We start from the raw sequence: 72,089 nt of genomic DNA, 5'->3' as shown, positions 1-72,089 counted from the left end.
AAGTGTGAGCAATAGAAGATTGTCATTGGTGCAAGTATCTTTTGCAAGGATACATGTTGGTTTTTCAAGTAGCCATATCCCGAAACCTTGGGAAACTAGGAAGCAGGAAAAGGGTCAAAGTAAATCATATTATCTGGGATAGTTAACTACATTGTAAAACTATGATGTTGATGAACTTGTTTTCATTCAAAATAACTAGTACCAATAATGGTGACCGTTGCATTGTATTGGCAAAACATCTTTGCTTGAAGTCCAAACATTCGACATCCTATTGTCCAAATGCATATAATCATCTTTTCGCATGCACGGTCAACCATCAAGAACCTGAAATCGAAGCTATCAACCTTAAATTTTCATCTCTGATGGAAGACCATACATGTGACTTTGTAGTATATATGCATATAATCTTCATTCACCAATAGGATATATTCCATTGTTATGGAAGCTCTTTTTTGTTTGATGGAATATGTTGGTGCATTGTGCATTGTACCTGTAATTGACATTTTGCAGTACATCTTTGCATATGCATGCTTGTTCTAGTAAACACCACTGCCATTGCATGCTCATCATGGAATATCATTGTGTTGGTGGTGGTTGCCAATGAATATAGAGGCTGCTCTCACCCATGCACCAATAAACCATCATTTTTACAAGTGTGAGGGAAGCTGAGACACTGCACCCTGCACTCCAAGTGTATGAATATAGAGACTGCTCTCACCCATGCAGGAATAAACCATCAATTTACAAGTGTGATGGAAGCTAAGACACATCACCCTGCACCGCAAATGCAATCCAACAAACATACTTCCATTCCAACAAGCCTTCAAAATCTAATATTGCGAATATATACCAAAACTGCAATACAAACAAAGGTAGTTGCAATCTAGAATCCATCCAAATTTAGAACATTGATCTCGGAGACATGAGCAAGCTTGGTCTTCTTCAATGTGGTAAGCATATGCTATAAGTTTTGCACATCACCAAACATACATATGATCTAACAAGCAATGAAATGAACCTTTATCTTGATTTTAGCACTGACAATGAAAGAGATAATGCTACATGAAAGAGATAATGCTACAAGGGAACACTAACATCTGATCTAACAACCCTTCTAGTGCAAATTTTTCTTCTTAGTACTTATCCAAGGAACCATTGTAGTGGTCATCCCTTCATGTACATAGTCTTGTGGAAGTATGCCTGCAAATTACAAAAATTGGTTTTAGTAGGACTTTCATGATAACGAATATGACAAAATCATTACAGTCAACATGTGTTGCAATCAAGCACACTAATGAAATAGGAAAAGGATAATTGTTAACAACATAATTGTTACAACATTACCTCATTGCACCGGCCAGTATATGCTCCTCTCAAAGTGACATAGACACTATGTCTATCAAAATAAGCATAGATTCAGGATTGAAGCTCAAAACATTTAGATAGATTTGGCAAGAACATGAAACCTTGACTGAAATACAAAATTATAAATATTGTTTGCCATAGCGTGATGGCACTTGTGAGGAGTACTGTTGGTATGCATGTAGGCATCATAGTAGCATTTTGCATTGTACCTCAAACATTAGACACAACTATCGGAGAACCAGGAAATCAAAGGTCTTTGCAATCACAACATGGACAACAACCTAATACAAACATGAAAAACTTGCAATCTACTGTTCTTGACATGTAACCCTGCAATATGCTAACACTAATCAATGGGAATGATTATAATGAGTGGGACAAATAATATTTAATTATAATGAATCTTTAGCTCATAGTGAAAGGTGAGAAGGATCGAAGCTTGCTTGGAAGAGCTATGGTAGGAGAGCAAGAGCAAGAAAGAGAGAGAGACCAAATGAGAACTCCAACAGTCACAATGTGTGATCGGGCCTTCCTTTATTCAAATTGTCACTAAAGAATAAATAATAAAGTGATGGTGATGGGCGCCCGCCACCTGCAGTGTGCAGTGGCGGGTACTGTTAGTGTAGTAATACATGGGCAGCTAGGCACAGGCGCCTTTACCCCAACAACCTCCCACTTAAAGGCGAATCTGCCCCAGTGAGGAGTGAAAAGAAAAAGAAAAGACAGTACAATGTTCACATTACAACAGGATGAGGAAAAACATCATCTCATCCAACGCCCATCAATCTCATGAGGAAGGCAAAGTGCTCTGCAGTGGGACTTTTCGTGAGCAGATCTGCATGATTTTTGTCAATGGAGATCTTGACAAGGTCAATAAACTTTTCCTCCACGACCCCACGTATGAAGTAGTACCTCACCTCAATGTGTTTCGTCTTCGCATGGAAGACTGGATTCTTGGCTAGCTGAATAGCACTCATAGAATCCGAATGCAGTGTAGGTATATAATCAATCCCAAGATCATAAACCAAACAACCCAACCATATGGCCTCCTTGCAAGCCTCAGTAGCTGCAACATACTCGGCCTTAGTGGTAGAGAAAGCCATACACTTTTGAACCCTGGACATCCAAGAGACAACACCTCCAGCATCATAGGTGAGTACATAGCCAGAAGTGGACTTCCTACTATCTGCATGTCTTGCATAATCGGAGTTTGTATACCCCACAACTCATGTATCCTGGCTACCATAGCAATTACACATATTTGCTGTGTCTTTCAAGTATCTCATGATACCCTTCACGGCATCCCAATGTTCTTTTCCAGGTGTAGCCATATAGCGTGCCACAATACCAACTATTAAGGCAATTTCTGGTCGAGTGGCTATCATGGCATACATCAAACTATCCACGGCTGATGCATAAGGGATCTTGGCCATCTTGGCCCTTTGCTCATCTGTTTGCAAACAATCTGCCTGTGAAATCTTTACATAAGAAGGTAATGGACAGCCAATAGGCTTCACGTCCTCTATGTGGAAACGCTCAAGGACTTTATGAATGTACTCCCTCTGTGAGAGGTGGAGTAGTCCCTGATGCCTGTCACGCTTAATGTGCATACCAAGAATGTGAGAGGCTTGTCCCAAATCCTTCATCTCAAAGCTCTTCTTCAGCTAAGATTTAAGAGCATCCAACTCATGATGAGCTTTCCCTTCTATAAGCATATCATCCACATAAAGTACCAAAATAAGCAATGAGCCATCATGGATGTCTTCGTGTAAAGACACGGATCCATAACACTCTTGATGTAACCCTATGACTATATAAAGGCATCAAACTTATGATACCACTCCCTAGGTGCCTGCTTCAAGCCATAAAGACTTTTCTTCAACTTGCACACTATGTGCTCTCTCCCAGGTTTTGCAAAGCCCTTAGGTTGTTCCATGTAAATCTCATCATGCAAATCCCCATGCAAGGATGCAGTCTTGACATCCATATGATACATGTCCAAGTCAAGCTACACGACTAAGGCCAAAACCAAGCGTAGGGTGGTCATCTTGACCACAGAAGAAAAGACTTAATCAAAGTCAACTCATGCTCTTGTTTAAAACCCTTAGCAAGAAGTCTTGCCTTATAAGCCGGCTTGGGGTACACATGGGTACTTTTCAACTTGTACACCCATTTGCATGGCAAAGCCTTCTTGCCGTTAGGCAATGCAACCAAATCCCATGTCATATTCTTATGCATAGAGTCCATCTTAGATTGCATAGCCCTCTCCCAAGAGTGACTGTCACCCCTGCGCATAGCCTCATAATAGGTGAGAGGTTCTATTGCATCTGTAACCAATAGATAATGCATCGTGGACTCAAATCAATCAAGTGGACGTCTAGCTCTAGTAGACCATCTCACTGCAGACTCTGCTGCATGTATAGCATCTCGTCCAAGTGTATCAACTGTTGCTACATGCTGACCATATGGATGTACAAGCTGTACTGGAGCACGTGGATCCTCTTGGAATATAACCCTACATATCTCGACCACGTTCTCAGGCTACCTATGCCTCTTGTCTTCATGGAAGACTACATTATGGATGTGGATGACTTTCTGTGCCTGCGGATCCCAGAGGTGATAACCCCTCTCGCCTACATCTCCATAGCTAAGGAAAATGCATTTGATACTCTTAGGATCCAACTTAGTCCTATTGTCCTTGGGCACATGGTAAAATGCCTCACATCCTAAAACACATAGATGCGCATAAGACAGAGGTTTTCCAGTCCATACCTCCTCTGCAACCTAGAAATCCAAACCACTGGAAGGTGGTCTATTGATGACATGCACAACTGTACTGACTACCTCAACCCAAAATCTCTGTGGTAGGCCTGCATAGCTAAGCATATTGTGTACACGCTCTTGGATGGTTCTATTCATCCGCTTTGCCAAACCATTCTAGGGTGGGGTATATAGAGCGGTCAACTGACACTTAATACCCCTCTCATCACATAGCTACTCAAGCACGTAACACATATTCTCCCCCATTGTTAGTCCTAAGGCATTTCAGCCTATGCCCAGTCAGGTCCTTAAAAAATGCAAGCCATCTCTGAAACACAGCCAAGACATCTAACTTAAGCTTAATGGGGTAAGCCTAGACTTTACATGAAAAATCGTCAATGAACGTCACAAAATACTTTGCACCACCCATAGACTGACAGGGCATGGGCCCACAGATATCCAAATGTACTAATGCTAGGGGCTCACTCATGCGTGTCCTACCAAACTTCTTATGCGTATTCCTAGTTTGTCTGTCATAAAGATAATGCTCATATGAATCAAAACATGCATAGTCAAGAGGCGGTAAGTACTGCAAACCAGAAAGCATTTTCATTCCCTTTAAGGACATATGGACCAAACGGGCATGCTAAAGAGATACATATGGGATGGAACTGATTGAAAAAACATGGTCAACAAAGGACCCATCAACTACAAGAGGATAGAGGCTGCCAGCCTTGGCACCTCTAGCAAGCACAAGTCTGCCCGGGTGATCTTCCAGGTAGAATCCCCAAATGAAACATAAAATCCAACATCATCAAGTTGCCATGCTGACATAAGACTACATGTAAGCACAAGTACATGACGTACATCCTGTAACAAAAAAGTATTGCCAATAGAGAACCAATCGTATATCCCCAATGCCAACAATAGCAAGTGAGCTGTCATCACCCAAGCGAATTGAACCAGAGACAGTGCGGTAGGAGTGAAACCATTCACGGCATGGTGTAACATGAAATGAAGCACCAGAATCCAAAAGCTAGCACTGCGCATGCATAGAGTGAACCTCGATCAACAGAGTAGCATCACAAGAACTAGTTGCAAGTATATATTCCCCATTGGAGTCATTAGTCTGCATGACATTGGTTTCCTCTTTTTCACATTGGATTTCACAGGTATCATGCTGCGATCAGAGGACTTTTCCTCTACTTTGTCTTTCTCCTTCTCTTTGCACTTCTCATTGTATAACTCATGACACTATGGGCGTATGTGACCCTTCTTGCCGCAATGATGACATGCCACATTAGCATTTCTTCCACGAGACTTGCTGCGTGACTTACCATGCGACTTAGACCTAGACTTCTGTGAGTCTCTGCCACGTCCATATCCATGGTCATTCTTTCTAGTACCATCTTTGGCTCTAGCAGTCAAAGCATGTGACACACTAGATGCATCCAAGTTCTTATGGTTGATCTCTTCTTGTAGAAGAGCATCAGGCAAGTTCAAAATAGTAGTAGGAGCCAATAAGGCAGTGCAGAATACATCCCATGACTCACTTAGAGTCCCAAGCAAAAACAATGGAGTAACCTCATCATTAAAGGTAATGCCCTGAGAAGTCAAGTTCTTGAGAATAGCATGGAACTGGCTCAAATGAGCAGACGTTGTCATATTCTCCTTCATGCACAGGTCCATAAGCTGCTTCACGCAATACATATAATTTGCTGGAATTTTCTTATCATAGAGGTTCTTAATTTTATCCCAAAGCTGCCAAGCACTTTGTGCTTCCTCAACCACATTGTAATGCACTTGTTCAGTGAGAGACAAGATGAGGGTGGACTTGCATAACTCATCAAGCTCATCCCATTCGTCATCGGTCATAGTTTCAGGCTGCTTCCCATGCATCCTTAGTGGCTTGATCTGAGATTTCTGCACCAATACTTGCCAAACTTGGCTCTTTCAGTTGGCATAATTCGTACAATCAAGATTAATGATGTTGAAGATAGCACTATCAATAGAAGAAGATGCCATACTACAATCCAAAACGGTACAGACAGTTCAAAACTGCTTGTTGTTTTCTATTGTAAACAGACAAAATACCACCAAAACTAAGGCAAAATGACCACGAACTGATAGCTAATGATGCTGCCCACCAAGTACCATCAAAAGTACATAAAATCAAGATGAATTAGCATGAAAATTCCGTGTAAGTCCATGTATAACTGTTTGCTGTAATAAATTAACAGCCAGGTACAATAAGAGCAAACTGTAGGCAAAATGAATGCACCAAGTAAACCATTGACTATCAAAGCATAACCAGCATCAAGCAGGCATAAATCAACATGTGACAGTCATACGGACATTGAGAAAACACCCAAGCATATCAAATGAATCCGTCAGTAAGTTGACACACCCCCTGTGTAATAAGGCAAAGTGTACACAACATTGGCAAGACTTGACACAAAGAGGTGTATGCGTAGGGAGTGCAAAGCCCAAATCAGCCCAAGTATATGTATGAGAACCACTGCATATCAACCATGCAACATCCAAGTGAAGATCCCAGTCTCAAGTATTTGAATGCTCAAGTAGCATAAACCACCTGCTCAATGTCTGTCAAGCGTATCAAGATGGTCCCACTGGCACAAAAGCCATAAATATCAAGCAAAGAAGCTCAACAAGGGCATATGATAGCACCAACGTCAGAAGATCCAAGATCAAGCATCAATAAGACCTGGTGAGCATATAGGCCGTGTAGCATCCATACATAGCATCCATAGACATCAAGTAAATCCAAACTGTAACTCTAGTAAGTTGAGAAATAGCCAAAGTAAGATTCGGGCAATCAAATGTCAAGCCAAAACAAGGCTTAGTAGCACTAACTCTAAATAATGTAATGGGCATGTAGTAGTGGCATAGGCCAAGCATGTCAAGACCGGTCAGACATAAGCAAAGTACATGCCATAAGTACATTAGAGATGAAGATCCAAATGCTATGCAAAGAAAGCTCAAGCTCAACCAATGATTTGAGAGAAAATCCAAGCTCTATGTCGATCCCCAAGAGTCACTACATCAATGTATACATCCAAGACATAGCTCGAATCCAACAGGAATATCCAAGCATAAGCAAAAGTGCATCAGCCCTGAATATTCTAGTAGTAAATAAACATCCAAAACTAAGCAAACAGTGGCTCAATCCAAGCTCAAAACCATAGACAAACCATCAGAATACTTTCCCATATGTATAGGCACCAACTGGGCATAATATCGGGCATCAAATGACTATGTGGCATGAGCATAAAGTGTAATGATAGAGGGCTGCCTTATTTTGGGTTGCCTGCGTACTATTAAAATAGTCATTGACTGAGTAAATTCAGCCCCAAAAGCATCTCATATCATAGGTATACATTCCCCTAGCATTCGGGGCGCATTCAAGACCAACTGAGCAACCAATGTCAATGCCAACCAAGCATAAACATAAAGTGCTAATGTAACACTATTTGTGGCTGCTTGTGGACCATGGAAAATAGTATTGGATTGAGGTAAATCAATCCACAAATCAATGCCAATGATAACCACCAATGTCGAGCATCAAGGGGGTGTTCCCAAGTGCCAAATGAAGTATTTTCAAGCTCCCAAGTGCCAAGGGAGGGCTGAAGTAAAAAACGAAATTTTTGTAGGTTTTCAAGCTAGCCCAAATTGATTTGGGGTTTGTGGAAGGGTTGGGGGAGTAGTTAAGAGCCCCTAGGAGCTCCCTCTTGAAGGGAAAAGTCACCGGTAGAGAGTAGGCATCACAAGAAGCAAGAGGACATGGCTGCCCTGCTTCACAAAACCTATGGATTGAAGTAAAATAACAAAAGAGAGCTCCAATACCTCTGAAGGAATGCCCTGAGGGTGCCCAAACGGGCCTCGAAAAGTCGAGGAGTGACGGGAGCTTGGGAGAGTCGGTTATGGTTGTCGAGAAGGAGACCCAATGAGTGTAGGTAATCGATAGGAAGCTGAAGGAGTCATGAACCAAGTCGGAATGCTCGAGCAACCATGCTCTGATACCAATTGAAAGGTGAGAAGGATCAAAGCTTGCTTGGAAGAGCTATGGCGGGAGAGCAAGATTAAGAAAAAGAGAGAGACCAAATGGGAACTCCAACAGTCACAATGTGTAACCGGGCCTTCCTTTATTGAAACTGTCACTAAAAGAATAAAGAATAAGTGATGGTGACGGGCGCTCACCACTTGCAGTGTGCAGGGCGGGTGTACTGTTAGTGTAGTAATACACGGGCAGCTAGATAGAGGCGCCTTTACCCCCAACACATAGATTTAAGAAACTGGCACACAAGATGTTTCTCAAATTCAAGAAACAAGATTCTCTTCTATGCTCCTATTTCTAACATCAATTATAGCAAGTAGCGGTCCATTGTTTTCAATAACAAGATCTAATGCATATAGCAAGAACAGAGATGGATATATAGCATGAAGAGTTGTCTTAACAAAGAAACAAAAATTGGCTAATGCAAATCTATTTCCTTAAAATCTATTTGCAAACTAGCTAATGGCACTTGCCACATCCTTTATTGATGAAGTAATGGTATCTACAGCTTGCAATGTTGCTTGAATTGAATCTCATTGTAACTATCGCTGAAATAGAGTGTTGTCAAGGTAATGTTGGCTACGTCCACCTTATGCTAGCTCCATTCCTTTAAGAAGATTAACATTGACTAGTTTCAAGCCCACATCTACCTCATACACCCTTTTCTGGGTCTTCCTTAGAATGCTTGTCGAGGAAGTCACAAGAGTCTCCCCTAATATATTTGGATTGAAGGGTGCCAAGGGGATCCTCCCACTAGCTTGGGTGCCTATTATGGAAGCAAATCGTAGCTTATTGGAAAGATATGCATATTGCAAAAGCAAAAAAACAAAATGCCATATGCACACAGGAAGGCACAACCTAAAATTTAGATGTACCAATAAAAAGGTAGCTTCTAAGTAGATGTAGAAGGCAAAATAATACTTGCTCAAGTACCTGAGGGGGTTGGGTCGCATTAGTCAACCACCTCTGCCGCAAGATTCACATAGCGCTCTCTCCCAAAATGCTGATGGCACATCATAGACTGCATGTTCACAAAAATGAGAGACCTAAAGTTTGCTTGCTTCCGCTCCGTCGTAGTCATGGAGAAGTAACTACTTTTCCCACTCTGAATATGTCTCCCCCAGTCACTAATTTGTTGATAATTTTGATTTTTAAAAACTATATTGAGTCTCTCATTGTATTTTTCTTAGCAAAAATGATAGGAACCAATGACAAGATTATGTACTTGAATTTACAATGACTACAAGACTTTCATAGCTTAGGTTTGGTCTTAGGAATCCTAAATATCAAAGTGACTAGGATGTCATGAATATGTAGTGCTTGCTAGTTTTCCAAGCAAGTTTGTAGGCTATTTCCCAAAGAGGGCAAGAGAGCACAAAGAGTGTTGGAGCTAATTCACACAAAGGTATGGATAGCTTCATATCTTAGCATGAGTGGGCTGTGATATTATGTTTATTTCATTGACAATATACACAAAAAACTTGGGTTTATATCCTATGCGAGAAGTCAAACATTCTTTTCAAAATTCTTCAAACTATGGTGGAGAAAGAGATTTGAAAACACATAGTTGCCATCCATTTAGATGGGGGAGGAATATATGTCTAAGGAGTTCAATGCTTACTTGGATTACATGAAAAATTTGCTACTAGGAAACAAGCTTGAGAGGTAGTAGGGAATCCTTAGTGGGTCAGATACTATGAATGCCTTAGTGGACTTTCTTGATAGCAAGAATGCCATAGGAAGCAAATGGGCATATAAGATTAACCACAATGGATATGGGAATACTAACTATTCCAAGGCTTGCTTAGTTGCGAGAAGATCTTCAATCAAATCACTAGATGTGTACCACATGAATGATGGTTGCATTGGCTGAATAACAAGTTGAAGATGCCTTAGATGGATGTTAAAAATATATTGTTATGTGGAGAATTGATAGAAAAAGTATACATGTAATAGCCACTAGATTATGATGATACTAGATTCCTACATAAAGTATATCAATTATGAAATGAAATCTATGGGTTGAAGCAAGGGCCTATAGCATGGCATGCCCATATTATAGAGTACATACAATGATTGGTATTTAAGGCATGCTTGTCAAATAATTCTGATGATACCACGTATAAATGCGGATGTAAAGTGAATGCCCAATCCTATATATCAAATTATGCATAAAATCAACATTCCACATGGTAATCATCTTTTCACAACCCTTTTTCCCTACCATTTATGGTTTTGCATTCGTTAGTAGGTGTAAAGAGTATTTTTATGTATTTTTTATATGTAAAAAATAATCAATACATAGTTAACATAAAGAATGGGAATAAATTGAGGCTAAACCTCATGTCATAGCCCCACTATACATTCACAAACACATTCATAATTTTTTGCAAAATTTCCATGCGTAAAACATATTTTTTCATTTTTCTCGATTTTTCTATGATTTTTCTTATTATTGATTGATGTTTTTTCTAATTTTCTGACATCTAGAGCCTGCACGAACCGAGAACCAACACTATACATCATATAACCCCATATGAACACGAAATCCTCAAATTTTTCAAAATCCCATAATTTTTGCATTGCATGTTTTCTCAGTTTCCATTTTAATTATGAGAATAGAAAGAACCAACTAAGAATACTGATTTTTCAAGCACTAGAAATCATATTTACTCATTTGACACCATTTTCCATAATATGTGCCAAAGATTTATCCTAAAACATAAAAAATGAGCACTTACACATTTAATTTAATACAAATCTGCATGCATTTCAAAATCAGGAAGCTGTTGATGCTCTTTCATGGCTACTGACACATCCCCAACCTTTGATTTACATTCTATAACACTTCAGCATCATTGCACATCCAAAATCTATCGCTTCAGCCCACCCCTCTCTCACATAGATTGAGCCATGGGAACAAGGTGCAGAAAGGAGAGAGAAATACTAAAATAAGATATTTTGATTCATTTCACCATTTTGCATGTGATCTATGATGATGTGGAGGGAAGAACTTCTCTATCTCAGCCCAAGACCGTTCCTCTCCTCTTCTCTAATAGTCACACAAAATGCAGAAATTGATGGATTTGAGGGGCACAAAAAAACCCCTCCCCTCTTCTTCACACTGAAAAAACAGTTTTTTTAAAATCCCTTAACTTAATCCTTAACATTAGAAGTTAACCAGTTTGTTTTTTACATGTTCATACTTCTCGAAAGTGGTTCCGGCGGCCTGGGGATGAAGGGTCAAACGAGCTTCGAATTGTGAACGGACTGGATGGCTACCTTCATGCCATTGAAATCTATCAAGTTGGCCTCTATTACACACTTTCTTGCTCTCAATTTTATAGCTGCTTCATAACACTAAGCCTTGCGGGGATTAAATGGGGGTTCAAATGACCTCTGATTGATGAAGGAGACTTGCGTTGGATTCCTAGTGTCGAAATGCATCTAGAAAAACTCCAACTCCTTGATTTGTAATCATTTCATTTTCCATGAATTTTTTTTCTTTTACGTCTCTTGGGGTCTTTATATGCCTTAAATTGGTTTAAAAAAATACTCTCATTAATGACCACGAGATAGGGTGACTTAGCTCGCTAAATCCACAAACTGACCTCCACATAAAGAAACCATAAAGAGCATCAAGTTGCTATGAAGAAGAATATGCAACAAAACACCAACATAGCTCTCACCCTACCCCCTGACCAAATCAAGGCATGAAGATCCATAAGGGATAGGTCAAGTATAATCTTCCAGAGATCTAGGGCTAGCTGCTAACCAATTGCACTAACACAGAGCGGTGAAAATTCACTATTCAAGGAGTAATCATAAGTGGCGGTTTAAACTACCTACCTAATCTAAGACAACTGCTGGACTAGGAACTTCTACCATCATGCAAGGATTCCTATAGCCCAGTCTTTCATTTTTAGATATTTTTTATTCATCATTTTTTAAATACTTCAAGACTTGATACTCATGCATGTAAAAAGGAGACAACTGAGCATATTGTGACCCAAGGAGAATAGGGCATTGGCCTCATGTCGTCTTGACTTGGTACCCAAGAACCTACAAAGCTCTCACAAGGTGACACTAGATCCTTGTCTATTTTTGCTCACTTTTATTTTTGCTCCAACCATCCTTATTTATTTTTCCGGCCAGACGTCACCCCCAGGAAGACAAGGCATCGGTTGACTTGTCCCTAGGAACCTACTAGGCCTTTGCAAGGCAATGATCATATTCTCTTGATTTTTTTTTTTTTCAAGGGTTAGAATCCCTTTTTACACATCTTCATATACTATACTCTTTAGATATATTCATTGTTGCTTCTCTTTCTTTTATTTAGTAGTTTTCTCTCGTTGCCTCACAACTAATAGAACCTCCTAGAGACAGCTACCTAGTAGGATAGCCAGACATGGTTACTTAAGGATTACTCTTAAAGCACATCTTAGAGTGCCCGAAAATGATGTATAGGAGGCGGGCAACTACTCAAACCGCCCCAGATACACATAACCTAAACTTTGGGACTTCATGCCTTGACTACTGGTCCCCAAAAGAAGAAAATGCCTCACATGTACATATATAGCACAAAGGGAAAGAACTCATAAAGGAAGGACATCACATGGACTTAGCCACAAGAAGCTTTTGTACAACAAGAGGCTCACTCTAGGTATTCCATTGAATCTTCCTAGTACAACACTAAGACAAGAAACTATTAAAAACTGCACTTGCACCAAACAAATACATGGTCCTCTTGGCCTTATGAAATCAACCAATACACTGCAAAAGGAAGGGGCCTCTTGGCCTTACGAAAGCAAAACCATAAATCACACCATAAAACATCCCATAGTTGAAAGAAAACCCTTGGTCCCTCAAAAAAAGCATACTGAAATATAGCACAAAAACAAGGGATGGGCCAGTTAGGCCTTACACTAAATGCATTAGATTATTAGCTAGGTCCCTGCATAAATAGCAAGGGTGTCCTATGAATATGTTGTTTAACATTCCTATGCGTTCATTAAAGAATAGGATGATGGTCAATTGCAACCTGACTCATCGCCCATACTAACCATCAATGACCATAACAAGACATGCCAGTAAACAGCTGTAATCCCCATAGTAGTCCTGGGCTAATAAGATTGGGCAATTCTAACAACTCCTCACCCACAATTTAGGAACACATCCTCAACAAAGGCATAATTTGCTAACGAATTCACAAAGTGGTTCCACCGACAAGGAACCAACTGACAAGTCATTGTCTCTCAAACATCTCAAGTATATCCAAGGCGACGCAATGATACATTCCCAGAATAGGATGTCTCATGCTATACATTCCATTCAATTGATTGATCATTAAGTGCGAGTCTCTTTTTACCAATAAAAAGTGGATACCACCACATCTGGCTATATTTAGCCCCATGATTAAGGCATTTTATTCCACCATATTATTAGTAAAAGTGGTGCCTAAATAAACTCCCATTTTCATAGCGACTCTACGTCGAGGGTCTTTAATAATCATACCAACCCTTGCATGCTTTTAGTAGGCCCTCATGAAGCTCTGTCAAAATACAAAGTATAGACCCATACTTCATTGATAGGCCATGGCATACCAATTAGCCTACTTGTATATATGGTAGTCAAAGTCAAGCTGAGAGAGAGCATGAATAACATGTGCTATCCCTCCTTCCTCACTAAACTCAATAGGGATGCTAACAAGAACCCTATGACAATGGTGATAGTAGACCTTAATATCCCAAGTAAAACAATGGAGGAAAAACAAGGTTGGCCAAAGCTAAGGTTTGGATAAGTCTTAACAAATTGGCTCCCTTATTTCGCAAGATGGTGTTTAACAATGAAGATAAACAAGAATTTATCAATGTTGTGCATAGCTTCTATGAAAACATGGTGCAACCATGGGGCAAAAGCTCTATCACGCATTACATGGTGCATACTAAGTTAATATTTTAAAATTGTATGAATTGCATAAATTGTTGATCATAGTTTTACTCATGTTTGATATGTGTCTTTGTAGCATATCCTTGAGGCACATGGGTCATACTTTGCAGAAAAGGGAATGGAATTTGGTCCACACAAGGGATGGAAAATTCACATTGGATAGCGCATGGTGTATACCAAAGAAAAACCGATCATGGTGGAGGGGTGAATGGTAGCAATCCAATGATCCAATTGCTATCTTGGTGGTATAGGATTATAGTAGCGGATGAAGCTAAACTCTCGCAAAAGAGAGCAAATGAAAGTGCTGATGAATCGGCTGCAGACATGATGGAATCACGTCATGTCACTAAAAGAGTGTGTTATGAAGCCTCAAGTGTCAAAGAAAACCATGCCAAGTGGCTAGAAACAAGGCTTCGACAAGGCAGCAAATGGGTTCAAAGAGAGCTAAGATAGTAAGATGAACAATGTGTTCAGTGTGAATGCAATTCATAGTTTAAGAGAGAAAGAGAGAGTGTGCATCTATGTGAATGAGCCTTACAGTTTAGGGTTATATAAAAGAGGGTTTCACTTTCTATCTTATTCATTGAGTTCTCACATCTCTTGTGCAGGAAAGATGGCTAGGTCTAAGGTAGTGGCAAATAAGTTTCCGCTCAGAGCCCCATATCGTGTTCAGCCCCTTGGCAAATCTACTAGCTCAAATGCACCCCCTTCTCAACCTAACCCAGCTTCCTTAAGCCGCCCTCACAAGGGTCCTCCTCAACATCCCCATAAGAAACGCAAGTGGAAGCCAGGTACAGTGACATTGAGAGAAATTAGGAGGTATCAACGCTCTTTTGATCTCATCATTCCGGAGGCGAGCTTCTCGAGACTTGTTCGCGAGATTGTGCAAGACCTCTACCACATAGAAAGTAGGAGGTGGTTTTTGGCACAAGGTTAGGATAGACTGATCGCTTCACAAAAGAATGTCTTCATGCTCTACAATGTGCTGTAGAGGCCTTTTTAGTTGACTTGATGATTGATGCTCAGCATTGTGCAATACATGCAAAGTGTATCACTGTAACTCCCAAGGGCTTCCAACTTGTAAAAAATCTTCAAGCGGTGAAGGATGCATTCGTTCCAATGGAATGAACACATTTTGTAATGTTATCTTTTTTGGCATAGTATTATCCTCATGCATTGGATATATGACTATGTCCTAGTGCAAAATTATTGTATGCGTCCTTAAAATATGAATTAAATTTTTGCTCTTGTCCTTCGCTCTCAACTTTGATTATACATCTTCATTGTATTTTCAATTCTTACTTGCAATTTTTGTTGGCACTTTCAATTTCAATAGGAAAAACATGCAAAAATTTTCCATTTCTTGTTGCAGACTTTACTCTTGATGCCTATGTATAGTCTGTGGTGCAAAGTTTCTAAGAGCTAGTAGTCGCGATGTTGATTTCTCAATTATCAATCCATCCATAATTTTGGTGTGTGATAATTTTTAAAATATAAACTATATCAAAATGAGACGAAACTTCACACGCGCACTCGTTAGGTGGCTAAGAGGCCAAATTTTTTTTGAAAAAAAAGGCTTGCAAACCCCTGGTTCGAAGTCTAGCGTTTGGACAAGAAAAGTGGCTCCAGATGCCAGACTTCGAACAACCAAGGGTCTGCAAGCTTTTTTTTTCAAAAAAAAAGGACTCTTGGCTACCTAATGAGTGCGCGTGTGAAGTTTCGTCGCATTCCGATAAAAAGTTATGGATTTACGATCACACAATGGATAGTGTGTATGAAGTTGCATTAACCCAATTTTGGGGTTTAAATGGGTTAAAAGTTCAATCTTCTTCTCATTTTCACATCTTTCTTTGTTTGCTTCCTCCATTCTCACACCCCCAACCTTTGTCTCTTCTCCATCTTGTCCTCCTCGAGCTTGCATGGCACGCACCAAGCAAGTATGTCACAATTTTGGCCTCGGCAAGACCTCACGCTAAGGCCCTACACACTTGGAGCACAAGGTGGAACCTCCTCTAGTGTAGCAACAGGTGCTATCCATAGAGCACAAAGACCACCATAGAAGAAGAGGAAATGGAAACTGGACACTGTCGCCCTTCCGGAGATAAGGAGAATCCAACGTGGATACGAGCTTATCATCCCGAAAAGTTTTTTTCATAAAGTTGTTCAGAAAGTCATGCAAGACTTGGAGCTAAAAGGGATGGGAAGATTTTGGGCATGAGTGCAAGATGGCCCACCAGTAGGAAGGTGGACTGCTGCAGCTATGGAGGCCCTACAAACAATTGCAAAGGGGTTTCTCATCGACTTATTCAATGATACACAGCTTGCGGCTATCCATGCAAAGCGTGTCACAATCACAGATAAAGGCATGAACTTTATCATTCGGCTTCGATACGGTAAGGGGAATCCTCCATAGGTTATGAGATTAATGATGCAAGGTTTTGTAATAAGTATTATAGCAACATAGCATTTTGGAAGGCCAAAAAATTTTATATACTCTACCACATTGGAATATTTATTTATATATACATAATATCTCATGCGATGTGTACTGAATTCAAATAATTGAGTAAAGTTGTTTTGTTTTGTTTCTTGAAACACACAACTCTTAATTTTTGTTTAACGTACGAACGCATTGAAAGTAGTAATACATACGAATACGAGTTACGTTATTGCTTATGCACAATCGCAACTGCAGTACTATGCATTGAATTATGTTAATGTATGTGAATGTATCATTCATGTACCACACATTATCATCACACTTACACAATCACAAGTGCAATACTACGCGTTGAATTATGTTAACGTATACTAATATATCATTCACGTACCACACATTATCGTCACACTTACACGAACCATACATTTATTCAATAAATATTTATTTATAGGGACAAAGTAAAATATCTTATATTCATCAAGAAAAATACATGTGATGGCTGATAGTGATGGTAGATACAAAAAACCGATAGCCAACAAGAACTCTCAATTGTTCCTTGGCTTTTTCATTGGTGGAGAGGAGGGGCCAGCTTCCGATGAAAATATAAGTTCCTTCTTTGCTTTAAAAATGATGTGCTCCCCCTTCAGCTCTTTCTCTAGGAGAAGTGGATCTGACACTTTAGCAAGGTCACCTAATGTAGCAAGCACACACATTGCTCCACCACGCATTTGGTCAAACAAGTAAAGAAGCTTTGACCGCTTGATTAGCACCACCTTCTCCAAGCTAGATGTCACAGGTATGACTCGAAAAGGTCCAAACTTGGACAAAGCTCAAATTTTCATGAGTATTTATTGCCCTTTTGGTGAGCACATCTTATGGAAGACCACCAAGTTTGCAACAAGGTTGCCAATGTACTCCTTCAGCGCTGAATCCTTCCGTCGATCCACATAATGAGCTCCTCCTTGCCTTGATGCAAACTCATCTATATACAGTATGTTCTGAATGACAAAGTCAAATCAAACAATATATTTAGCGACTAACCTAAAGTTATCAGAAAGAAACAAAACTTGATGGTAGGGTGCATCGGGTCCCTCGGAGTCCGCTAAAATCTTGGCAAAAAAATTATGCCTACACAGCTAGTCTGTCTGAGAAAGTGGCCCCAGACGCCAGCAGGGCAGCTGTAGGCATCATTTTTTGCCAAGATTTCAACAGTGGACTCCAAGGGACCCGACGCACCCTATCGTCAAGTTTTGTCGCATAAAAATATATGGTAGTTAGAAATCTCACCTTCTCCAGATCATCTTGTATATTCATTTCCTTGTGTGTCAGCGAGGTACCTCTTTGGGCAAAGGGATCTACAAACTCCTTGTAGGAAGCTGTGGCCTTGGTCTAAACAGATCATGCTATAGTGCTTCAAATTTGGCATCCGATACAAGGTAATCTTCTTCAACCGAGGTAATATGCTCACGTGTTGCTATGATGGTACTCACTGTATCTAAGCTTGTGCCATCATATCTTCCAATCTCTGCCATCATCGGATGCACATCCATGTAATCATAATTGATCAGGTCTTCCATCGAATCCCTGACTAGAATAGAAAACAACTCTTCTTCCTTCATTTCCAAGTATTGTAGCACATCTGATAGAAGCAAGTATTGTACACCATCTACTTCAATGGGCCTCAAGGAGGCAAGGTTGGGTTTATCGACTTGTGGCTGATCTGAAGAAGATTGCACCATGAGAGCCAACCCTTGCTCTGCCACCACCCGATGTTCCTCTTCAACATTTATGAGCTTTTCAATCGGTTCTTCTCTCATGTATGTGATAGCAACAACTTGTGGAGTTGTATCTTCATCACTCTCCTCCTCTAAGGGTGTATCCAATGCAAGGAGGTAAATTGCCAATGCACAATCACACTCCACAAGATCGAAAGGTATTGTACCTAGTGCATTGCCCATGGGAACAATGCATACTCTCTGCGAATGATCCATGTGGGCTAGACATCTATTCACCACTTTTTTGTGATTCTTCTCTACCCGAAATACCATGAGCTATTCCAGAGGCACCCAAGTCATGTCGGATCCCTTGATGGAGTATGTGCAGGTAGCAATGGTGCTCACAAAGTCTTCCAAAACCTCAAGGGGGGGATCCAGCGATGAGAGCACACTTTCAAGGTTGAAGTTCTTAGAGAAAACCTAAAATATCTCGTCACCTTGACTGGCAAAGATAGTCTCGTAGATCCACTCATCAAAGTGTGCGCGAGCATCTATTGTAGCAAGTAGGAGGGATGTGGTGGATATAAAGAGATGAAGAGAGAGTGTGAAATGAAACAATGAAACAAGAACTAAACTAGTTCTACCTTAAAAACCTTGAGTTTTAAACCATTAAGGGTTGTTCGCATACGATATTTTCTTATGGCTTTACTTACGTCTTTGTAAAGTTTACGTGCATATGCAAATGTGTTGATGTGAAAAGTGTATAACAAGTGTATGATTTTGCATAAATACCATAATTTTTTAATATTACAAGTTTACAAGCGATAATATTTTATTGGCCAAAAAATCAAAAAATTTATAGATGTTGGATATTATAACTTATGGTGTTTGAATTTTTAGGGAGACTTTACAATTTCTAAAATATATGGAGCCACATACTTTCTGCTGGTAATAGTATCCTCAGCTCAGCTTCGAGTTTTCCAACCATCTAATTTAAAATAGAAGCTAACAAGTGGATTTTGCATTAACATTACAATTTCCTAGCGCATTATACTCAAGGGCCAATCATCCTCCATTTGCAACACTTGAAGCTCGCGGCCCTCACAAATGACAGTAACATCCACAACTGCACTTTCACACATGTCTTGATCAAGGCACCACCATTTACCCTTGAGTATCCTCCATCTACGATACTTGAACACTAGGCATGAAGTCTGTCGTGTGACAAAGTACCTGTAGTTGGAAAGGAAAGTTAGTCGATTCATCCCAAAGTAAGATAATAGTCAACTAAGAGAGAAAAGTTTTACATGAAAGCCATGTCCCTTGTTGTGACTCGACACTACACTGTGTCAGCCCGAGTCATTTTTTATGTCCAAGTTTTGCCTAGAATCCTTGTTACATAATCCTCTTATGCACTTTTTATAGCATACGTGATTTTGGTATGTCTCAAACCCTTATATTCCTTGAACATGTGTGCAAAAATTACAATCGGTATGAACCAGCTTAGATGTACATTCTTTGAGCTGGTGCTTGACTTCATAGAATTCAATATGTCTACTGAAATTTTTGTGCTACATATGTGCAAAATGTCGCTACTACGCAATGGACATTCTATGCTATTGAGATTCGATATGTGTATAGACTCAAGGGTTCCATGTTCTCTTGGGCAATATGTACTTGGAGTCATAGAAAAAAACAAGGTCCTCTGCGAGCTGCTTAGCTACTGTACGCCCCTCAAAGAGCAATCTATCAATTTCGAGGTGACAATACTTAAAAGAACCTGTGAAACTCTCAACATTTTTCCACTCACCACAATCTGAAGGGTATATTTCTATAAATACGAGACAAGTTGTTACATAGATATCATGAATATTCTCATTCTCAATGAGTTGCAAATACTTAATGTTTGCAATGTTTCATTGAAAGGGCACAGTGGATGCAATATGTATTTGTTTTTGCATGAATACATGTTGTACAAATGCCTCTGTTACAAGGTTAGAATCAACATTCCTTTTTTTGAGAGCTAAAATTTTACCCTTCCAGTGCTTTGATACATGCGCAATTGCAAATGCTTTCACCCTGAAAGCTCCCTTCATACTTGGATGTATATGTACCCAAAACGAGCAATGATACGTATCAGTGATCCAATTCCCTTCTTCATCTTTTGTGTTATGTATTTCTATCGAGAGAATGCTTGTTCTTCTCTCAGGCATTATAACCTACATATTAGATGTAAAGAAGTATGTATTAACCCCTAAATAATAAGCATTTTAAATCTGTCTACTAGTAATCACCAATATGCCATACAAATCAACATGACATTAAGAGATGTTTACAATTTTGTAAACGGACACAAACATCGATATCGAAATGCATGTGGATATGTACATCAACACAAAGTATAGTTTTAATTTCAAGGCATCACTTTAATCATATCATTTACATGAAATATAATGAAAAGAATAGCACAAGAATACTCAGAGAATTTTGCCAAAATAAATTTTAGTATAATGAGTAGGAGTTTGATTCGATTCAATACATTGTATGAAATGTCGGTATTATAGAGTAGTTATTACAAGGATAGCAGCCACATGGCATGCAAATCTTAATAGGCACATTGGATTGACACCTAAGATATTCTAAGACTCAACATATTGTGTGTTATATGGATGATATGATACAAGAGTTTCATGGATAATTGCCAATTGGCATGGAGATCCGAATGGACACATAGGACCAATAAAGTAGAGGATTTTTGAACCATCGAATTCCAGAAGATCCATATCATCCAACACAAATGAATCACTCACCACATCAAAATAGTCGATTAAGAATTATGTGCTTCACGTAAACCTTGTACAATACTTGCATGTACAAAAGAATACCTACATGAATATCTTTTAACAAAAATACTTGCATGAATCACTTTTAACAAAAAATATCTAGATAATTGCATGAATAGAAGTAATACAAAATAGGGCCAATTTACCTATAAGTTGATCTGTTGAAGATAAGATTAAATCGTCGATGATCAAAACCCATTGTAAATGATGGACATGAGAAAACATCAATCCCATCAAACATAAAAGTCACTAATTAAGTGAATAAATTTTGGCAACATAAAATATGGCAAATTTACTCGTAAATTGAGCTAGAGAATCTTTGCTCTACCTTGTGTTAAGTGCTGCAACCACAATTGATCCTTACGTTAGAACTAGGATCAAACCCTATTGTAAAGATAGTAGAAAATAGATAATGCAGAGAGGAAGAAAGAGAGAGAGTGTGAGTACACGGGAGAGAGAAAGAAATAAGCACCTATCCAATCTTGCTCAAATTGATCTTTGCAAAAGACAATAGCAAGAGTTAGTATTTACATGAAGGTATACTGAAAAAACAGTAGAAAAGAGGAAACACAGAGAGAGAAAGAGAGAGATGAGCACTTATACAATGTCACCCAAAATGATCTCTGCAATAAAACAACAACAATGGTTAGAACTAACATTATGTTGTATTGAAAAGATATCAGCAAAAAAAAAAAAACAGAGAGAGAGAGAGAGGTTAATTACATTTGCCTCTTGCTCCAAATAAACTCTACAAGAAAATAACAATTAGAACCAACATAAAGTTCTATTGAAAACACAACATAAAAGAGAAACAACACATAGAGAGAAGGGGGGAAAGAAAGGTGAGAGAGAGAGAGAGAGAGAGAGAGAGAGATGAGCACCTCTGTCTCCTGCCCAAAACAATCTCTGCAATAAAACAACAATAACAATAAAGAAAGGAGAGAGAGAGAGAGAGAGAGAGAGAGAGAGAGAGAGAGAGAGAGAGAGAGAGAGAGAGAGAGAGAGAGAGAGAGAGAGAGAGAGAGAGATGAGAACCTTTGTCTCCTGCCCAAATCAATCTCTGCAATAAAGAAAGGTGAGAGAGAGAGAGAGAGAAAGAGAGAGAGAGAGAGAGAGAGAGAGAGAGAGAGAGATGAGAGAGATGAGCACCTCTGTCTCCTGCCCAAAACAATCTCTGCAATAAAACAACAATAACAATAAGAAACGACATCAAACCCTACTGAAAAAATAGCAAACAAGAGAAAATGCAAAGAGAGATAGGCACCTGTGTTTTTCCCAAAATCTAGAGCTGCATGGAGGAGAAAATGCAAAGGTAAGTAAAACACTCAAAACCCTAATTACTCTCAGCAGGGAGCTTCGATAAAGACGAAAAATCACGAGTATAGAGAAGAGAGGGAAAGTGGTATGTTGCTTAACTTTTTGGTCAAACTGATTTTGTGAGAGGGAAATAAATCGAAATTGAAAATTCTCCAAAAAAATGGAAAAAATACGAGGTGAGAGAAACTCAAATTTTGTGTACTATTCATTCTTCCTTTTTTAAAATCCCTCACTATCCCTTTTTTTAATAGAAAACCCAAGATTTGGAGAGGGAAGATTCACCCTTCATGGATGTCAACATCTAGCCTTCCTGTTGGACAATCCAAAAGGCCCACATCTTAAACTATATTATTTTTAAGGGCCCATTTATGAGTTCATTTTTTTTCTAATGAGATACTCAATAGAAGCTAGAGGACATGAGGATGACAAGTGACATTAGGAGGTCATCACATCAAAAGTTTCAAGGTTTACAATGGGGCTACTCTTGAAGAAGAAAATGAAATGGGGACACTAAACAATGGGTTAGGATTAAGTTTAGGATATACTAGGTGTAATAAAAGAAGCTGAGAGGAGAGAGAAGGAGAGCTGAGGAGAGAGAAAGAGAACACGAGAAGAAGGAAGAAGACTAGAAGAAGAGAGAGAAAGAGAGAAAAGAGGAGAGAAGGAAGGAGGAAGCCATGGAAGCTGGAGATGAAGGTGAAAAGTATGATCTTGATAATAACTGGTTGCCCTAATCAGGGGCTCTTACACCTTAAATACCCCGGTCAGTGTGATGGGGTGTCTAAACCCTAGTCAGTGTGTATCCCGCTTGTTACAATTCATCCCCACTTGAAAGGTTTTTGCCCTAAAAAACAAGGAGAAATAGAGGGGAGTGATGGGTGGGCTAAGGGAGGGTTGCAGAGTACTACTTAGAGCCCTTGACAATGAAGATTACGTGTGAAGAGATTAGGGACATCATGCAGTCCGGAACCGGTCTGCTGAAGTAAACTGGTCATAACTTTTGATAGGCTGCTTCAAATAGGGCGCACCATATGTCGAAACAGAGCTTATGATGAGTACTTTCAGCCTATGTAGAATGCACATGCATGTGAGTTGAGTAAGTACCAAACTGTTCTAAAATAGTGTGCAGTCTGCGGGTAGAGGGTTGGCAATTTGGGGCATGACCGGCTGGTCTTCCAGCCGTTGGGGTTCACGAAGGTAGGAAAATTCATTGAGGATGGTTGCTGGGTACCAAGAGGCTTCTTCCAAGGGTAGGCCTTGCCGTTTGATGATGTATTCTTTGATGGATCGAGATCGTAAGTGCTTATCTCATTGCCCAATTATTACTTCAGGGACATATTGAGTGATGCCCTCTTCATCTATGGGGGAAAGTTCTTCCACATAGTCCACTGAGGAGCCTACAAAGGATTTTAGTTGACTGACATGAAACACATTGTGGATTTTGTTGGTAGGGGGGAGTTCTAAGCGGTAGGCCAAGTCGCCAACTCTCTTTAGGATTCGGTATGGGCCATAGAAACAATGGGCTAGCTTGTTACTGCTGCCCTCTTTGAGAGTTGAGTAGCGGGACTTAGGCACTTTCAAAAGGACCAATTCTCCCTCCTGGAATTCCAAATGCCTTCATTTTTCATCAGCATAGAGTTTCATGCGTGTTTGGGCATTTTGAAGATTCAATTTGCATTGTTGAAGTAAAGCTTGCATGCGATCCAATTCAGCTTGACTTTGAGGGTTGATCTTATCAGTAAACAATACTGTAGAAAGGGGAACCTTATACCCGTATAAGGCCTCAAAAGGGAAAACTCCAATGCTAGAGTGTGTGGAGTTATTATATGCAAATTCAACCAAGTGAAGCCACATATCCCAATTGTGCTGTACATCATGGCAAAAGTGCCTCAAATATGTCTCAAGCCATTTGTTCACTCTCTCAGTTTGGCCATCAGTCTGAGGGTGGTACGTAGTGGATGGAGCAAGCTTGGTTCCCATGGAGGTGAAAACTGTCTACCAGAAGTTGCTCATAAACTTTGCATCCCGATCATGTACTATGACTTATGGTAAGCCATGCAGCTTGAAGACATTTTCCATAAACTGAGTGGCCATTTTAGAGGCAGTATGTTGGATCTTAGTGGGGATAAAGTGGGCAGCTTTGGTGAGGCGATCAACTACCACATAAATATTGTTCCACCCTTTCTTAGTCACGGGAAGGCCAGTGATAAAGTCCATTGTGATGTGAGTCCATTTCCCTTCAGGGATAGGGAGAGGCTGCAAGAGGCCAGCGAGCCTGAGTGTACTATCCTTGTTCTATTGGCATGGAACACATTTGGTCACAAAGTCCTTGACATCCCTCCATAAGCCTTTCCAATGAAAGCTCTTGGCAATCCTGTCATACGTTTTGAAAACACCCAAGTGATTGGCAGTGGGGCAAAAATGCATTTCTTCCATGATCTTCTGCATGAAAGGGAAAGTGTGTGGGATGACAATCTTGCCATGGGACCAAATAAGGTTATGCTTGAGCTGATATTGGGAGTTTTCAACCATAACCCCATGCTGTAATTTTTGAAATGTGTGGCTGAAATGATCATCTAACAAGTAAGCCTCTTGGAGCTATTCAACCCAATCACTGTGCAACTCTGAGATAGAGGACACTCTACATACCCACATTCGAGAGAGAGAATTAGCCACAATATTATCCTTGCCCCGCATGTGTGAAATATCAAAGTCATAGTTTTGTAAGGTTGCCACCCATCGCCTTTGCTTAGGAGTCAAAGTAGACTGAATCAAGAAGTATTGGAGGACTCAGTGATTACTTTTCACTTGGAAGCGGCTGCCATACAAATAGTGTGCCATTTCTTGATGGCATGGAGGATGGCCAACATCTCTTGGTCATATACATTCATTTGCATCTCCTTCTCATCAAGCTTGTGGCTTTCAAATGCAATCACACCATGCTCTTGCAACAATACTGCACCAATACCCCGGCCACTGGCATCTGGAGCCCCAAGAGGAACACCAAGGAAAAGGGAATTATCTTGCAAGAAAATCTATCTTGTAACATCAACAAGCTTGTTTATTATGTTTTATATGATCACAATGAAGAAAAGAACACCAGGCACAACAAATCTTCATGCAGCATCATGTAGATCTCCCACGGATTTGATAGAATCAACCATATTCTTCAACATCTTCACAAAATCCATCAATAGAACAAAGAAAGCAAAGGAATACACCATCTTTGAATGGAAATATATCACATAGCATTCATCTTCAATATCTTCATAGTCTTCTCTCTCAATTTCTCATATACAATCACTCTGTTTCAGTAGAATTGGCTATCTCTGACTGTCTCTCTCTCTCTCTATCAATAATACATCATCTCCTCACTAAAATCTCTCAAAATCACTCTCAATAATCCTTCTTAGGTCGTGGATACCCCTCCCAAGAGGTATGTCTGATATGAAGAGTCACCAGAGTCACTACAGTGTCCTTTCATAGCTCATTACTGTCACTTCACTCCAGTCTTCACTTGAGTCTTCAGCAGCTACTTCTTTCACTTCTTTAAGCTCTTTTGCACTTGTATTCACCTCTTTTCAAGGCTAGAAAACTTTCCCAAGCTACACTCTCATCTAACAGAACACATACAGAAGCATACAGAACAGTCTACAGAACAGTACCAGAACAGCTACAGTACAGAACAGAATAGAGACAGAAGCTCTACAGAAGACCTACAGAAGGTTACAAAAGGTCATCAAAACCTCATAACTCATACTCAAACCATTCCAAACTCTAAAAAAATATTCAATAAGCTTTCAGAAGATCTCAATCATCATCAATCATCAATCCATCCCTCCTTACAGAAGACAATCAGAACAAAACAGAACAAAACAGAAGCTATACAGAAGGTATACAGAACCAATCAGAACCTATCAAAACATCACAGAACCTCATATCTCCACTAATAAACATCATGAACTTCCAAAACACAATCAATATCATCCAAAACACTCTCAAACCACTTCAAAACCAATCAATCATCTCATAAAATCAACCATTCAACTCTCAAAAACAACAAAAATCAGCCAAAAAAACAAGTCATTTCAAAACTCAACAGCATCACAATGAATGGTAAATAGCTTAGAGAAGTCAGTGCAAACAAGGATGAGGGCTGAAGTAAGCGCGTCCTTTAACTGTTAGTGGCATCCCAAAAGAATGACTCTTTTTTCAAGCGATCAGCCAAAGGTGCTACAATGGTGGCATAGTGCTTAATGAAGCGTCTGTAGAATGAAGAGAGACCAAGGAAGCCACGCAAGGAAGTAGTGGTGGAAGGAGTGGGCCAATCTTTAACACATTGTACCTTTTTTGGGTCAGTCTGTATACCATTTTTGCTCACAATGTGTCCCAAGTACTCCACAGATGTCTGCATGAATATGCATTTGCTCTTCTTAGCAAAGAGTTGATGCTCTCTCAATATGTCAAATACCCTCCGAACGTGTGTCAAGTGCTCCATAGATGACTTGCTGTAAATGAGGATTTCATCAAAGAAAACAAACACGAACTTCAATAGAAAGGGCTGTAGGATTTTGTTCATGAGGCTTTGAAAGGTGGCAGGGGCGTTAGTCAACCCAAAAGCATCACAAGAAAATAGTAAAGTCCACGATCAGTCCTGAAGGCCATTTTGACCTCATCTCCTGCCCGCATACGAATCTGATGGTAGCCAGAGCGCAAGTCAATCTTAATGAAAAAGCATGCCCCTTTTAACTCATCCAGTAAATCATCAATCCGTGGTATGGGGTAGCGGTTCTTCACTGTAATTTTATTCAAATCTCTGTAGTCAATGCACATGCGAAAGGAGCCATCTTTCTTTTTGGCTAAGAGGACAGGGGATGCATAGGGGGAAGAACTCGATTCAATGAAACCCATCTCCAACAACTCCTTGATTTGCTTTGCAACCTCTTCACGCTCACACCTAGAGAGTCTATAGGGGGGTTTTTTCACTGGCTTGTAATGGGGCTCTAGGTCAAGTGGGTGGTCCACTTGTCTCTTGGGAGGGAGGGATGTAGGCATCTGAAATAAGTCATTGTATTCCTCAAGTAAGGCTTGCAAGGCAGAGTCATGAGGTACTGTGGAGGGTTGATAAGAAATGTCCTTATTTAATTGCAAAACAAAGATTTGTGAGCATTTCTTAAACTCCTGTTTGAGTTGCTTTGCTGTAATGAGTTGAAAATCAGCATGATCTCGAACTCCCACTAGGTGGATAGGCTGTCCATACATCATAAACTCCATGTAAAGCTGAGAGAAGTCCATAGCAATTTTCCCCAAAATTTTCAGCCAATCACAGCCCAAGATAACATCAATGGGGCCCGTATCTAGGGCAATTAGATCAATCAGTGCCACATAATTTTCAGCTAGGCATAAGGGAGTTGCAGGACATATATGTGTGATGATTTCTTCTTCTGCATTTGCTACTTAGACCTTCAAGGGGTGGTGTAATGCGATAGGGGTACATTTCAACCGATCAATGGCTGATTTATTGACAAAACTGTGAGTACTTCCACTAGCCACAAGGATAAAAACATGCTTTCTATTGATACTGCCTTGAATGCGAAGGATACTGGGGCTGCGGGAACTAGTCCAAGCATCCAAGGAGATCGACCAAAGGGAAGTGGGAGGTGGGTGGGATGTTAAATCAAGTATTTATGAGGGAGCACCGCCCGGGTCAAAGGGAAACCCATCCTCCAGGTCATAGAACTGCTCATGACCAACATCCTTCGTGGGCTCAGTCTGGTCAATGGCCATGTACACTTTCTCATTGTGCCAATCTTCCATGACATACATGCTATGAACTTTGACCTTAGCTGTCTTGTACGGGCATTTGGAGGCATGATTAGCAATGTACTTATATCCACATTTAAAGCATAGGCCCTTTTCTTTCCGTTCCTTCACAACATCTGAGGAGATGAACCGTTGACTACTCGATCCATGGGAAGGTGATGCAGTGGACTGTTTATTTTCAGGATACCTATTTTCAGCAGTAGAGCCCGATGCTGTCCCAAAAGTGCCCATTTTTCTTTCAGCATGGAAGGCAGGGTAAGTAGGTACTTTGGGGCTGTTATTAGGCATAGAAGTGCCTCGAAAACCACCTCCATATGGGGCTAATCGTGAAGGGATGTGGGGAGGTCCAACGCCTTGCCGAAAATGCTCATTCTTACGGTACTTTCTTGCATATTTCTCAGCCAGTCTGATTACATCAAACAGTGTAGTAGGCTTTTGGGCCATGACATCAGCCGATAGACTCGGTTCCAACCCATAGATGTACTTGTGCAATTTAGCATCGTCACTAATGCTTTCCACATACATGGTCAAGTTCATGAACTGATTGGTGTAGTCACGTACAGTGAGGTTATGTTGGTCAAGAGTGTACCATCGTCTTGCCAACCGTTCTTTTTCCACAGGGGACACAAAAACTTGGACCATATGCATTTTGAAATCTTCCCAATCAATGAACTGTTGATTCTCCCGATTGATATATCGCCACCAAGTGTGGGCAAAACCTTCCAAATGGAGAGAAGCAAAAAGTATTTTCTGATCATCAGTGCGGGGGTAGATGTTGAAGTAGGACTCCAACTTGGACGTCCATTCTTTTAGGTCAGATGGTGAGGGGGATTGCCCATTGTACTTTGTTAGGATGACCTTGTCACGCAGATCATAGGGGCCATGCTACCCATGAAATCCTTGCTGTCCATGCAGCTCGTGATGGCCATACATGACCTACTGTCCATACATCCCTTGTGGTGCATTAAGCCCATGTTGTCCATTATAGCCATGCTGTCCATGATTGCCAGGCTAGCCATTTGTACCATATTGTCCTTAATGGGACTGATTCATATGGGGTGCATGGGGGCTCCTAGGTAGAGCGGGTGAAATTCGACCTAAGGTGGGAGAAGGCCTCAAGTGAATGTTGCCGGCATGGTGGACGAGGGAATTCAATAGGGGCTTATCATGCATATGAGAGGGTTCCCTGATCTCATAGGTAGAAGGGGAAATTTCCTTAACGCCAAGTATACCCTGTGGGCCATGCGACGGTTCCTGATGTGGGGGGCGTCTAGACTCATGTCTAGAGTCATTGGTCTTCTCTTGGGATGAAGCGGTCGCTAACTGAGCAACAAGAGCAGTGAGTTGTTCCAAGGTCTATTGAGTCTTTGAGTTTGAGATAGCCATGTGCTCGATCGCTTCATCAAATTTGGACATCATTTGGCGGTGGTTGGTGACCATATCATTGTGGCGTTCCATATGACGGAGCTCATGTTGGTAGAGGGTGTGATTGAGAAGGGTATACGGGTCCATTTCAGGCATTTCAACCTGTATGTCACCATGGTAATCTTGCGCTGAGCTTGGTTCCTCATTCATGGAGATCCGAGAGTCTCTAATCTCCCTCTGGAGTTTCTCTTGGGCCATGCTTTTGCCTTTCTAGCCAGCCATCTGGGTGCAATCCACAAGACCTGCCATCAGTAAAAGGGGCGTAACTCTTTGTAAGTAACTCCAATTGATGAGATTTTGGGCTCAATTCGGAGGGGATGATGGCCTCTTCAAGATGAGCTATTAATCTTTATGGCAAAAAATGATCAGAATTTTCTGTAAGGGGTTTACAATGCCTGTCTTGAAGTGGTTTGCATCCTGTCCACAGTGATCCTACTGCACAAAAATGGGCATAACTTTCACAACAGTAGCTCCGATTGGGGAGGTTTTTGATTCAAACCGGAGGGGACAAAGCCCTCTTCGAGGTGAGCTATAGGGTTCACCCCTAGATTCAGGACATAATTTTTTGCAATGGGATCTTTGTGACAGTCCTGCAGAACTATGACCAAAAACATTGCCTGTCCCTTAGTACCAATGTCTTACATGGATAGAGCATAGTTCAAGGGGCCTGATCTGCCACATCAATAGCATCTTGAGCATACTGAGCATAATCTTGAGTATCATTGCATACCCATCAACTCTGCCATTCATGCATAAGTACATTCACTGCCATATATCTCCTTTGACTGCATGTACTTCAAGTGTCATACATGGGTGCCATTAGCATTGTGGGGTATCCAAGAGAGATCATTGGGACAGGGGAGTGGAGCTCATGGAAGTACCTATACTTGCAAACAAGTATTAGGCTCCGGATCACTGAGAGGTGGGCAAAGTTCCCCCCGGGCCGGGTTGTGCACCCCTTCAGGGTCTTAAGTGGTAAGGGAGGGTCACCTTTCTTTTGTCTTACCACCTCGCCTGGCATCGGCATTTTTCCTCAGTCGGAGTATACATGGCATACATTTTTAATAAGCAATCAACATGAGATGCATTGGAAAGAAGATATTGGGCCTTTTCATGAGATGCAAGGAATGATAAAGGTTGGGGTAGAGGTTACCTTGGCAGTCCAGTGACTCACTGGCTGCTACTTATCCAATTTACAATGAATATTATTCATCCAATATCATAAGACAAGGTAGGGGTTTAATGTCAGCCATTACAATGAATTTCAGGAAGAGGTCTGATGCTTATATGCAATCTTGAATCTCTCCAACAATGGATTAAGCTCAGCAAGTGGCTAAATTGAGAGATTAAGATCAGAATGGCATACCTCTTTAATGCTTGGGAAGACCATTGAAGCACGAATCATCATGATGTCCCTTGCTCCATTGATCAAGTCCAGTTGTTGGTTGGGCATCCGTGGAAAAGTGCTTCAGCATTTGAATGCTCCTGCTGATGAAGAATGCCCCCATGCTTATCCCCGAGCTTGAGCTTCAAGAATGGGAAGCTTCAAGTGAAGCTTTCATGGCTACCCGCAAGGCTCCCATGCATGTTGAGCTCAATGTCTTCATCCGGGCAAGAGAAATCCTTCACGGGCTGAAAGGCTTGTGGGGTGTGAGCTCTTAAGGTCAGGGATGGCTTCAGCTTGAAGAATCCATGGCTGCCCCAAACTATTTCAAACAGTCCCAGTTGCTGTCCACTACCATGCGAGTTGATTCCCGGGTCAAAATGCCAAGGGGGAAAGAAAGGAGTATGCTAAGTTGGTGCCCAAGAGTGCTGGGGAGGTGGCAAAGCAAGAGGAGGAGGACAGGGGTGCTGGAAGAGGCAGCAGCTCAGCGCAAAATGCACCGCATTTTGCAGGCTGCTGCCTGCTGTCCCTGATGGGCTGAAGGTAGTCACCAGGGTGTTTGCCAGGTGGGAAATAACCCTGGGAAGCTTGTGGGAGGGCTGAATGTTGAGGTTGAGGGCTGGTTGCAGCAGGAAAAAGGGATTTGGGGGCAGTCCACCATGGGAGCTGGAGGGAACAGCTTGATGGGGAAGAGAGAGAAGTCTTGAATAAAAAGTAACTGTGGTTTTTCCCCTTCTCTAAACTGTTGAACCTCCAACTTGCCCTAGGACTCCTAAAATTTGCATGAAAAGAAGTGACGACCTGCTACTTTAATTGTTTTACCTCCAGATATGTCTGAGTCTCCAGCCATAGCTCCTGCTTGATTCAAAAAGCTGAAGTTAACTGCAGTCCTTCTTGTTGTACCTGTACCTGTAAGCTGAGTAACTAGGGTTTTTGGGATTTGAAAAGGGAGAAAGGGGAAAGAGGAAAAGGACCAAAGCTTGAAGCTCTGATACCACTTGTAATGAAAGAAGTTGAGAGGAGAGAGGAGAGCTAAGGAGAGAGAAAGAGAACAAGAGAAGAAGGAAGAAGACTAGAAGAAGAGAGAGAAAGAGAGAAAGAGAGAAAAGAGGAGAGAAGGAAGGAGGAAGCCATGGAAGCTGGAGATGAAGGTGAAGAGTATGATCTTGATAATAACTGGTTGCCCTAATCTGGGGCTCTTACACCTTAAATGCCTCGGTCAGTGTGACGGGGTGTCTAAAGAGGAGAGAAGGAAGGAGGAAGCCATGGAAGCTGGAGATGAAGGTGAAGAGTATGATCTTGATAATAACTGGTTGCCCTAATCTGGGGCTCTTACACCTTAAATGCCCTGATCAGTGTGACGAGGTGTCTAAACCCTAGTCGGTGTGCATCCCGCTTGTTACACTAGGTTAGTACGTTTAGTAGATTAATAGTTAGTAGGTGAGAAGGAATGTGTTGGTTCAAAAGTAGGGGCACAAAATGAAAAAAAAAGAGGAAAATAAGATAACAAAGGACAAACTTTGGTAGCAATGGATGTAAATCCAAATTTTAAACAAGAGACAATAATTTGTAAATATTTATAGGTATATATAAAGGAACATAGGAGGTCAACCAACATCTTTAAATATTTAGGCAAGTTCCTAAATCCAACTTTTCTCTCTTATCCTTTAATTCTATGCAATGCCTACTATATATTTTTTTTAAATTCACACCCAAAGTTGAATTTCTACCAATCTAAACATGTCTAGGAACATTGAAGATCTCACCAACTTAACAAAAGATGATGTCTATGTTTAATGATTAAGCTTTGCAAATTGGGGTTTAAAATGATGTGTGTTAGGTGCAACAAACTATACTCTGATCAAGAAGAAAAGGGAAGCTTTTCTACAAAATCAAGAAGTGGAAGTAATGGAAATTCTCTAGTCAATGATAGAGCTAGTATGGATCATGAAGCCTTGCTTGCAAGCTTGAAACATGGACTCTCCCACCATATATCCAATTGAAACAAGCACTATCATTAAAAACAACTTTATTACACACCTTCTTAGTAAGAGGAGCCCAATATATACCTCCATGGTGGACACCCTTTAACAGATGGGACTTTTAAAACAAGTGTAAAATGTAATATTTACCTCCCTTCATATGATTTGCTACATATTCCAAAACCCCACCCCCCAAAAAAGAGCTTGTCTACAACATTATTTTTTCATTGTCTTGCTTTGTTAAAATATATCATAAGAATGAAACTTTTAATTCCATAAGCAAAATTGCCAATCCTAGCTGGCCTTGTGCCTCATGTATAGACAAAGTACCATAATAGAAAAAGCACTTAACCTCACCTTCAAATGAATTTAATTAATGAGTAAAAACACCTCAACCTCAGCTTAGAAGATACTAAGAAACACTAGAATGGACAAACTCTAGCTTATTAAGTACTTCATGAGAAATTTCTTATCAGCTCTGCAATCTCTTAATGGAGCTACATGAGAACAAGGTAAACATCTAAATATAGTATTGGCATTAATCCTTGATTTGCCAAGAATCAAAACCTCCAAAAGAGAGAATACATCCGGGGCAGAATGTGATGTTGAAGTGCCCCCATGAGGGTTTGGGGATATATCTACTACTACAACCTCACAAAGTATACAATTCCTTGGACTCGGAGAGGAGGTTAGCAAAAAGCGCCACGGGAGAATGATGGGTCGGTGAATGGGCGGCGCGGCGAGGTGGCAGCCAATAGGGAGAGGCCGCGTGGATGGGCCTCTCTCGCTCTATTTGGAGCTACAGCTCTGCGACCGGCAGCTCCCTTGTCTCGGAACTTCAGGAGAAGGCCCCATGTCTGCAGCTGCAGGAGCTACAATCCTGCAACCTGCAGCTCCCTCGTCTCAAAGCTTCAGGAGAAGCCCACATGTTTGCAGCTCAAGCTCCTAGCGTAGCTCGCCGAGAGGAGGCGGAGGGTGTGCTCGAAGGTTTCTGCATCGCAGATGACCTGCAGGACGCCTGTCTGGGAATAGCCATACTCCTCGGCGGCCTTGAAGAGGAGGTCCGCCAGGAGGGGGTCGTTCAGGTGCTCGGCCTTCACCATGTACAGCTGCTCCCTCACCCGGATGGGGAGGTAGCCCTTGGGCACGCCCTTGCGAGAGGACGCGGAAGCTGAGGACATGGCAGACCGGGAAGAAGCCCCTGATGATGACGACGACGACGATTTCGACAGAGAAGACATGGAAGCAGAGGGAGAACCATCCTGCTTCTGCAGCCTCTTGAACTGCCGGCCTGATGCGCTAGATGGAAGCGGGATCAGGGTTTGGATCCGCCTGCTCAGACACCCCATCTCTCTCTCTCTCTCTGTGTCGCTTTTCTGTGTCTCCCTTGCAACAGAGGGCACAATGCTAGTGGTAATGATAATGTGTCTGTCTGTCTGTCTGTCTGTCTGATGCTCCTTGCAAGAGAGAGAGAGAGAGAGGGGGGGGAAAAGATCAGGATCCTGGAGTAGCAAGTCTCAAGATGGGGAAGACGATGAGAGAAAAGGATGGACGATGACGATGTTGATAGGCTGGCTGTATTGTCTGTTGGGGGAGAGGGCCCTGTATGTCTCGGACCTTTATAAACTTGCCTTTGCCCAAGCGTACTTTAATGTTGCCCACCACAGAACGTTTGGTCTAAGGCTTTACGCTGCTTTTCGCACTAGCGTACCTGCTTTTCCTAAACAATTACAGTTGGGAATTTTTGCAAGTTACAACCACCAAAACCCGTTTTGGACCTCTTATTTTTTAACCCCCGGTCCATCAAAATATCTTTGGGCCAAAAAGCTAAAAGCATCAAACATCCTTAGAGCCCCCTCGCACTACAAGGACCCACACAACCAAGGAGGTGGGGTGTGAAGGAAAAACAACATTTCTAATGGCACTGTTCCATCTAGTCAGTGATTATAGGAACGATAGAGTTCTTTTGATTGAAAACTTAGCAAAGAGATCAACAAGAAGGAAGGTTGAACTAGTCGCTATGCCTTGTCCATGCCCCCTTTCTTGTTTGGTTACATTCAAGGAACGTTTCCCCCTCCTCCACTCCCAAGGATAGTTAGGCTCCTTGTGCCCTTGTGACAACACTCAAAGCAAGTATTTTCTACAAGGGAGACCCTACACACATGGCTTCACAAGAGGTTGTCCCATTAGCTTTCCTCTATCCTCCCACAATTGGGATCTATGCCTACTTTAATCATGAAGGCAACTAGGGTGTTCTTCCACCATGAATTGCAAAGCATGGCAAATGCTCTTCATAAAAGCTACGAGTCAATAGTTGGCAGCCTGCGCTTCAATGGATTCACCGCTCAATATGTGCAACATGACTTCCAAATCTATTGGTTAAAGCATGAATCTTCCCACAATACAAGAGGAGGAGATTGGATCCCTGACATGCAACCCTTTGCAAGCAAGGTGCTACTACACAAATCTTAGAGACCAACCTCCTACCACTAGCGGAGGCATGCAAGGGGAGAGAGCAAGCATTTCGAAGGGCTTCATAATAGACTTGGCTCATGGGGTTGATTCAAACCTTGGTCAATGAAGCAAACACAAAACTAAGGAGGAAAAGAGAAAATTGATGCCCATCTTTCCTTCTCTATATCAAATAAAGAAAGTGTCAATGCTCACAACAACAACAATAGTGAACCATGTATTATCCTTCCCATTTCTATGCCTTCTTAGCGAATGGTGTAAAGCATATCAACCTATAGCTTTAGTTGGCCTTTGCGAGGGATCTTGTCCTCTTATGAAATACCTAAGAAATTGGGTCACATTGGGAAGGTTGGACTATAGAGGATAGCTCATGCAGTAATTGCCAAGCAATCATTTCATCTTCTTCTTCGAGACATAAAAAATGGTCCCCATGTAGTAAGCTATGGATAGTGGATGCTCAAAAGCTCACCCATGTCCCTATTCAAATGGACTCCTGAATTTGATACCATTAGACTCAATTTTCCAAATGTGTAATTTTCATTTGTAAAATAATTAGTCAAACTAAAATGTCTTTATTTTTAAGCTAATATGATGCCCCATGTTTCATACACAGTCACCCTAAACTACCCATGACCCAGGCTTACCATTGTGTGTAAGGTTAAGAGTTTATCTAGCTCCAAAATCGCCTTCAATAGATTGCATTCAAAAATTATAATTTATGCAAACATGTCTATCGGGACATTTTAGAAAAGGTATAGGAGAATACCACAATACTAGCAAAAAGATGATGTTGCTAAAATGTGGAAGAACGTATGGCAACATCTAACAAGGTAATCATTTTCATGAATGACAACTACAATTGTCGTTTTTAGTGCTTTGAATCACAATACTCAACTAGTAGAATGATGTTTGAATCTTTGACATAACCATTTGTCCAAGTGTGGGCCATGAATCTCTTAGACAAAAAAAACAAAATTGTCCTCATCATGCATTGAGCCATGACCATCTATAAGTCCCAACAACATTGCATAGTATAATAGTATCATGTATGAATCTTACCCTTTATCTTAAACTTTTATAATAGATCAAACTAGGTGTTAGTAGAACTTGTCAAAAGTTGTGAGTGGAGCTCTTGTATGTCCTACTTTACATCTCATGGATACTTAAAAGAGGTTGCATTATGAAATAAATGTGTCTTGATGGTCTCTTTCTCCAAGATTAGGATCCAAAGCAATGATAATCTAGGTCAAGTTTTGAAACATGTTTAATATTTCATAAGAAGTCATTGAGGATAAAGTAATCTTGTGAAATAGAGACACATTTGCAATGTGGTGTTTAAAAAGTGAAAGTTATGTGGCACAAATTCAACTTAGTGGATTTGCAATTGCATAAAGTTCAAACATCACATTTTTAAAAAACTTTATTGAGATCCACCCCAAATTAAATATAACAATAATCTAAGTGTAGAAAAGTATGTGATATCATAAACAATTTCACTTTACCTTGTTACATTGGATATATTGAAGTATGTAAGGTGTTCACATACATTACAAGGCATTCCTTTCCCTTGATTAGAAGGGTAGTGATGGAGGGCCATCCTTTCTAATTTGGGACTAACTCTTACAATTCACTTACCCCACTAAAAATGTGAACAATTCCTCATTGTTTAGATTGTGCTCTCTAAAAGTCCGAGAGAGACATTATTTATGTAGGGGTTATTCAAATTAGATGTTTTTCAAAAATCAAAATTTAAACTTTTCACTTAGATCCCAAAATAATAGGCAAGTTTTTTATTTTGGGTTAGAAATGTCCTATAATTGGTGTTCTTAGATGAAAACCATTGCCTCTTTCTCTCCCAATTAATAAAGTAACAAAATTTGGTTGTATCTTTAGAAAATGCCTTGGAAAATACAAATATGAAATTAGCGATGAGGCTAAAGAACGAAAACTAACCATACTTAACTTACAAATGTAAAATATGTCATAAAGTGACCTACTTGAAAAAATGAAAACCAAAACGTAGATTGAAAATAGGTTCTTGGTTTGTTATCTCAAGAGAACAACTCTTTGATTTTTGGAGCCAAATATTTTCAAAAAAACAAGAACTTCAATGTTCCTTAACTTTGACCTATACAAAGGAAATGCTAAGTTGGAGCCTGCATGATAATAGAATTGCATAAGTTATCAACAATCCTTCCTTGAAAGAAAAAACTATAAGCTACACTAGCTTCTCAATATAGAGGCCTCTAGAGATCTGTGGATATGTTCATAGTACAATTTTGCATCTCTCTTAAATACAATCATTTCTAGAGGTCCAAATGGCCCATAGATATGCCCCATCCAGATTATTGGTGGGAGACAGTTGGCTTTGCCAAGAAGAATTTCTTTCCATGAGAACGGGGAAGGGTGAAGGTGGAAGAGTAGCCTGTGTAGTTCTTGTAAACATTGTTGGTTAGCTGGACATGATATGAATAAGTGGGGAATGGACTCTGACCAATGACCACACCTGGGGCATAATCCATTCCCTTTACCCATATTGGCTACTTTTTCGTTAGTCCACACCGCATGATGAAGGATAGTCCATAATAGAATTGATTGTTTAGGGGGGAGGGAGACCGACCATGCCTATTCAAACCTGTAATACCACTGTGTTTCTGACCACTGTATGTTCCACCTTTTGTTGAGCTTACCAACTAAACTTGTGGTCGTCCATCGGAGGGTCGGGAGGGGGAGAAGCCATAGTCTTCCTTTCCATTAGATGTCTTCCATTTTTACATGCACGTTGCTAATCATGCAACCAATATTAGCAGTTCCCCAAACATTAATTCTGTTAATGAGTGTATCTAGATCTTGATTTTTAAGTCGGAACTCTGTTTTAAGGGCCATGGTGATTTCCATGTATTATTTGTGCTATCCCGGAGGTTGTTCCATGAGAGAATTCCTTTCTTTTGGAGCTTCCCCGACATTGGTTTGGCTAGCTCCTCTGTGATTGGGGTTACTATAAGGATAAACCATACTGAGTCTTTAGGAGCCCATGCATGGATTTTCTTCCTTTTGATTTCGAATGAGAACTCCAATTTATATTGAAGCCAAGAAGCCCACATGAAGCAAAAGAGTTGGGAAGGTGTCTTTATTTGGAAACAAGCTTGACTGAAGAGTATGTTGTAGACTGGAATGTTATGAAATGTTATCCCCTCATAGCTAACCCTCCTTTAGAGGTTTTAATTCAAGAGTATGGCCCAGTCATCCTTTGGAAGGAGTTGGCTCCTGATGATCCATTTTGAAGCTAGTTTGGATGCCAAGAGGTTTATATCAGGAAGCCCCAGACCACCCTTCTTTTTTTCCAAAATACAAATATTCTAGGCTATTTTAGGTAACTTGTACCCATGAAAGTTTCCTTCCCATAAAAAATTCCTACATAGGTTTTCTAACTGTTTTAGATTTGAGTTACTTGGCTTCCAACACGCTAGAAAGTAGATACATGTAGAGTATACAAAGTGATGTAGGACGAACTTCCCCACGGCCATCCCATTTTGAAAGCCCTTCCATCGATCTAGCTTGATACTAAGCTTGTCCATTACCCATTGCCATCTTTGTTTCAAGGTGACCCCAAATCCCATCCCTAGAAGTCTAAATATTTTCCCTTCTTAGATGACTTGGCATCCTTCATCCAGTAACCATTGGGGGTGGGGGAGCTAGAATGGAGCGAACGCCTATCTTGGAATGATTAATTTTGGAGCTTGAGGCTAGATAAAATTTGTGGAGACACTGCCAAAAGGTTTTAAGTGAGAACTCTTCGTTTTTTATGGTTGTATTTGTGTCATCAGCAAACGAGTTGAGAAGCATCTGCCTATCTGAGTTAGGGAGATGTATGCCATGGAGATTACCTTGGTTAAGTTGGTCTTCTAGCAGCCAGCCAAGTGCATCTGTAGCTATGGTGAATTGTAGGGGAGCAAGAGGACATCCTTGTCTGATGGACCTTCTTAGGATGTAGGGATTGGTAAAAGCACACCATTGATGGAGATCCTTGCTGAAGCATTTCCAAAAAGTACACTAATATACCTGATGAACCTCTGCCCTATCCCCATGTCATGGAGGGACTGGAGGATAAATCCCCACTCAATCCTGTCATATGCTTTATTGAAGTCTATCTTAAGAAAGACAATATCTTGATTAGTACGTTGAGCATGTTCCATGCCCTCCCACCACCCTATTATTGTGTCCAGAATATACCGACCTTTAATGAAGCCTTTCTACTCTCGTATGATCCAATGGTCTAGGTGGGAGCTCAGCCTTCGAGCTAGTGTTTTGGCAAAAGATTTTATAGGCTGTGGACAGGCATGTGATAGGTCTCCAGTTAGCTAAATCCTCCTTAGCATCCTTCTTGTGAATCATTCTAACTACCCCTTCATTGATGCAACTTGGAAGGGACCCTTTGGACATGGATTCCTTCCAAACCTTTATAAGCGGGGAGAGGAGCAATCATTTGAATTCTTGGTAGAATTCGTTGGGGAGGCCGTCAAGTCCTAGAGTTTTCCCTTTTGCTAAAGAGTCTATGGTGTCGCTAAGTTCTAACTCCTTTATGTCCTCTTCCAGCAACCTTGTTGTGGCTACTAGGACTACTGGTGTCGACATCTCGCTATTTCAACCCTTGTAGCTATCTTTGCCGGATGAGATTGAGAGGGTCGACTGAATATATTTGAGAAATAGTCGTAGGCGATTTCAAGATTTTCCTCTGGCGAGGTAGCATTAGATCCATTTGCCTTATTGACTAGAGGGATTTTGTCTCTCTCCTTCTTGAGTTTGAGTAATTTGAATTGCTCTTTAGTGGGCTGATCAATTTTACCCGCCCACCATCCATGAAAGTACACCTGGAGGGATAGCTTTAGCGAGCTCCTCTTGCCGAAGACGCCTTTTGGATTCCAATAGTTTCTCTTGTGCTTCTATCTGACCATCATCCATTGCTTTTTCTAGCATGATAACCTCTTGATAGATCAGGTTCCTTTTTTCTTTCCTCTGTTTGATAACTTGGAGTTTGGCCTCCCTTAGGAATCTCAGGGTGTCCCTGACTGCTAACTCCCAGGGGCTAGCGGAAGAGAGAAAGTTCTTCTCCATATGGTTTCCAAGGTTTTCTGGACAAACTCAATCCGGGATCAGCATGAAACCACCCCACATGAACGGAGTGGCTCGTGGTAGAGAGAGTGAGTTGGACTGGTTTATGATCAGAGAGAGAGAGATGTTGTGCCATGTCTTGGTCATGGCATCAATAAAAGTGGCCAACAGTCTTATTGTTACATAGAATCTATGAAGTCTGGCTTTCGTGAGAAGGGGTCCCTGTTGATTGTTCGACCAAGTGAAGCCATTTTCTGGGTTGGGTTCAATAAGGCTCTAGAATCCTTTAAGGTTGAGCCAGGATTCTCTCTCCTTGCCCGAGATGATGGTACCCTTGCCTCCATAACTATCCTCCAATTTCTCTACAAAGTTGAAGTCTCCTACAAGGGCAATATGGAAGTTTAGAAGTTTAATCGAGTCCCATATTCTAGGCTTATCCTTATTAGCTCCCCATGCATATACTGAGATGATTGCAAACTCCTCTAAGTCCTTAAGTCTAGCACCAACCCAGCAGTCCCCTGGATCCAGAAGGATTTCTTGTATGTATGGTTTTAGCTTGGGACCCACACCAATTACAGCTCTTCTTGTCCTCCCCCCCCCCCCCCCCCCCCATGCTTAGTTGAGTGCCATGCAAAATCTTTGTTAATGGTTAGGAGGTTTTGCTCCAACCTTTCTCCAATAGTTTTAACTTCTTGGAGACAGATGAAATCTATGTTGATGGCATTTAGCTATAGCCAGTTGCGGATCACTGTTGCTTTGGATTTTTATGTAAGTACTTTATAGTTATAGGATATAATCTTAAGATTATTCATTTCTTATCTACTTTATTTGGTTTCTTATCTTTATCCTTCCCTAGAGTGTTCGTTGGGCTTCTTGGCATGGCTCCTACTTTAGAATGCCTCCGCTTACTACTACTATTGTTTGCCTCCATCGGAGTGGGTCCCTCCTTCCTATAGTGGTACTTTCGGAGCTCTTCTAAGTTATCCCTAACTTGGGGAGGAGCCTCATGTAGTCCTATCCCATAGTTGGAGGAGGGGAGACTCTCTTCCTCCTCGTCTAGATCCTCTCCTTCCTTTAATTGCCCATTCTGTTGAGGGGGATTTATGTTGGACCCCTTCTCTAACCCATCGACAGAGCCGATAATTTCCTTAAAAAATTGGCAGCAATCAATAAACTCATCATTGTCCGAATCTATTGTCTCAGAAACTAGGGGGGTCATTGTGCACTTAGGGTTTCACTTCACCTTTGAGACTCATTAGCAGAGGGGAGTATCTATTGTTAGATTTAGAGATGGAGGATTGCTTACCTTTGCCCTTCGATTTGGGGAGTTTTAATCTCTTATTCTGTACCATCTAGAAATTATATGTTGACTCCTTATTTCCCCCAGCTTCTTAGACTATTTTCACCTCTGATTTCCAGTTCTTGATGTCCTCTTTTTTTGCCCATTCGCGGCAGTCCCTGATGAAGTGCCCTTGTTTATGACACTTGAAGCAAGAATTGGGTAAGTTCTTGTATGAGATTTCTTGCTTCCTTATAAACACACCACTATCACTTTGAATGAGGACGGAGCTACACAATTTTTTACTCAGGTCTACTTCGACCAATACCTGGGGGTGCCATCTCGTGTTAATGTCAGAGTAGGGTTGATGCCCTAAAATTTTGCCTATGGGGGTGGCTATAGGCATGAGAAAAGGGTAGAGATGGTCAGGGAGATTGGGGAATTTGACCCAAACAGGGACTTCGGTTGGTTTAGGCACTGAGAGGGTCGAAGGATTCCTCCCACCTAAACAGGGTTAGTGGGGAGTTCTTAAGCATCCACTAGCCAAAGGCAATGACATGTACGGCCATTTGTTGCGTTTCAAAGAGGAAGAGAATGTAATTGTTTGGCAGATATCTAGCATGCAAGACTCTAATACCTACTAGGGGCTACGAGTGGTCCCTCATCCATGCTCTAAGGACTTCTGTTGGCGGACGCGGTCCATGACATAAGCCATATATCACTTTGGTTTGATATTCTTTAATCCAATGAGATATGTTGAGATCTGGAATATGAACCAAGAATGTACCTTCTGGGCTTGCTTATTCTTCAGAGTCGGTTGGGGAGCGAGAGGGGGGGGGGGGGGGGAGTTGACCACCGGTGCCATGGAAGGAGGCCCGGATAGGCCCTCAAACTATTTGCTAAAGCTTCCCATAGCGCGGCTGTCGTCCATTTTTTATGGCAACTTGTCGACATCTGTGGGAGCTTCCTGCTTGAAGGGGTGCAGATGAACCAAGATCTCTTGTGTATGGCTTTCCCCTTTCGTGGCATGCTAGGGCGATTGAAGACATAACAGAGAGGGATGGGACCTCTGACCACCGGTATTGTTAAATACCTCCACCATGGCTCCACTAAATCTCTGATCGCTTCTGGGGGTACTGCGATGGGCATCAGTAGATGAATATGAGGTAGCCAATGTCTTGATCATAATGGACAATTCGGACGCCGCAAGCGTGCCGATTGGGAATGGGGATTGGGATGAAGTTGCTACAGGGTGGGGGGAGGGGTTGTGTCCATGATGCAGAGGAGATATCCCTAACTGAGGAGGGTGGGGGGACAAATCTTGAGGGGGATGACGAGACTGTTAGCATGTGTGCTTGTTGCGGCATGATGGCTTTCCCCCGAGCCAGGAGTCTCAAGGAATCCACATGTCCCTCCAATAGAGGAAATGTTACCATTGGCGCCAAATCACCCTCAACGGTCGATTTGGCGTCACGAATTCTGACTTTCGTGGGTGGTACTCCACCTCACTTCACAGAGAGAGAGAGAGAGAGAGAGGGAGAGAGAGAGAGAGAGAGAGAGAGAGAGAGAATCTAATTCTGTGAAAAAGTCTCCTTTCGAAATGTGTCCCTCTTATTGTTTGTTGTGTGGGCATGGATAGTATGCACCTTTTAAAGAGTAGACTAGATGTGATTTGTAAACAAGGGCACATGGGCATGCACAAGGAGTATTACCCATTTGTTATTAGCATTCTTTCCTAAAAGTAGACCACTTGACTCAAGTTAACTAGAGGAAAAGTTTCAAAAAAGAATCACCTTATCACCATACAATTATAATAGCATAGGTAGTGACTCCTAAAGAGCATGTTAACAAGACTTCACACCTTTAACTTTAGTATTAACTCTTCCAAGGTTATAAGGAATGCTTTAAACTTGAAAGACTAATTATCATGGCAGTGGACACTAAGATATGAGTGTTGCGTCAACAACGTCATGTCATTATTGTGGTTTGATTGCAGGTTGAGTTATATGGATGTGTGAGTTCCAACCTTGTGCCGTGCATCCCTCGAGGGATAATGATAAAAAATATCTATAAGTGTCGAAGAAATTAGCATTGCCAATTCTAAGAAGAAAGTTTAATATAGCAAGGTGCAACCACATTACAAGAAAATTTGTTTAATTTAACTACCACATTAATGAAAAATTTATGACTGCCTTTTTTGGGAGATATAACTAGTTAGTAGTAACTACCACCCTCCACAAAAGTATAACCATCTTTCTTTGGATGGGGGTGGGATATGATTTATAACTACCTTTGGTTAATTATTTGGGGGGAATATAAAAATACTGCATTATTAAAAAAATAGAAAAAGCAGGCCAATTTTGCCGAAAGGAAAATTTAATGAGGGGGACCGGAAATGGACGGAATTGCGGGGCCGGGGTACGTACCTTCACACGGAAAGTACGGTCAGGTACGTGGACCGCTGGAAACCGGTTGAGCGGTTTCATTGAATCTCGGCTCAAATAATATAAATAAAAATAATACTTTACAGTTGTTTATACTTTAAAACCGTAACGACCGGTTTTCCCAGCCCAAACAGCAAAGCGACCGTAGAATCGGATTCAATCCGGGTTGAAAATTGAGCCATTAAAAATAAAACTGTTTAAAAAAGCATTGTTTTTTATTAACGGATCCCCAAAAGGCTCGTAATAAATAAAGGACCGGGAGTCGGGACTTTCATGTGGCCGGCAACTCGGGCCCACATTTGATGAGCTGTCCTTTTCGCCCGGCCCGTATTTTCCTGGGCTGTACGCTCGTGGTCTCTCCAGCTCACGTGGGTGGTTCCCATAGTGGGCCCGTCACTTTCCACGTGGTCCCCTCCCATTTGCCATACCCCCAGTGGGCCCCAACTCCTGTCGAGAGAAGACCAAGACTTTACAGCCCGATCCTGCCAGGGATTGCGGAGAGGGTTCCTGTGTTGGCACGGCGGAGTTGGAACTTCGGGTGGTGCCCCGCCTAACTTTTTCCTTTTTTAGGTGATGACTGAAATATACATTAAAAGGTAATGTTTTACATGTCTCAGACATTTTTATACAGAAAGTTTAACCTTAATCACTTTCTACCATAGTCATTTTCAAAATTTGACATTTAAGCCTTCACATCATCGATCAAGGCCCTACTGATTTAGAGGCTCTATTTTTGGCCGAGTTGCTAGAGACCTCTCGACCAAAGGTTTCCTAGCACTTATTCATGTTGCAATGCATATGCTTTTCACCAAAATACCTTGCATAGCTCCAACAAGATGATTCTTTCCGTGCGGGCCCTCTATTTCTTTAGCTCCCAACTTTCTCCTGGTTTTCTAAGTTCCAACTTAAGGAACTTCCTAGATGCAAAGATCATGATCCCCTAATAATAGCATTCAACTAGATCGAAATCACGATTAAGGGATGTTCAAAAGTTTGTGGAATGCTTGGTAGCCATACAAGGAACTCATAGGGGTTTCCCTTGTGCAGAACTTCACACTCCCATGGGGTGCACAACAAGGCTTACATTTTTAGGGTACTTGATATCAACCAATGGTATCAAAGTGGATTTAACAAAAAAATTTAGCAACCAAGAATTATATGGGACCAAAAACAGTAAAACAACCATAAAGACCACAACATATGAAGGGGATACCGATGAAATCTCTAACAAAAGTACATTAAAAAATGTTTTAAAATGTCAGACCCCACAATTATAATGCATGTTGATATAAGTGTCAATAGTACGAGTTCATCAAAATAAGCAAAGGAATATACACTAGAACTTATGCTAATACAAGTATCCAAATGCTCAACCAATTATATCGATGCATATTTAGATGATTGCAAAAAATCATTATAATGCATATAACGATGATTTTAGGGAAAATTTTCAAAAACAAGGATGTGGCCTTTCCAAGGAACATATCCCTACTATCCTTGTCTATTATCTTGTCAAATATGGACTCCTATTCATCGATATACAGAACCCTAGCTAGACAAAAGTAGCATTATAATAAATCCAAATGATGTACTTGAACATTGTATACAAAAGAAAAGATAATACTAAGCATTGAATGAAAGCTGAAAGTAGTATGAAAATACAAGTGTCACAACAACAACAAATGATATAACTAAATCTATGTAAGAAGCTATGAAATTTAATGAAACAACTAGATATCTATCTATTTGTATCAGTGTCTTTCTTCATATTTTGGTAGGTCCCCTTTTCTATTGCTCTATTATTATCCTAAAGTTAATAGTGCAATCTATGTATACTTTGCCATTTTGTTTGCATGTTATGATGTATAAGATATGTTGTCCCTGAGTCCTTGCATAGTTGCTTCAGTATTGGCTCTTGCATGTTATTTAGTGCTATTGCTTTGTGCTTGGGAGTGATGGCATTTATAATTGTTTAGGTACTTACTTGAGAGGATCTAGCTTAGTATAGCCTCTATTTGAACTTTTGTGAAGAAAATTGTCATTGTTAGAGTGTTCTTTTTTTTCCCCAAGAAAACGTATTGGTATTTATAGAAGAAGTTTATATGAGCGCTTGCCTTTTTTTTTGTGGGAATGGCAAAGGGACGCATGTATAAAAGCCAAAAAGTGAATAGAGAAGCTCATTCTTGGTGTGTGGCAAAAGTGGCTCTTCTTCTTCTTCTTCTTCTTCTTCTTCTTGATTGCTTGCTTGTGCTTGAGCTTGAGAGAGGGAGTGTGAGGGAGTGAGTGTGTGAGGGTGAGGAATCATGGTGGAGAAGCTCTTCATCTTCTCCTCCTTCTTCTCTTCTCTTCTCTTCTCTTCTCTTCTCTTCTCTCGCGCACGACTATGGAGGATGGATCTTGAAGGTGGAGGATTGAGCTTGCATCATGGATCATGGAGCTACAGGTGTGCATGAGAGAGGAGGGTACTCGATTGGGCTTTGAGGTAAGCTCACTACACTCGTAAGCTTGAGAGTGTGTACGGCTATGTAAGAAGTAGCCATTCGCATTCAGCTTGAAACACTTGAGCAATAAGTGGTCCTGGGTCTTGGCGATCGAGCGAAAGCTTCCACATTTTGATTCCATTATCGGGACCAACGGATTCGAGCCTTGAGTGCTTGCATGCTTCGAATCGAGTATTGGAGGGTTTTTCCCAAACCGGTGCTTGAGGTAGATAGGTAGGAAGAAATGGCATTTGATCTTTGGTGCAAGTAAGTGTTTTGATTTGTGATGTTTGGATAAGTTGGTTTGATTAACATTAGCATCTACTTGTGATTTGTAGGGATTGGTAGGCATTTAGGTAGGAAAAATAGGGGAAAATAAAGAAAACCACAGTAGGGTTTTGGGCAACAACATGCCTAAATCGAAGGAAAGCGGGTTGTAATCCAGAAAAGAAGAGGAAAAGACATCCAATGAGTGTTGGAGAGGGGGTCGAAAACCCTGAGGGAGGGGGAAGTGAGCTCATTTTCAGTTTCTGATCTTTGAGAGAGAGAGAGAGAGAGAGAGAGAGAGAGAGAGAGAGAGAGAGAGAGAGAGAGAGAGAGTGTGAGTGAGTGAGTGAGTGAGTGAGTGAGTGAGTGAGTGAGTGTGTGTGTGTGTGTGTGTGTGTGTGTGTGTGTGTGTGTGTGTGTGTGTGTGTGTTGGAGCTCTAGGGCAATCAAGCACACCGATTCAAAGGTTTTCGACTATTCCAGGACTACACAAACCTTCCTCTACATCTAATTATTGATTTTGGAAGAATCTAGCACTTGGCATCAACTATGAAGGTTAGGTGAATTGAAATTGTGCCTCACGAGCCGTTTGCACCGTTGGAATCAGACACCCATCGCGGAGTTCAATTTTTAGAGTCGGACAATTCGAGGAGTTGGTCCACTCAGACACCAACAATACTATGTCCGATCAAACATCATTTTCCGCTCTGACTTGGACTCTTAGACTTGGACTATCAGACTTGGACTCACATAGCCAGGATCAGATTGTTCGAGTCGAACAGCCAACTCAAATGACCAACTCAGACACCCAAACTTGGACACAGACTGGTTCAATTTCCATTGTTGGATATGCCTAGAATAGGACAGTCTGATTTCAGCTCTAGGTGCTTGCTTGAGCCCATAGAGCACTTTCTTCAACCTGCACACATACATGGGATGCTCTAAATCTTCATAACCTGCTGGCTCATCCATATACACTTCTTCCTGCAAATCACCATGCAAGAAGGCATTCTTCACATCCATTTGTTGCAGCCTCCAACCTTTGGCTTCTGCCAAAACAATCACACATCTGACAGTTGCCATCTTAGCAACTGGACTGAAGGTTTCTTCATAATCTATGCCATATGTTTGGGCATAGCCTTTTGCAACCAGCCTAGCTTTGTACCTACTAATAGAACCATTTCCATCATGCTTAATCTTATAAAACCACTTACATCCAATAGCTTTCTTACCCTTCGGCAATGATACTAGATCCCAAGTCTTATTGGCCTCTAATGCAGCCATCTCCTCATCCATTGCTGCATCCCAATGAGTATGACCAACAGCATCCTCAAAACAAGTGGATTCAACATCCTCAACTAGTTTCACCATATAAGCATAATGGTGAGCTGCATAACCTTCAAAACCAAATTTTTTAACAGGGTATCTGACCTTGCTAGATCTGCGTATCACCGAATCACTTAATGGAGCCTTTACATTACTATGAGCTCTCTGTACACCTAGTGTCCTGACAGAAGGAATACCAAGCTCATCATCCAAGCTCTCAAGCCACTGGAGTCTCCATTAAGAATTGCATCAATGCCATCTGACACTTTATTCTTTCCTTTGTCTTTGCTTGTAGTGCTACTAGATGCACCTGAAGATGTAGAGCTACTCCTTAGTCTCCCAGACCAAGGACTACTAGATGATGTCTCTGGTCCACTAAGAGTCCGTGATTCACATACTCTCAAAAATCGTCCAAGCTGCATATGAAGTTTCTACATTCCTAATATGTCCCAGCATAGTATTATCAATTACTGCAGATAGCCAGTACATCATCTTTTTGTCTTTTGCATTCCACTCTTTCCATGGTTTTAACTCATCTATAGTTGGAGGGATACCTAGCTCTGGCTCATTTTCTTCACCTGAGACAAACTCATAAAGGCCCTTTCCAATGAGGAAGTGTTAACCCCAACACGAAGAAAGCAAAAGGAAATAAAAAAGACGCAGGGCAAAGGCGGAAAAAAGGTAGCTCGACTAAAGAAAGAATAGGAGAAAAGGCCAGAAGCGCAAGGTCAACCTTAAAGTTCCAAGGAAAATGCAAAAGGGAAAAGGTGCATTTTAAAATACAAAGGCGCTCCCTGAGATCTTGTAAAAGAGTGCCAAGCGGTGGAAAATCCGGAAAGCCAAAACAAAAGATAAAGACAAAGGCCAAGGCAAAGAGAAATGGAAGACAAAGGCGCACGAGAAAAAGCGCAAGTTAAACTATTGTATAAGAGCGCAAGTGCATCATGGTTTAATTCAAGGAGCGCCGGGCTCTCACCCGTGCAATTTGTAAATGTAGACGGGCGGTGGAAAGGAAGCTAGGAAGATAGAAGGACAATGGGAAAAAGGGCCTAGGCTATGGCCGGCCATCGAAAAAAGGGGAAAAGGGGATGACCGCCCAAAAGGGATTTAGGGTTTTGTATATAAAGTTGAAAAGTGAATGAGAAACTCATTCTTGTGCATGGCCAAAAGTAGCTCTCCTCTTCTTCCTCTTCTTCTTCTTGTTCTTGCTTGCTTGAGCTTGTGCTTGAGAGAGGGAGTGTGAGAGTGGGAGTGAGTGAGTGAGTGTGTGAGGGTGAGGGACCGAGGAGGAGAAGCTCTCCATCTTCTCCTCTCTTCTTCTCTTCTCTTCTCTTCTCTTGTCTTGCTCGCGGCAATGGAGCTTGGAGCTTGGAGCGGGAGGATTGAGCTTGCTTGAAGCTTGCACTTGGATCGTGGAGCCACTGGAGTGCGCGGGAGAGGAGGTAACTCGAATGGCATGGAGGTAAGCTCACTACACCCGTAGATATGGATGGCGCGTCAGTTATGTGAGAGGTAGCCATTAGTGCTCGGCTTGGAACGCTTGAAACAATAAGCGGTCCGTGGGTCTTGGCGGTTGAGCGAAGGCTCCCACATTTTGGTTCCGTTGCCGGGACTAACGGATTCAAGCCTTGAGCGCTTGCGCGCTTCGAATCGAGCATCAAAGTAAGGGTTTCCCCGGACTAGTGCTTGAGATAGGTAGGAAGGGAGGGGATTGAGGATGGTATTCGATCTCCTTGGCAAGTAGGGTTTTTGATTTTTTGAGATTTATGTTGTGAGATGGAGTAGTGTAGGTATTTACTTTGTGATTTGGATACATTTAGGATAGGAAAAAACAAAGAAAAAGAAACAAACAGTAGGGTTCTCCGTTGCTGTATAACAGGCTAAAATAGGGAAATAGGGGCACAAATCCTTGGAGTGCCGTTTGATTCGAGCACCACAGTGGTTCCAGGCATGTCTGGCATTCCTTTGTAGTGTCTTGCACCTATCTGGAAGGCGCTGGATGATTCGGTGTAGTAGACGTCAGTCTAGAGGCATCACGTGCAACTCGCGGGCCGTCGACCGTGTAGTCGGACTAGCTTGTTCGAGTCCCAGAATCGGACCCGTCCAGAATCGGACCCAGTCCATAATCGGACTCTCGGACAACCGTCCGATTGGACCATCCTGTCCGATCGGACCACTTGGACCAACCCGTCCGATTTTGGAAATCGGACCACACGGACGCTCGGACTCGAACACTCGGACTGTCGTCCGATCGGACCAACCCCGTCTGATCGAACCAACCCATCCAACTCGGACACTCGGACACTCGGACCACCCAGAATCGGATCGCGTCCAGAATCGGACCACCCAGAATCGGATAAGCCAGAATCGGACCACCCTGTCAGATCCGATTCCCAGAATCGGACCACTTTGAAAATCAGACCACTTTTTCTATCCGACTCCTAGAATCGGACGTGACCAAAATCGGACCACTAGGCCGATCGGACCAACCCAAAATCGGACGTTCGATTCTGATAATCGGACTCCTGAGGACAGAAAACTATCAAAATCGGACACGTGTCTAGAACACAAATTTTGACACATCTAAACCCCAAGATTGACCCCAAAGGCTACATAGAGCTAAAGGCACATCACAGATCCATCACCGGGCTAAAATTTAAAGCACGTAGTTCAAATTTGGCTATAAACGGTCCTCCAAATTGTGCATGGATTTTACCGTAACGGCCCTGCGGGTCGGGGGGACTGCCCCCCCGAGACCCCTGCAGAGGGAGCTCTGCCCCCTCCGCACCTCCCCCAAGTAGGTTGGAGAGAAAACACGCGCTGTGTGACAGGTCCTCCAAATTGGACCCTAGTGTAGTAATGGCTCTACACAAGCATGGATTCTCACTTGCAAAAGAGCAACCAAAAGCCCATACCCGAACAGAGAGAAACAGAGACCCTAGAACATCAATGGGCCAATCTAGCCATCAAGGGCAAAAAGGCCACACCACGAGAACACAAAGACAATGTGTTCAGACCATGTCTAGTCAGAGCAAAATGCAACTTCAGCAAGCTACAAATGCGAAGATGACTAGACATGACGCTCTTGACAAGAGATGTACTTGAATAGCACTGCATTGACGATCCAAGACAGCAGTGGAGAATCCACATCTGGTCGTGCATTCGAGAAATCAAGGGCATCTGTTAGAAGGCTTAAATTTACAAGCCAAGATCCAGAAGATGAAGACATAGTACCACCTGCTTATCTTAGGGTTAAACTCACCGTGAAAAGAGAGCATACTATTGATGCTCTAATTGATGAAGGAGCAGATTTTAATATCTTGACCTATGAATCATGGACCCTACTAGGCCAACCAGAGCTCACACCGACTGATGCAACTCTTAATCCTTACGAGGAACACCCACAAGCACTTCTAGGGAAGTGCAGAATCCTTGTAACTATTGAAACAGAAAGCTTACCACTCCTGTTCTATGTTCCTCCCAATAGCGAGAATGGTGGAAAGGAAATCCTCCTAGGAAGGCCCTTCAAAAAGGCTACCAAGTGTGAGGCTGACTACGTAGCTCAGAGGATATACTTGACACTACCGGGTGTGAGGATAGTCACGACCTTTAGCAAAGGTGACCTCACCAAACCTCGAGGGAAAGGCAAGGAAGGTGCTGACGTAACAGTTAAGCCCATTAACGAGAGCAAGGACTTGTTGGAAGAGTTAATACAAGCACAGGTCGAACAAGGAGAGCCAATGAGTGAGGCCATGCCTGAACCAAGAAGGTCAAGAGACAATGCCAAGGACAGGCTTTGGACTTACAAATATCGTAGAAGATCCAAAAGAAGCCCAAGCCTTATAGACGCAGGCATCGATGGAGAGCTAGCACAATGCCACGATGGATATCCAAGGCGTTGCTTCGTGCTCAAGGGTATTATGCAGGCAACCGATGGATTTGGGTACCAAAACCCCCTGCTAAACCACCACTGTCAGACGCCCAAATTATGCCAAAAGCAAAGAGGCGTAGGAGGAAACCTAAACGAAAATCCAAGTCTCGAACCAAAAATATGGGAGTGGTTGAGCCCCACACAATTGAAGTCAAGAAACCAAACATGACCTATCAAAAAGTAGATTCTCAATCTAGCGTGCTTAGCAAGCAGATATCAGAGGTAACTGTCAAGCATACACTAGGTCCACTAGTGCCCAAGGAGCCTTTGACTTTCCAAGAGGATAATAAGCACCACATGCACAACATTGCGCATGATAAGGCTGATTGCTCAACAAAGCTAATGATAGAATCATCTAACAATCACGAGCAAATTCTCCAGTCAGTGCCAAGCCCACGTGGGAGTCCCAAATCTCCCACATCCTCTTCACCTAAATGGACACGAGAAGCATGGCAGCAGCAGCCTCGTGCTGCTGCTCAATCTGCACAAGTGAATGCGCAAAGGGCAACAAAAGACATAGCCACTTCCGATCGCCCTAGGGACTTGACACTGCAATCCACCAAGGGTAGCCAGCCCACTAAACTAGTTGCCACTACTTCCAAACAGGGATCACAGCAGTCACAGCCCTTGGCCGTGGCAATGCCCCGTGTGGAAAGTGTCCTTAGTAGTTTACCTCTAGAGGAGGTGTCGCAACCAACTTCCTCAAAAGCTCTAGCACTTTCAAAGTGCCTCAAGCCTAGGCTGGAGGAGTTAAACACAAGGGAGTTGGCTGAAGGGCTAGACTCCCCGAAAAGGGAGGCAGTTGTGCCCTCACAGCTTAGTAAGTCTATTCAGCAGGCCACGACCCATGAGGACACACTAGAGAAGGAAAATGCTGAGGCCCCACCAAGCATATCACCGGTTGGCCTAGTCAAGAATCCTGAATCGATGAGAGATGCACCTTCACGGACAAAGGAGAAAACAACAAAAACAACAGCAATTGCAGGTGGTTGTGGACCCCAAGAACATTGAGACGAAGAGCGTCGGAGAGCCGATGAATAACGCATCGACTCCATCCACCAATGAACCCATTAATGCCTCTGCTAATAGCGGTGAAACCTTAGACACATCCGTGTGTTCTGAAAAATCAAAGCAGCTGTTACCATCAATAGTTGCTTGCAACACTCAATCCACCGACAACAGAACTCGCATTGACCAATCAAGAGTGGATATCACGTCGTCACAACAGGGTGACAAATCTATACCAGTCACATCCGAGAAGAACCATGACGAAATAGTAGCAAAACCTCAGGAGAAACGTGAGAACCCCAAGAGCATAAGAAATCCTAGCATTGACCGATCTTGCTCATCTAGGCCTGAGCCCCCAGCCATGCTAAAGCCTAAGGAAACTCTTAGAACTTTGCATGAGATAGCAACCGAGCAAGCCCTCGTTGAACATAGAAGTGTCACAGAATGCTTAACTGAGTTGGATGCTAAGCTCAAAGTGGTCGAACGTGTCTACGTCCTTGCGGACATGGGCACAATCCCCAAGGAGCAGCTTGGAGATTACTTGCCCTTTCCTCTATCCTAGGAAGAGCAAGAACATCTTAACGAGCACTATGACAGGCTCTTGCATGAACGCATGCGACTCATCTCTGACGAGGAGGCTGACGAACTGCGCTTAACCGTCATGTTCAATGAAGTGCTCTGTCGACCGAATCTCGTAGACATAGAGTAACTAAAGCGACTGTCAGTAGGCCAAAGTCAATTTGAGCAGCGTTGGTGCGAAATCTGCGTTGTAATGGCCAACCTAGGGGCTCAGATCATGACAGTCTCTGAGGAGAAATTGGCCAAATGGCGATCCCAAAGGGACCCAATCTATGTGGCACCAACTTCCCTTCTAGTGTTGACTGCCATTCGGGGTACGGACTTGGCTGGACCTAGCCAAGAAAACTCTCTATTTGATAAGGTTCTCACTGAAGAGGAGTTACATATTGCCAGTAGACTCGGACAAGGTTCCATGCTACTCGATATGGCAAAATATCTATTGGTATTGAGTAAGCTGCCACGAATACTAGATGCGTGTGCCACGCTCCAGTACAATCCCGAGTTCTACAATTGGTTTCTATCCTTGTGAGGTGACATGGATTCATAGATGTATATATATAGATGTATATATAAGCAATGATTTTTGTGTCACCCTGTATAGATACTATCAACACACACAAGCAATGATAGTCAAGCGCAGGGAGAAGAGTTGGGTTTGATAGGCTAAGCTCCTCAAGTCCTCCTCTCATCACACTTTTAAAAGTCGTGTGACCATTCCCATCTCCAAGTGAAGGGCATGCAACCCTCATTACCGCCATAGGAAGCCTTGACCAATGACTTTGATGGTGTAGATGGGGTACCGTCCCTTTCTATACACCTTTCCCCCTTTCTGGTCTATCCTTCCGAGGAGGAGCCTTGCCTAAATCCATGACCATCAGCCGATGTAACTCAGCGTGAACCAAGATCTGCTAATGGCAGGAGGCTAAATAAACATCACGGGGGCCATCCCTCTACAACAACACTGCATGCCCCACCCCTCCCCTTCTCATCCTATGTGCTTGATAATCTGCACTATAACCCCTTACATATGAATGGTCTTATCATGTGACAAATCTTAATCCTTGATTCGCATCTTACAGGCCCCCTCGCAAGGAAAACATGGAGAACCAAGGGTAGCTATCTTGCAAGGATGCTCTTCGCACAGCCGATGGGAACATGCAACACACGCCCCTCCACCAGTGCACTACGTGCCCACTCTTAAAAGGTACGCCAAGAAACGCGGCCCCAAGCGACACCGCCCCGGACGAAGGCCGAAGAATCCGCAGGCCAGGGGAGCGGACGCTCAGGAAGGCACACAAAATGTGGCAACGCCAGTTGCAGAGACCCCCAATGCACGCTCGGGCACCAGGTGCTCACGAAGTGACAAGGCGGCCAGGGATAGGGTAGAATTTAATGAATTGTTTAAAGACATTCTGGAAACGGTAGCGGCCCGGGACTACACCATTCATGTCCCGGCCGACATGTTCCCTGCCCAGCCTCACGGGAGCCTCGCACTAGCATCGCCCCGGTCGCCTAGCCAACCGGACTCACCCCGCCTCGTACCTATCGACTAAATCCCTATGTTGTACAAGTAGCTCGACAAGTCAGCATGCCAGAACATTTTATTTTTGATAAGTAAAGGGGCAAGATCCCCACTTGTACACATTCCCGTTACTTCTCGTTAATGTATGCGACCTTAACAAGCAATGAAATAGGCATCCCAATAGACATCATAGAATTCTGAAAAATTATGTCTTATCATGATTGCATTTGTTCGATGCACTTAACACAAGCCAGTATATACTCTCATGAAGTGACAAGTGGATGCAGGATAATACAGGTCCTTGTGCGAAAGTGTTCAATGCCCGATCACCGCAAGACCATTGACCCCACAAAGAGCCGCGACAAAGCCACACTGCCCAAAGCAAAAATCACCCTTGCCGACCACCCACATCGCATGGCCCAATGCACATTCATGGGCCACGCTCCCTTTTTGGGTCAAGCTCTATAGTTGGCTCACGGCAGTCGTTACCTCAATTGTACCAGCATTGCGTGTGTCACAAGGAGGTTCGCAATATCTCAAGTGTATCTCCCCATCTCAACAATTGCTTCTCTAACAACGAGGCTAGGGCACAATCATCACTGTAATATCCATTTCTTGAGCCTTCGAAGCTTGACATTTTCCAACCCATTGAAAGGCTGCTAGCCTCAACATATTGTAATGATTGTACTCAGGCAAGTCCAAAAAGAAAAAAAAAGAAAAAAAAAAGAGAACAGAACGAAAGAACGAAAGAAAGAAAAAAGCACAAGAAAAAGAAACAAAAAGAAAGAAAGAAAGAAAGAAAGAAAGAAAGAAAAAAAGCACCCACAATCACAGCACGGCACCCAGGGGTCCTCAAATTAGGTACATCCAGTGACCTTGGTCGACTGGCTCCGTCCCTAGTCCCCTCGCCCTTTAGCATCACCCACAATTGTTTAGGGCACATCAAGGGCAGGACATACCTAGGGAGCTTGTCTCACCTATGGTTAGACCTGTCACCCTAACCCACTTGCACAATTCTCTCTTGCACTCTGCCTTAGTACCACTGCAATCAGTGGTGGTAAGCACCGCACGATTGGCCATGAAAAGTACACCGTCCTCATCGAGCGATTCCAATAGCTTCCAGCTACCAAAAGTGCGGTGTCCCTGTATTCACTTATGATACATCGTGCAGTCACAATGCAAAGGATGTCTCATATACCTTCCTGTACTTCTTCTCAACATGGAAAACTTTGCTTCATCCACGCATTGTTACAAGAAACTAGCCCATGGTCTTCTAACTACGTAATATCTAAGTATGCACGAGCACTCACATAATATATGCACCGAAGTATCTACACAGTTTGGGTCCTCAAGTGCAGGACAATACTCTCAGCTTGCTTAGAGTTTGACCTGTCTCCCAAACTAATCAAACTATGTCTTATGCATAATAAGAAGACTAGCACTACCCCTTAGGGAGAGACCACATGAGAGGTTTTCAATTGCAGGTATTGAAGACTCCCACGAAGGTGTCGTTCGCTCTTCATCAACACTCAACTCTGAATTCCTATCCTTATCACCCTGTAAGCCTACCAAGAATCAGCATGTACAGAAGCCCCAACACACTGCCACTTGTACTCCATCAGTGCAACCCCCCAAAGAACAGCCCTACCACCAACTCCCATTGCCCTACCACCTACCACTCAACCCACCAATGTGCCCCCAATGACCTTCCTCCCCACCACTACCAACACTCCGCCAAGGTAACCACAGACGTCCTTGCCACCCACGTCTTCGGTGCATGCTAAACGCTTGCTACCTATGACGGTGAGTGCCATGGGACTGGCACTCGTCTAGGAGGGGGTAATGTTAACCCCAACATGAAGAAAGCAAAAGGAAATAAAAAAGACGCAGGGCAAAGGCGGAAAAAAGGTAGCTCGACTAAAGAAAGAAGAGGAGAAAAGGCCAGAAGCGCAAGGGCAACCTTAAAAGTCCAAGGCAAATACAAAAGGGGAAAGGTGCATTTTAAAATACAAAGGCGCTCCCTGAGATCTTGTAAAAGAGTGCCAGGCGGTGGAAAATCCGAAAAGCCAAAACAGAAGATAAAGACAAAGGCCAAGGCAAAGAGAAACGGAAGACAAAGGCGCACGAGGAAAAGCGCAAGTCAAACTATTGTAAAAGAGCGCAAGCGCATCATGGTTTAATTCAAGGAGCGCCGGGCTCTCACCGGTGCAATTTGTAAATGTAGACGGGCGGTGGAAAGGAAGCTAGGAAGATAGAAGGACAATGGGAAAAAGAGCCTAGGCTATGGCCGGCTATGTAAAAAAGGGGAAAAGGGGATGACCGTCCAAAAGGGATTTAGGGTTTTGTATATAAAGTTGAAAAGTGAATGAGAAGCTCATTCTTGTGCGTGCACTGGCCAAAAGTAGCTCTCCTCTTCTTCCTCTTCTTCTTCTTGTTCTTGCTTGCTTGAGCTTGTGCTTGAGAGAGGGAGTTTGAGAGTGGGAGGGAGTGAGTGAGTGTGTGAGGGTGAGGGACCGAAGAGGAGAAGCTCTCCATCTTCTCCTCTCTTCTTCTCTTCTCTTCTCTTCTCTTGTCTTGCTCGCGGCAATGGAGCTTGGAGCTTGGAGCGGGAGGATTGAGCTTGCTTGAAGCTTGCACTTGGATCGTGGAGCCACCGGAGTGCGCAGGAGAGGAGGTAACTCGAACGGCACGGAGGTAAGCTCACTACACCCGTAGATATGGATGGCGCGTCGGTTATGTGAGAGGTAGCCATTAGTGCTCGGCTTGGAACGCTTGAAACAATAAGCGGTCCGTGGGTCTTGGCGGTTAAGCGAAGGCTCCCACAGGAAGTTCATTACATGGAACTTCCATGAAGGGTAGTTGTTCTTGTCAAGCTTCTCAATAATGGGATTTCCACTGTTCTCTGCCATTATCACAAACAAGGGTATAGCACAACAAGCTAGTCTTCTGCAATCTTCCACAACACGTGCACAATAATACACCAAGCAATCATTTTCACTGATTGCTCAACAGTACATGTAATCTACAATCTGTTTATAGATAAACCTTATATTTGCTTCCTGCAAACACCTCAAAAATTACAAATTCACAATCTGTAACCTGTGCACCCACTTTCGGTCAATACAGCCGAAATCACAGTATACCCTGAAACTGCTGTCCGCAACCTTGTGGCTCTAAAACGGGGCCGAAAACGGCCTCAGATGCCCAAAATAACTACCTAAAGGGCTAGTCTGTAGAATATACAGTGCTCTGCTCGCACACCAAATCTCACAGCAATCTGAGATTTTTTGCTCGCCCCTGCTTCCGGTGCCTCCACAGGCACTATCCAAGAGAGAGAGTGGAAGGATGGGAGAGCTTCTTACCCGTGGCTTGCTTGCTCAAACCTTGCTTCTTCTCCTTCACTTCAGTCTTTGAAATCAGCCTCTCTCAATGGCATGGCTCTGATACCATGTCAAGAATTGCGTGGTGGGGGGACTTGCTCAAGATGCTACGCCGAACACACACAAAATGCACAAGGAGAAGCTCACTCAAGAGACAAGAAGAGAAATGGAGGCCAAAACGTTTTCTTGCTGGTTTCTTCTTCTTCTTTTACACACTTTACAATATACACAAAGTATAAATAAGATACAACATAAAGAAAAGTGGCCTACTAAGTCAAACAATGCATAACCGACTACACTAGTCGACTGGCGCTATAACTATGCCAGCTGTAAATAGCTGTAACAACCTGAATATAATAAGTAATGAGTCAGTGGCCATGTGAGAATGACCACAGACATGCTAAGTGTAGACGTGTGGACCCATCTAACTAGTTGGTCCATCTTTAATGTCCGCATGTGTTGAGCTTATCATCTCAATAGTTCAAGCTGTCTTTAACTGCATGTTTTCAAGCTGAAACTGTGGTGTATCATGGGCAATACCTTGCTAGTCATTTTCAGTATCATTTCTTGCATTTTCAGGAGTATTTATAGCAGGTATACATTGTTGTCCACACTGGGCACAAATGTCTGTCTAAAAAGTACATTCTGCCTGAAAACAACCCTACTGACTTCCTCAATCTTCTCGGGTTGCTTATGCATGCAATCTTCACGAAAGATGACATCATTTTTGCATACTATCTTTCTTTTCTTGGGATCCCAAATTCTATATCCCATCTCACCCTCGTCACCATATCCAAAGAATATGCATTTACAAGACTTTGGTTCAAATTTGCTGCATTGTTCTTTCTGTATGTGCACAAAAGCCTTGCAGCCAAACACTCACAAATGAGCATAAGAAGGTGGCTTGCCCGACCACTCTTCCTAAGGGACTCTCCCCCCCAAAGACCTATTCAATGACCTGTTAATCAGATGAATGACTGCCATAACAGCCTCTACCCAAAAGCCATGGGGTAATGCAGCATGAGATAGCATTGTACGTACCTTATCCTATATGGTTCGATTCATGCGCTTTGCAACTCCATTTAGGGGTGGATTATGAGGGGTAGTGAGCTCCCTCTTTATCCCCTTGTCACAAAATTCTTGAAAGGATTTGGACACATACTTCCCACCATTATCGAGCGAAGACACTTAAGTGTCTTATCAGTCTGATTCTCTACCAATGGCAAGAATTTTTGAAACTTGTCAAGTACTTCATCCTTGCTACAAATAGGGTAAACCCATACCTTTCACAAGTAGCATCATCGACAAGTGTGACAAAGTATTTCTTTCCTCCTAGAGATAACCCTGGCATCTAACATACATTGGAATGTACTAACTCTAGAGGTAAAGATTTCAATGAAAGAGACTTTTTATGAGATGTTTGCGCATGCTTACCATAAACACAATCATCACAGTGCTCAAAATCAGCATGTTTTTTTCATTTATAGCAATCATGTTTGAAGTGACCCTTCTTGCCACAGTGATGGCATTCAACATCCTTACCACGTGATTTACTACGTCCTTTGCTACCAGATTTTCCTTTTTGCTATGATCTATCTCTAGTATGCAAAGCACTAAAAGACTTACTGGATGCATTGTTCTACCGATTCATTTCTTCCATGAGTAGAGCACTCTCTACATCAGTATACAAAAGCATAGCATTAGAATTGCTCATAGCAGCCTTGCAGGTATCCCGGCTCTTTGGCAAAGTGCAAAGTAAGAACGTAGCTTTGAACTCATCATCGATATTGAACTTCAAAGCAACAAGCTAGTTGAAAATGGAGTTAAACTCACTAAGGTGAGTAGACATTGCAATACCCTCTTTCATATGCAAATCCATGAGTTTCTTTAGCCAGTAAACTTTGCTTGCAGCACTCTTCTAGGCATGCAATTCTTCCAGTCACTTCCAAATTTCATAATAACCAGAATTCAACCCTTTAATGTTAAATAGCAAGGCATCAGAAATCAATAGCTCAATGGTTGAGTGTGCAATCTCATTCAACTCATCCCAGTCATCCTACTCTACATCAGTTGGTTTTGTTTCCTTTACTTTAATAGGCTTTGCTTGCTTCTTTTGCAACAAGATATTATAGCACTGCTTTTGCCAAACTGTAAAGTTGTGTTAGGAATATCCCCAAGTATGTACAACAAGAACATACATAAGCTCATTGCTCAAAATGCCTCAAAAGTATTCAATGATAGTAAACATACCAATTTTCTGACAAAAACAGAGTGCAGTCATGAAATTCATGATACATTAGGAAAAAATGAACTCACAAATGGGCCCTTAAAAATAATATAGTTTAAGATGTGGGCCTTTTGGATTGTCCAATAGGAAGGCTAGATGTTTGTCAAGATTGTGGGAGAGAAGGAAGGAGTCTCGCTTGAAGCTTTCTTGCTTGCACAATGGGGGAAGACACACAAGGGTGGAGGCTGAAAAAACAGTTTTCCTCTTCTTAGTTGTGTAAGCCAAAAGAACTCAAGTACAAAGAAATAGAAGAACCCTAGATATGGGTCTCAAACCAAACTCAACTAACTAAGGTGGCATACTAACTGAGCCACGAACTAGAGTAGATAAGGATAGCTATCATGTAGCTATTATTCAGGGGCGGTGTACCAACCGCATCTGCAACTGACAAGTCGGTGACATAAATACACAACGGTCACCCTGGCGTATCACGAGTGGAGCTCGATATCTCAACACTCCCCCTCGAGCTCAATCCCAATTCCTGCACACCAAGCAGGTCTCTGAACTTGCGCAGCTTCTCTGTGCCCAATGCCTTCGTGAATATGTCAGCTACCTGATCCTCTGTGCTGACATAAACTAGATCAATAAGACCTAGTAAAACCCTCTCTCGCACATAGTGATAATGCACCTCAATGTGCTTTGTTCTAGCATGATAGACTGGGTTATTTGCCAAGTGTATACTACTCATGTTGTCACAATAAATGACAACTGGCCCATCTGTAGACTAATGCATATCATAAAGTAGCTTATGCAACCAAGCTACCTCACATGCAGCCATTGCTGCACCCCTGTACTCAGCCTCTGTGCTCGACAAGGCAACTGTAGGCTGTTTCTTGCTACTCCAAGTGACTGCAGCACTCCCAAAAGAGAATACATATCCACTGGTAGATCGTCTATCAGAAATACTACCAGCCCAATCAGCATCAGTGTATCCATGCAACTGTATCTGAACCCCAGTCTCATAAAATAGTCCATACTGCAATGTGGACTTCACATACCTGAGTATGCGTCTAGCCGCATCCAAATGTGGTTTCCTTGGAGCCTGCATAAACTGACTTACCAATCCAACAGCATAGCTCAAATTTGGCCTGGTAATAGTCATATAAATCAAACTTCCTACTATGCGTCTGTACATAGTAGGGTCTTCTAGAAGCTCACCTGCATCTGTGCTCAGCTTCACATTTTGCTCCAAAGGAACTGAAATAGGCTTACAGCCTGTCATCCCATATTTGGACAGCATGTCCAATCCATACTGCCTCTGCAAGAGCTGTATCCCACTTGGTGATCTAATCATCTCAATGCCCAAGAAATAACGCAGCTCTCCCAAATCCTTCATCTCAAACTTCTGCTTCAATAGCATTTTCACATGAAGGATATCTTCAACACTGTCACCTGTCATAATCAAATCATCAACATAAATGACAAGTAGCATAGTACCTTTCTCTGTTTTTCTCACATAAAGTGAGAAATCTGCCTTGGAAATCTGAAAGCCAATAGTGACAAGATACTGTCCTATCTTGTCAGACCATGCTCTAGGTGCTTGCTTCAAGCCATACAAGGCTTTCTTCAACCTGCAAACAAACTCAGGATGAACAGCATGCACATAACCTGGTGGCTGCTCCATATAGACCTCTTCTTGCAAATCACCATGCAAGAAGGCATTCTTTACATCCATCTGATGTAAAGACCATCCCTTTGATGCAGCCATAGCAATGACTGCTCTTACAGTTGCCATCCTTGCAACTGGACTGAATGTTTCTTCATAGTCAATGCCATATGTTTGTGCATACCCCTTGACTACTAATCTTGCCTTGTATCTGTTCACAGAACCATCTGCATTGTGCTTCACCTTATAAACCCACTTACAGCCAATTGCATTCTTACCTTTAGGCAAAGGTACTAACTCCCATGTAGCATTTTCTTCCAAGGCATCCATTTCTTCATCCATGGCTTTCTCCCATTTTTCTTTTCCCATGGCTTGCTCAAAAGATGTGGGTTCTGGTTCCTGTATCACTTTGACCATATATGCATAGTGAATGGCTGTAAATCCATCATATTTCAGCCTATCCACAGGATACCTAGCTCTCGTAGACCTGCGCAAAGTAGGTTCACTCCCAGGTGCTCTCAAAACATCCCTGGTCTTCCTTACTCCAGGTGTAACAATAGAAGGAATACCCAACTCATCATCAATGCTCTGTTCTGAGCCACTGGATTCACCATCCACATAAGAGTGACCTGCATTCACATCAAACATGGGCTGATCAACCTTCTCTTTTCCTTTTCGTGATACCTGCATACCACTATCTGCATTGCTTTGAGAAGATTCTCCTGATCTCAATCTGCCTGTCCATGGCGAAGAATGTGAACCACTGCTAGAGGACGCTCCAGGTCCACTAATATTTTGTGACTGCTGCTGTGAATTCTGTGTAGCATTACCATTTTGTGCATCTTCATCATCAATCACATTTACTGGTTTATACCAGCTACTCATCTCATCAAAAACAACATCTCTGCTCACTGTAAACTTACGAGTAGAAGGGTTATAGCATCTATACCCTTTTTGCTGCAGAGAGTAACCAATAAAGATGCACTTCTCAGCTTTTGGATCCAACTTGGATCTCAGCTCATCTGGCACATGTACATAGGCAATGCAACAAAAAATTTTCAAATGAGAAATATCTGGTTTTCTACCAGTATACCTCTCCTCTGGAGTCATTCCATGTATTGCTGCAGTGGGAGTCCTGTTCATTATGTAGACTGCTGTAGCAACTGCTTCAGCCCAATAAAAATCTGGCAAGTCTTTTTCATTGAGCATGGCACGAGATACCTCTCCAATATGCCTGTTTTTCCTTTCTGCAATTCCATTTTGTTGTGGGGTATAACTGCATGAATATTGCTGCTTTATGCCATGCTCCTGCAAGAACTTTGCAAACTCATTTGAGAGGTACTCTCCCCCTCCATCTGACCTTAGGCATTTTATTTGCAGACCTGTTTCTTTTTCAGCCATAGCTTTAAGAGTTTTGAAATGCCCAAAAACTTCACTTTTCTTTTTCATAAAATACACCCAAACTTTTCTGCTATAGTCATCAATAAAAGTGACAAAATAATGACAGCCTCCAAGAGATGCAGCTTTAGTAGTCCACACATCAGAGTGGATTAATTCCAATGGCTTCTCACTCTCTTGAACATGTCTAGGAAATGGTTTCCTTGCCTGTTTTCCAAACTGACAGGCTTCACATACCTTATGCATTTCTGCAACCTTGAATTTCGGCAAACCTGCAACAATATTTTTGGCCTGCATTGATTTAAGTCGCTGTACATTAACATGACCAATGCGTTTATGCCAGATATCAATATCTGCAACTACACCGGTCCCATGTGCAAACATTGCTGCACTCAATTCAGACATGTCTGCATCCAATGTAAACATTCTTCCCTTCTTCTTTCCTTTTGCTATCAAGCGACCTTTATTTTTCATATCCTCAACAAAGCATCCATGAGGATTAAATCTGACCTGCAAGCCCTGTTCAACCATTTGACCAACAGAAACCAGATTTTTGGTGATATTCGGGACATGAAATACATCGGACAGGTATTTCTTTTTCCCATCCTGCATAGACAAGGGAATTTTTCCAATCTGCACAATAGGATGTGCAGTATCATCACCAGTCTCCACAAATCCTGGTTTTTCCATTTTCCTTGCATCCTCCATCCATTCTGCATGACCTGTCATGTGGTTTGATGCACCTGAGTCAACATACCATACATCATTGCTTTCTTCTGCACTTGTCACAGAATTGTTCATGTGCTGCACCATGAACAAATGCTCATTTCTGTCATCACCCTGTCTACTAGAAGATGCATAATTCCCTTGTTGCAGTTTTCCATTCATGATGTCATTCTGCTTTTTATAGCAGTCTTTAGCCATATGACCCATTTTACCACAGTAGTAGCATTCAACATTACTGTTTGCATTTTGACCTCTTTGCCATCCACCACGACCTCTTTGGCTCCCCCTGCCTCTAGAGTTACCACGTCCTCCTCCATAGGACTGGTTTTCTTGAGTTTGCTGCATATTCTGATTTCTACCACGGCCTCCAAATCGGCCTCCTCTACCTCTGCCTCTACCTCTTCCAGCATTTGAGTAGAAGACAGCTTCTTTTGAAGTTCCTCCTGAAGAAGATGCACCACCATTTCTCTGCTCCTCAGAAATTAGAAGAGCAATCAACTCCTCAAAATCAGGAAATCTTTCACGAACTGAAATGGATGTCCGAAACTGTGCATAATCCTTTCCTAGACCATTCAAGGTCACGGAAACTAAATCATCATCTTCCACTGGCGACCCAATGGAAGCAAGTGCATCTGCAATCTTCTTCACCTTCATGTGGTAGTCGTTGATGCTCATATTTTCTCTTTGCACATTGTGCAACTCTTGCTTGAGCTGCATTTTCCTGGCTTGCGTATTTGTGCTATACATTTTTGACAAAGTATCCCATGCCTCCTTTGGCGTACTTGCATCCTAAATATGCACAATCATAGAGTCTGAAATGCTGATAGACAGCCAATACATAACTTTCCTGGCTCTCTCATGCCATGTTTTAAATGCCTGCATTTGTTGTTGATTGGGAACATCAGGAAGAACTGGTTCTTCTTCATTTCCTGCAACAAATTCCCAATATCCTTTTCCCATAAGGAAATTCGTCATTCTAAACTTCCATGCCTGGAAGTTGTTCTTGTCAAGCTTTTCAGTGACAATCTATGAAAGAGAATCAGACGCCATTACAGAATACTGCAAGAAATTCTGTCACTGTAAAAAAACACAGCTTCACCCTCACAAGGGCAAATCTGCAAAACTGGCGAAAGTGATATTTGACCACACAGTCACTTCCCAGTGACGATTTTGCATAAACAGGAACCAAGGATGATTCTGAAACTCCCAATGTCTCTGCGCACAAGCATACGATGCAATTTCTACAGTAACTTTTCACCGACCTGTAGAACAGTGGTCGCACAGCATAAAACTGAGCCTTTTCCTGAGTGCGTGCAGAAAACTTCCGTCTGCAAAACAGGCCCTGAAATGGCCTCAAATCAAAAAAACAAGGTCGCCATGGGCTAAAGCCCTCTCCCGCAACATATACTGCCCTCTTGCTTTACTGCGAAGGGCGTCTCAACCTGAGACAATGCACTCCTGCAATTTCCGGCTGTGCTACTTGCAGAGATCTGCTCCCAAAACAGAAAATGAAAGCAACACTGCTCCTCTTACCAGACCACCGCGAGCTTGGCTTGCTTTCTTGAGCTCCTTACCACGAACAAGGCTCTGATACCATGTCAAGATTGTGGGAGAGAAGGAAGGAGTCTCGCTTGAAGCTTTCTTGCTTGCACAATGGGGGAAGACACACAAGGGTGGAGGCTGAAAAAACAATTTTCCTCTTCTTAGTTGTGTAAGCCAAAAGAACTCAAGTACAAAGAAATAGAAGAACCCTAGATATGGGTCTCAAACCAAACTCAACTAACTAAGGTGGCATACTAACTGAGCCACGAACTAGAGTAGATAAGGATAGCTATCATGTAGCTATTATTCAGGGGCGGTGTACCAACCGCATCTGCAACTGACAAGTCGGTGACATAAATACACAACGGTCACCCTGGCGTATCACGAGTGGAGCTCGATATCTCAACAATGTTGACATCCATGGAGGGTGAATCTTCTCTCTCCAAATCTTCGGTTTTCTATTAAAAAAAGGGATAGTGGGAGATTTTAAAAAAGGGAGAATGAATAGTACACAAAATTTGAGTTTCTCTCACCTCGTATTTCTCCCATTTTTTTGGAGAATTTTCAATTTCGGTTTTTTTCCCTCTCACAAAATCATTTTGACCCAAAAGTTGAGCAATAGACCACTTTCCCTCTCTTCTCTATACTCGTGAATTTTTGTCTCCATTGAAGCTCCTTACTGAGAGTAATTAGGGTTTTAAGCGTTCTGCTTACCTTTGCACTTTCTTCTCCATGCAGCTCCAGATTTTGGGCAAAACACAAGTGCCCATCTCTCTTTGCATTTTCTCTTGTTTGCTATTTTTTCAATAGGGTTTGATGTCATTTCCTGTTATTGTTGTTTTATTACAAAGGTTGTTTGAGGCAGGAGATAGAGGTGCTCATCTCTCTCTCTCTCTCTCTCTCTCCTTTCTTTCCCCCTCTCTCTATGTGTTATTTCTCTTTTATGTTGTGTTTTCAATAGAATTTGATGTTGGTTCTAATTGTTGTTTTCTTGCAGAGTTTATTTGGAGCAAGAGGCAAAGATGTTAATCTCTCTCTTTGTTTGTTTTTTTTTTGCTGATATCTTTTCAATACAACATATGTTAGTTTTAACCCTTATTATTGTTTTATTGCAGAGATAATTTTGGGTGAAATTGCATAAGTTCTCATCTCTCTCTCTCTCTCTCTCTCTCTCTCTCTTTCTCTCTCTGTGTTTCCTCTTTTCTACTGTTTTTTCAGTATACTTTCATGTAAATACTAACTCTTGCTATTGTCTTTTGCAGAGATCAATTTAGGCAAGATTGGATAGGTGCTCATTTCTTTCTCTCTCGTGTACTCACACACACTCTCTTTCTTTCTCTTTGTATTATCCCTTTTCTACTATCTTTAGAATAGGGTTTGATGCTAGTTCTAACTTAAGGATCAATTGTTGTTGCATCACTTAACACAAGGTAGAGCAGAGATTATATAGCTCAACTTACAGCTAAATTTACCATATTTTGTGGTGCCAAAATTTACTCATTTAATTAGTGACTTTTATGTTTGATGGGATTAATGTTTTCTTATGTCTATCATTTGCAATGGGTTTTGATTAGCAATGATTTAATCTTATCTTCAACAGATCAGCTTATAGGTAAATTGGCCCTATTTTGTATTGCTTCTATTCATGCATTTATCTAGATATTTTTTGCTAAAAGAGATTTATGCAAGTATTTTTGTTAAAAGGGATTCATGCAAGTATTTTTTTGTACATGCAGGTATTGTACAAGGTTTAGGTGAAGCGCATAATTCTCGATCGACTATTTTGATGTGGTGAGTGATTCCTTTGTGTTGGATGATATGGATTTGCTGGAAGTCGATGGTTCAAAAATCCTCTGCTTTATTGGTCCTATGTGTCCATTTGGATCTCCATGCCAATTGGCAATGATCCATGAAAATCTTGTATCATATCATCCATATAACACACAATATGTTGAGTCTTAGAATATCTCAGGTGTCAATCCAATGTGCCTATTAAGATTTGCATGCCATGTGGCTGCTATCCTTGTAACAACTACTCTATAATACCCACACTTCATACAATATATTGAGTCAAATCAAACTCATTTTCATTATAATAAAATTTATTTTTTTCAAAATTTTGAGTTCTTGTGCTATTCTTTTCATTATATTTCATGTAAATGACATGATTAAAGTGATGCCTTGAAATTGAATCTATACTTTATGTTGATGTATATATCCACATGTGTTTCGATGTCGATGTTTATGTCTGCTTACAAAAGTGTAAACATCTCTTAATGCCATGTTGATTTGTATGGCATATTGATGATTACAAGACATACTTAAAATGCTTATTATTTAGGGGTTAATACATGCTTCTTTACATATAATGCATAGGTTATAATGCCTGAGAGAAGAACAAGCATTCTCTTGATAGAAGTACATAACAAAAAAGATGAAGAAGGGAATTGGATCACTGATACATATCATTGCTCGTCTTGGGTACATATGCATCCAGGTAAGAAGGGAGCTTTTAGGGTGAAAGCATCTGCAATTGTAGATGTATCAAAGCACTGGAAGGGTAAAATTTTAGCTCTCAGACAAAGGAATGTTGATTCTCACCTTGTAACAGAGACATTTGTATAACATGTATTTATGCAAAAACAAATACATATTGCGCCTACTATGCCCTTTCAACGAAACATTGAAAATAGTAAGTATAACTTGTCTCATATTTACAGAAGTATACCCTTTGGATTGCTGTGAGTGGCAAAATATTGAGAGTTTCACTAGTTCTTTTAAGTGTTACCACCTCGAAATTGGTAGATTGATCTTTGAGGGGCATATAGCTAAGCAGCTAATAGAGGACCTTGTTTTTTTCTATAAATCTAAGTACATATTGTCCAAGGGGAGTCGAGAATATGGAACCCTTGAGTCTATGCACATATCAAATCTCAATAGCATAGAATGGCCAGCGTGTAGTAGCGACATTTTGCACATGTGTAGCAAAAAAATTTCAACAAACATATTGAATTCTATGAAGCCAAGCACCGGCTCAAAGAATGTACATCTAAGTTGGTTCATACCAATTGCAATTTTTGCACACATGTTTAAGGAATGTAAGGGTTTGAGACGTACCAAAAGCATGTACATCATAAAAAGTGCATCAGAGGATTATGTAACAAGGATTCTAGGCAAAATGTGGACATAAAAAATATCTCACAGTCCTGACACAGTGGAGTGTCGAGTCACAACAGGGAACATGGCTTTCATGTAAAATTTTTCTCTCTTAGTTGACTATTATGTTACTTTGGGATGAATCGACTAACTTTCCTTTCCAATTACAGGAACTTTGTCACACGACAAACTTTATGCCTAGTGTTCAAGTATCGTAGATGGAGGATGCTCAAGGGTAAATGGTTGTGCCTTGATCAAGACATGCATGAAAGTACAACTATGGATGTTACTGTCATTTGTGAGGGTCGCGATCCCCAAGTGTTGCAAATGGAGGATAATTGGCCCATGAGTATAATGCACTAGGAAATTACAATGTTAATGTAGAATCCACCTGTTAGCTTCTATTTTAAACTAGATGGCAGGAAAATTCGAAGCCAAGCTGAGGATACTATTACCAATGGAAAGTGTATGGCTCCACATATTTTAGAAATTGTAGAGTCTTCCTAAAAATCCCAACATCACAAGTTGTAATATCCAACACCTATAAATTTTTGGGATTTTTTGGCCAATAGAATATTGTCGGTTGCAAACTTGCAATATTTAAAAATTATGGTACTTATGTAAAATCATACACTTGTTATACACTTTTCACATCAACACATTTATATATGCATATAAACTTTACAAAGACGTAAGTAAAGCCATAACTAAATATCGTATGTGAACAACCCTTAATGGTTTAAAACTTAAGGTTTTAAAGGTAGAACTAGTTTAGTTCTTGTTTCATTGTTTCATTTCACACTTTCTCTCTTTATCTCTTCATATCCACCACATCCCTCCTACCTGCTACGATGGGTACTCGCGCACACTTTGATGAGTGGATCCACGAGACTATCTTTGCCAACCAGGGTGACGAGATATTCTAGGTTTTCTCTAAGAACTTCAACCTTGAAAGCATGCTCTCATTGCTGAATCCCCCCCTTCAGGTTTTGGAAGACTTTGTGAGCACTATTGCTACCTGCACATAATTAATCAAGGGATTTGACATGACTTGGGCGCCTCTGGAACAGCTCATGGTATTTCAGGCAGGGAATAATCACCAAAAAGTGGTGAATAGGTGTCTGACCCATGTGGATCCTTCGCACAGAGTATGCACTGTTCCCATGGATAGTGCATCATGTACATCACCTTTGGATCTCATGGAATGTGATTGTGCATTGGCAATTTACCTCCTTGCATTGGATACATCCCTAGAGGAGGAAAGCGATGAAGATACAACTCCACAGGTTGTTGCTATCACATACACAGGAGAAGAACCGATTGAAGAGCTCATAAATGTTGAAGAGGAACATTGGGTGGTAGCAGAGCAAGGGTTGGCTCTCATGGTGCCATCTTCTTTAGAACAGCCACAAGTCGACAAACCCAACCTTGCCTCCTTGATGCCCATTGAAGTAGATGGTGTACAATACTTGCTTCTATTAGATGTGCTGCAATACTTGGAAATGAAGGAAGAAGAGTTGTTTTCCATCCTAGTCAGGGATTCAATGGAAGACCTGATCGATTATGATTACATGGATGTGCACTTGACGATGACAGATATTGGAAGATATGATGGCACAAGCTTAGATACAGTGAGTTGCCATCATAGCAGCATAGGAGCATATTACCTCAGTTGAAGAAGATTACCTCGTGTCGGATGCTGAATTTGAAGCACTACAGCATGATTTGTTCGGACCAAGGCCCTAGCTTCCTACAAAGGAGTTTGTAGATCCCTCTGCCCAAAGAGATGCCTTGCTGACACACGTAGAAATGAAGATATAAGATGATCCGAAGAAGGTGAGATTTCTAACTACCATATATTTTTATGTGATGAAACTTGACGGTAGGGTGCGAAGGGTCCCTCGGAGTCCACTAGTGAAATCTTGGCAAAAAATGATGCCTACAGCTGTCCTGTTCAAAGTCTCGCCCCTCTGGGAGATGCCAGTCTAGTGTCTCCCAAACACCAGACTTTACCAGACTGGCATCTCCCAGACGTGAGACTTCGGACAGGGCAGCTGTGAGTCTCGCGTCTGGGAATGCCAGATTGGCGCCTTCCAGATGCCAGACTTTGGATAGGGCAGCTGTAGGTATCATTTTTGGCCAAGAGACGCTTTCGGACAGAGCGGCTACAGAGCCATCATTTTTTGCCAAGAGACAGGCGTCTCCCAGATGCCAGACTTTGAATATAGGGCAGTTGCAGGCATCATTTTTGGCTAAGATTTTACCGATGGACTCCGAGGGACCCGATGCACCCTACCGTCAAGTTTCATTACTTTTTAATAACTCTAGATTAGTCACTAAATATATTGTTTGATTTAACTTTGTCATTCAGGACGTATTGTATATAGATGAGTTTGCATCAAGGCAAGGAGGAGCTCGACATGCGGATCGACGAAAGGATTCAGCTCTGAAGGAGTACATTGGCAACCTTGTTGCAGACTTGGTGGTCTTCCATAA

The 72,089-nt window shown here is 41.9% G+C and overlaps 1 protein-coding gene across 1 annotated transcript; it reads right to left on the bottom strand.

Annotated features, from left to right (window-relative positions):
• Positions 1-33,515: 33,515 nt before the first annotated feature.
• On the bottom strand, positions 33,516-34,683 carry LOC148032214 (uncharacterized). Its single transcript, XM_087684052.1, has one exon. It carries the CDS (start codon positions 34,425-34,427, stop codon positions 33,990-33,992), a length of 438 nt encoding a protein of 145 aa, XP_087540178.1. The 5' UTR covers positions 34,428-34,683; the 3' UTR covers positions 33,516-33,989.
• Positions 34,684-72,089: the final 37,406 nt, after the last annotated feature.

The sequence above is a fragment of the Lygodium microphyllum genome, chromosome 8 (genome assembly GCF_053477565.2).
Source record: "Lygodium microphyllum isolate KBCC chromosome 8, Lygodium_microphyllum_v1.1.10, whole genome shotgun sequence".
NCBI lineage: Eukaryota > Viridiplantae > Streptophyta > Polypodiopsida > Schizaeales > Lygodiaceae > Lygodium > Lygodium microphyllum.
This window is presented reverse-complemented; position numbering and strand designations above follow the sequence as displayed.

Bases quoted from the DNA above. Each gene is read 5' to 3' on its own strand.
- LOC148032214 (XM_087684052.1), bottom strand. From the start codon at position 34,427: ATGGGGTGTCTGAGCAGGCGGATCCAAACCCTGATCCCGCTTCCATCT.